This window comes from Stigmatopora nigra, chromosome 4 (genome assembly GCF_051989575.1).
Source record: "Stigmatopora nigra isolate UIUO_SnigA chromosome 4, RoL_Snig_1.1, whole genome shotgun sequence".
Lineage (NCBI taxonomy): Eukaryota > Metazoa > Chordata > Actinopteri > Syngnathiformes > Syngnathidae > Stigmatopora > Stigmatopora nigra.
The window spans coordinates 11,184,150-11,254,691 of record NC_135511.1 but is presented as its reverse complement, the minus strand read 5'-3'; the positions used below and the strand labels follow the sequence as shown (position 1 = coordinate 11,254,691).

General features: G+C 41.6%; 2 protein-coding genes across 4 annotated transcripts in view; one reads left to right on the top strand and one right to left on the bottom strand.

Annotated features, from left to right (window-relative positions):
* The window catches only part of LOC144195875 (transient receptor potential cation channel subfamily V member 4-like), a 12,659-nt gene extending 7,281 nt beyond the window's left edge, over positions 1-5,378 (top strand). Inside the window, exons 6-16 of the mRNA XM_077715736.1 lie at positions 1,316-1,614; positions 1,921-2,100; positions 2,186-2,344; positions 2,583-2,675; positions 2,775-2,848; positions 3,099-3,264; positions 3,342-3,408; positions 3,805-4,109; positions 4,435-4,562; positions 4,710-4,831; positions 5,183-5,378. Of these exons, the coding sequence (XP_077571862.1) occupies positions 1,316-1,614; positions 1,921-2,100; positions 2,186-2,344; positions 2,583-2,675; positions 2,775-2,848; positions 3,099-3,264; positions 3,342-3,408; positions 3,805-4,109; positions 4,435-4,562; positions 4,710-4,831; positions 5,183-5,277 (1,688 nt within the window). The 3' untranslated portion in view covers positions 5,278-5,378. The remainder of the gene's footprint in view (positions 1-1,315; positions 1,615-1,920; positions 2,101-2,185; positions 2,345-2,582; positions 2,676-2,774; positions 2,849-3,098; positions 3,265-3,341; positions 3,409-3,804; positions 4,110-4,434; positions 4,563-4,709; positions 4,832-5,182) is intronic.
* An 8,131-nt stretch (positions 5,379-13,509) lies between these two features.
* LOC144195545 (protein FAM222A-like) lies at positions 13,510-60,985 on the bottom strand. Of its 3 annotated transcripts, none has more exons than XM_077715263.1 (3): positions 60,777-60,985; positions 32,854-32,996; positions 13,510-16,107 (listed from the first exon to the last, which is right to left on the bottom strand). In XM_077715263.1, exons 2-3 carry the CDS (start codon positions 32,948-32,950, stop codon positions 14,657-14,659), a joined length of 1,548 nt encoding a protein of 515 aa, XP_077571389.1. In that variant the 5' UTR covers positions 32,951-32,996; positions 60,777-60,985; the 3' UTR covers positions 13,510-14,656. The 3 variants fall into 3 exon arrangements, with proteins under 3 accessions (XP_077571389.1, XP_077571387.1, XP_077571388.1); XM_077715261.1 differs by lacking the exon at positions 60,777-60,985 and adding an exon at positions 58,986-59,529; XM_077715262.1 differs by lacking the exon at positions 60,777-60,985 and adding an exon at positions 48,624-48,967.
* Positions 60,986-70,542: the final 9,557 nt, after the last annotated feature.

Sequence of the window (70,542 nt, the reverse complement as noted above, 5' to 3'; positions counted from 1 at the left end):
CATATATATATATATATATACATATATATATACATATATATATATATATATACATATATATATATATATATACATATATATATATATATATACATATATATATATATATATACATATATATATATATATATACATATACATATACATATACATATACATATACATATACATATACATATACATATACATATACATATACATATACATATACATATACATATACATATACATATACATATACATATATATATATATATATATATATATATATATATATATATATATATATATATATATATATATATATATATATATATATATATATATATATATATATATATATATATATATATATATATATATATATATATATATATATATATATATATATATATATATATATATATATATATATATATATATATATATATATATATATATATATATATATATATATATATATATATATATATATATATATATATATATATATATATATATATATATATATATATATATATATATATATATATATATATATATATATATATATATATATATATATATATATATATATATATATATATATATATATATATATATATATATATACACACATACATATACACACATATATACATATACATATACATATACATGTTGTAGTATCATTTTTTTTACATCCCTTTGACACTATATGCTATTAAAAGGGGAAAAAAAACAAATTCTGTATTTCATCTGACTAAAATAAATGAAGCCCCTTGATTGTGGCATCTTTTATTTTCGTGTGTAAAACCTTGTTCATATTTGAATATAAACGCACATTTTGCTCCTCAGCCATCGCGGAGGACATGATTTCTATTTGCGTGTAGCACGGTTGTCATTCCCAAATCCCAGCGTGTCCGTGCACAGTGTGAGTAATTTGCCGCGGAGCTTTGTGACGAGGTGAACAGGAACCTGGCAGGGCTGATGGCTAATGGGATTTCCACTCACCCTAACACTCAGCGTGCACCCGTGCAAATCCATGAAGAGGAGCGTTTCTATCCGAGGTGACAAAGTAATCTGTCACCCATGGCAACGGCTCATTTTCTCTAGCTGCTTCTGGGACTCTGGCCCCACTGCGTCCTTCTCTCCAAGAACTGCTAATTGCGCTGTTTTCATAGCGGGGATTAAATTCCAATCTTTTTATCCATGTTTAGAATTCTCCGCAAAAACAAACAGAACCCAGCAACAATTTCTGATGAACCTTTGCATTGATTTGCTTGCATTTCCCCCGAATTGTGCCACTGAGAACTCATACTTTTCCCTCTTGCAGGTGAGCTGCCTCTCTCACTGGCCGCGTGCACCAATCAGCCTAACATTGTGCATTATCTGACCGAGAATCCCCACAAGAAGGCCGACCTGAGGCGACAGGATTCCCGAGGCAATACGGTCCTGCACGCCTTGGTTCACATCGCGGACAACACCAAGGACAACACCCGTTTCCTCACCAAGATGTATGACCTAATTCTCATCAAGAGCGCCAAGCTTTACCCAGATTGCAGTCTGGAGAGGGTGCTCAATAATGATGGCATGTCACCTCTTATGATGGCGGCCAAACTGGGGAAGATCGGGGTAAGAACTGCAGTTAGATTTGGGGTTTTGGAAGGAAGGTTATGATCTGGCAAGGCACTTTGTTAACTTTGACAGGACAATTGGGGTCAAGGGGCTTGGAGCTTGGGGAGTTAGGACTAGATTATCAAGTTGGTTTTATCTTTATCGTCCTTAAAATGTATTCTTTTTAGAAAAGTGCTAGACCGATAGTTTCTCTTCTCTTTTGGAAATGATTAAATGAACAAAAATGCAACTGTGACACTTTGAAATGTAGTATTATTAATCCATGAAAACACTAACTATTTTACCTTTTAACTTTTTTAATAGGTTTTTCAACATATCATTCGTCGGGAAATCAAAGACGAGGATGTCCGTCATCTGTCACGCAAATTTAAAGACTGGGCTTATGGACCAGTCTACTCATCATTGTATGATTTATCTTCGTTGGACACATTTGGTGGAGAACCATCTGTGCTGGAGATACTTGTTTATAACAGTCACAGTGAGGTAAAACAAAAAAAAATACGACATACTTATATCCCATAGTTTTCTTCAAGGGTAAGAAAAATTCTCATGTCCTCTTGTTTTTCAGATCCGTCATGAGATGCTGGCGGTGGAGCCCATCAATGAACTACTAAGGGCAAAATGGCAGAAATTTGCAGCAGTGACCTTTTACATCAACGTCATTTCCTACCTATTCACCATGATCGTCTTTACCCTGGTGGCTTATTACCACCCGACACAGGGAACGGTGCGTAAAAGAAACTGTGAAACTCAGTGAGTCGATACATTTACTACATTGCCACCCCCACCTCAAAAATATACATCATATCCTTCATGATGTGTATTTTAAAGAGTACATGACTATTTTCAATTTTTGACACAGCTAAAACCTAATAGTATTTTTACATAAAGTATTCTGCTTTTACTCCTTGATGTTTTTTAATCGTCCTATGTTTTTAATGTTTTTATTTTTTTATTTTTGGCAGCCCCCGTACCCTTATACAACATCAAGTGACTATTTGCGGATGGCAGGAGAGGTCATCACATTAGCATCCGGAATCTTCTTCCTCCTTACCAACGTGAGTTGAAATCTAATATTTAATGGCTGGTTGCTTACTGGTGTCTTTAATGAGTGTTTGTTGTTGCGTTTATGGAAATGTGTCTTCAACTCATTGCAGATTAAGGACCTCTTCTTGAAGAAGTGCCCTGGGGTGAAGTCGTTATTTATTGATGGATCCTTTCAACTGCTGTAGTAAGTCTCACGCTGCCTCTTACACTCGACTTTTCCCTTACATCTTGTGCAGTTTTTCACCCGCGGCAAAATTTGTTTCCTCTTAATTGAATCGTCTAGCTGCCGTGTTTTCAAGTTTACATCTTTGATTAAAGCAGTGATTAAAACAAAGGGCCCTGAATGTTGAACAGCCCTTTTCGTTTGTTGACATGGCAGAAGTCAGCGCAGCAAATGTCATCTTTAACACCCTGTTTTTCTGCGTCCTTTTCAGTTTCATCTACTCCATACTTATCATCGTAACGGCCGCTCTCTACTTGTCTGGTATTGAGGCTTACGTGTCTGTGATGGTCTTTGCTCTTGTTCTGGGATGGATGAACACACTTTACTTCACCCGAGGTCTCAAGCTCACTGGAACCTACAGCATCATGATACAGAAGGTAGACAGCAAGCAGAGAAAATAAATATCCAGTCATCATTAAACTTCCAATAATACATGTTTGTGTTTTCTCTCCAGATTCTGTTCAAAGACCTGTTCAGGTTTCTACTGGTGTATGTACTTTTCATGATTGGATACGCTTCAGGTACTACAACAACGGGGCTACACATTTTCCTTTTAAAAATAAATGAAATGCCTTTTTTTTAAACCACACTGCTAAAAAAATAGGATCGACATGTACTGTCAATATGTATAATTTCATCCAATTGGTATGTTTTTGAGTTACATATTTGAGAAACCTATATTATAGCAAAAATGTTTTTTTCCATCACTGTATAGGACAAGCAAAATAATCCAACCATTTATTATTCCATTGAATTAATCAATACAGCACTGGTAAAAAGTACTGAAATCCTAACCCAGTCAAAATGGTTACTTCAATCCAACACTGTGCGCTAACATTTTCATACATCTTTCTATTCATGTCAATGAACACAAAGAGTACATGAGTTAAAAAAATGTTTATTCTACCTTCACACAGCCTTGGTATCCCTCCTTACCGTTTGCCCTCCCCCTGGCACGGTGTGCGATGGAGGCTGCCCGACGTACCCAAATTGCAGAGACCCTGACACCTTCAGTACTTTCTTACTGGACCTCTTCAAACTGACTATTGGCATGGGAGAGTTAGACATGATTCACAGTGCTCAATATCCCGCCGTTTTCCTCATTTTATTGGTGACCTACATCATCCTCACGTTTGTGCTGCTGCTCAACATGTTGATCGCTTTGATGGGGGAGACGGTGGGCCAGGTGTCAAAGGAGAGCAAAAAGATTTGGAAGCTGCAGGTCAGTTGGTTCTTCTTAAATCTTAAATTGCATACAACCATAACGCCATCAATTCCACATGCTTGTTATACACTGTATTTTCCGGACTATAAGTTGTAGTTTTTTTTTTTTAATGTGGCCGTTCGTTTTTCATAGTTTTGACTTATGCTGTGGAGGAACTTATGCCATTAATTTATTTATGCATTATTACGGTAAAGTATGACGGTAAAACAAACAAATCTTCTAAAGTTCAGAAAGAATGTTCTTGTCTTCAGTTGTTTTCATTTTCAGGTATTTTAATGAAGTAATTTAAATAACTAACAATGTAATATTACCTGTTTTGAAGTGGGCAACGACCATCTTGGACATCGAACGCTCATTTCCAGTATGCATTCGCAAGTCATTTAAAGTTGGTGAGATGGTGACTGTGGGGAAGAACTGGGATGGAACGCCTGACAGACGGTGGTGCTTCAGGTATTTTTCCATGTGTCAGGAGGCACCTCAAAACTCTCAGACAAAAAAAAATGAACAGTATTTAAAAACATATTTTTTTTCAATGTATGGCATTGAAGTGGTAGGGCTACAAACTACAAACAAACACTTCAAAATATTTTTTAACAGGGTGGATGAGGTGAACTGGTGCCACTGGAATCAAAATCTGGCAATAATCAATGAGGACCCAGGCAAGAATGAGACGTGTCAGTCCAACAGTCTTCAGCAAAGTGTCCGAGGCTTGAGGAGGGGTGAGAGTCTCTCTTTACTTCATGAATAGAAATAGTAACTTACATAAAGACCATTTACCGTTGGATTTTTCCCAGCTCTAGAAGTAAACTTAAACTTCAGGTTGAGTTTCCCACATTGTATGATGACACCAAGCAAGTTACAGTGTTTCAGCCATAAAAATATTTTAAAAAAATCAATGTATAATAACATCCAAAACAAGACTCTATCATCATCAAATATTCATTCAATTAAATATGCAGACTTACTTTGGGCCCAGTGTAATTGAACAATGCATTTCAGACTTAGTGCATTACCAAATGCCATCGATTAGGTTGAATGAACCATATAACAATACCTGTGTTTTTCTCCAGATCGCTGGTCCACGGTCGTTCCTCGGGCGGTGGAGTTAAGTCGAGGTCCTCGTGATCGAGTCATAGAAATGGAGGCCCTGACGTCCCGTCACTGAAAGTGTAATGCTGGTGATCTTATAACAACAAGACAGCAGGAGATGCGATGACTCTGCCGGATCAAGAAAAGAACAAACATGCAGATACTTGCCTGTTAGAATTCATGGAAACTAAGTGGAAATATTATTTCTTGATGGCTAGCGGATTTTTTTAGGTCTCAAAAATTGGACAATGGATGTGGAACGTGCCAAATTGTTTGTTTATAGAGGGAAAACTCTGAAATCAAGCATATTTATGAAGCATTATAGCGGTATAATATGTCATGAAACACAAGATTGAAACATTCTCTATTGCTGCATCTTACTCAGGGATTTCAGTCAGTCATTGTATTATTATGAATTGAGACATGACTTCATCATGGTCATTTTTTAAGAAAAAAAGCCTTCCTATTCATGGTGATTTAAAAAATTGATACTCAATTTTCTTTTGGATTGATATAAATCAATAAATCTGCTCTATGATTTGGATATACTATTTCATTCCTAAACTTTTTCAATGTAAAAATTGTACCATTTCAGAATTTATCTTCGTTAAAGGTTTATGCAATTCTCTATACAGCCTGCTAGTGACAGTAGAGCTCTGTGTTGGGAAGAAGATTTAATAGATCATATAATGAAAGTGTTATTTGGAATCACACTTTTCAGTGTATACTCGAATTGCAATAATGGCAAGTAATTATAACAAAAATGCACACTTTTAATACTGACCTGCCTGACCTTGGATGACCTCCCTGCAACACCTGGCCGGCAATTACCACCTTTGGAATTAAAGCACACTCTGGGAAACAATTTATGCTTTACTCCAATGCATTTCACCATCAATTCTTCTTCATATTTTCCATTTTACTCCTCTTTTAACATTCTATGAGGGTGATTGACTGGGCAAAACCTAGAACCTTCCACATCCTCTCATCTCTCTCTCTCTCTGAGGGCAGCATTGCTGAAGGACATGCGGGAATCTCCTGCCCCCCCAGAAGAGAGGAGGCTAATCCTCTTTGCCCCAACTTTAACTGGGCCACTAATCCTGCAGGTTTATCTAAGCAGCAAGCACCTAGTACCGCTGACAACTTGGCCTGCCCTCCTCTCGGCAGCCCCTTAAGTAGGCCGGGCCTCGGCCCCGCAAGTATCACTGTCAGCAACTCTGCAAATGCGTGCACTTGACAAAAATCTGCGTTCTTTCTCGACCAGTCGAATCGTGTTTACTAAACCGCCAATGGCTGGAAAGCTGATGTAAGCTCAGCAAATGGCAGCAGAAAATGTCCTGCCATTGTCCCGCTAGTTAAGCTTTAAAGCAGGCATGCGAGCCAAAAGTGGCCCGCTAGGGGGTCCGATCTGGCCTGCGGGGTTGTTCTTCCTGACGGGCACTTTGTAGCTCATTCATGCTTGTACGTACATAATTAAATGCTGTCAGTTTTTTTTTCCGACAAGGGCGCGGCGACACCATATGTGAGTTGTGTGATCGAGCGTGTGCACTACACTGCACTTTGCTCAATTTCTTATCCACAATCACATTTGTTCATTCAGAGCTGCCAATTAGTTAAAAGGGAACCTTAAAATGCCTCAAAACCAATAAGGGATAACCTGGAAATGCTCCCAAATCAGCAGGAATCGACAAACGAACAGGAAAGATCCAAGAAAGTTGCTCAAAATGATCCAAAAGTGACCCATGAGTACCGTAAAATGGAGCTGAAGAACAACAAATGACGCAAAATTAACAAGGAAAGATGTCCTATTGACTTAAACTGGCTGTGGATGTTCATCTTTCAGTGTCATTTCACTCCATTTTGTGTGGTATTGGCAATCGAACATACGAATTGGAATTCTAGCGACATCAATGGCTAAAGTTAACTCTCTGTGCCAAATATAAACTGATACAGTAGGCTTTAATGAACCAAACTGAGTTTGACACCCCTACTTTAAGGTGTTAAGTCTGATAAGTAGAGAGCAGATTCTTCACTGGGATTTAGCCAACTTACTTATGCACGGCACCATGTTGCTGACCAGCCATTTTCGTCCTATACCATTTCCCCCAGAATCCCCACTGAAGTCACAAAAGAGATAAATCCCAAGGCGCTTCGGCTTTAATTTTCTTCCCGGATGAATTGCGTGAAATACTTGCCCTGATCCTCGGCGAAATATTACACCGAGGTGCGGTATTTCTAAATGGAATGAGCAATCACTGGGAACGTAAAGCCAAAAACATATTGGCCATGTAGCCTTCGTGGTGACCTTTCAGTTCACGGAAGATGAAAGGAGGTCGCCAAAGTTAAAATGATTCAAGGGGGCGTCTGAAGTGACAGGCGAGAGCAGAGCGGCGTTGCGGCGGCGGTCTGCTGCGGGCCCACCGTCGGTATTTCTCCTGATTTATTGCTAAATTGCCAGGGAGTCAATGTGGCGTGCAGGTGAATGAGTTTTACTAATAAGAGGAGCATTTCTGCTCCACGGAGCTCTTTTTCTGTTTGAGTGAGCGTGCATGAAATGAGTGTGCAACCTACCGGTAGAACACACGCTTTGGTGGAGGAGGCGTCCTCATCAGTCTCCTGCTTATCCGATGTTTTTAGGTGGGTGGAGAGCTTATGAGAGAGTAGACAAAAGAAGGAAAACATTCATATTAACAGTCGGAGACTTGTGTTGTTGTTGAAAGGAGAAACGCTGTAAAAACAAAATATTTTTTCCATACAAATTGTCATTTGGCGGATTGCCGTCCAGTCTAAGTTGTATTCTGCCATCGCCCATATGTCAGCTGGGATGGTCTCCAGCACCCTTCCACCCTGCTGAGGACAAATAGTGTTGAAAATGAATGAATGATAATTGCCATTTGGATTTAAGTGCTCAAGAAAGTATTCCACATCATCTCCATGCCCATTAGAACAACAAATACTGTAGTAGTGCAACCGTATGTTACGCTTCTGTCCATTATATCAGTTGTTAAGGCACACAAGATTAATAACTTTTTGGGAAAAATGACAAGACTCTTACCTGAGATAGTGATCTGTATTGAGCCACAATTCTCTCGATTCACTTTGCTGCGTGATTAAAACAATAAGCATTATTATGGTTATATCGGAGTTTGTTTGGAGCTCACTCATTATTTTATGTATATATTCATACAGTATTTTCACGACTATAAGGCACACGTAAGTCTTAAATTTTCTCCAAAATCGACAGGGCGCCTTATAATCCAGTGTTTTTTATACATAGAAATACAATTAAAATGTGTCATTCATTGAGGGTGCGCCTTACAATGCGGTGCACCTTACAGTAGTTTAATGGCAATGCGAGATTGGGAAAATTTTAATTATGCACATTACCTGACTGTCCAAATATTTTTCATTGTTTGTGATGCATCAGGGTCCAACTACGTAACAATGGGTTTAATTACATCCGCATCTTTTTGTCTTCCCCCCCGCCCCGAAAGAATTAGGATAAGTCTGTTTTCGCCAGATGGAGAATTCTGAAATGATTTGTGGCAAATGAGATTCAAAGCGTTATAATTAGCTCGAAGACAGTCATCTGTGCTTAATCTTGACCACTTTGACCTGCTGCATGCAAAAAGATTTAGCTTTAATGGACCTCAATGCACAGAATAGGAACGCTTCAAATTTTAAGACTAATATCTGCATTACGGAATAAAAAGAATGAGCAATGGACTGAGTAGAGCAACAAAAAGGGCCTTTAGAATCCTTTGCTTTATTCACGTTTGCTAAACAATCATACACAAGAGAGAAGTGAGGTCTGACGGATAGCAAACTTGTCTATTCCAGTCCTGAGATTCGACAAAAGCAGGGGGCAGAGCACGTCTAGGGGACGGAGGGGGTCCGTGTCAGTTCCAGCAATCCAAAATGACGCTTGAGGAAAGATTGGGAGGAAATTGCACAACTGCGGAAGAAGATAAGCAATCATCGGGATGCTTGGCTTTATAGGCACATTGAAAAGTTGAAACGCCCCTGCGACAAAAACATTTTACAGCTGTGTTTAATGTTAACACCTCTTATTTTGTCTAAGATACTGTATATTATTTCCCCCCTAAATAGGCTTATTCTTTACATGTTTTCATCCTGAGGAGACAGTAACATAAATACATCACTGCTGGGAGAACAATAAGATGCTTTATATATTTCCCATTTCCATATATATTATTTTCTCAAGGTTGCTGCACCCTCACATTGTTGCTGCCTTCGAAATCATCCAGGAGAGAAAAAAAAATACAGCCCTGTTGGCCCGTTCGAGCAATCCACGCAAACCAGAAAAAGAAACAAGTGGAAAAAAGCCTTGACTTTGACATTTGGATTGAAAATAAGACATTTACAAAAGAATATTTGGAGACAATAGGCTTCTTTAGCCAAAACAATAAGGGTGAACATCCTAAATTCCTGCTTGATGGCTTTTACATGCTCATCTATTGTCATATATTATACGCCATTTGGAGAAAAAAAAAGTCATATTGGAAGGATGATAGTGATTTTTCCATATGAGCATGTGAATTATTGATTAATATATTTTCTTGCCTGGTGAGAGAACGAACTGCCCTCTGACTTTATCCGCTCCTGCCGGTAATAGACAGTGAGGGGGTGTTAGGAAGGCGCCCCGAAGGCCCAGGTTCTGACCTCTAGAAACACACATGCACACACATACACAAGCTTTACCATGTGTAGGCCGGAGAAGTAGCGCCAAGACTCTACAGAGTGAGCAGCTGCCATTGTTTTTTTTTCAAGGCGGCGTCCCTTATGGCCCTCTTGTTTTGAACCGACTCCCGTTTCCCTCTCAGGTGCATAAAAAGCAGCGGGACCTTTGCACCGACTAAAGGTCTTGAAGGGATTTACTAAAAGATCTTTACAAGAAGCACAAGTCAATTTCTGTGTGCACGGCACCCTCGGGCCAAGCGGGCGAGTGTTTCGCCGCCCTTGAAAACAGGTTAGCAGTCGATATTCTTCTGGATCTAAATGTTCTCATTGGCATGGCGCTCACATCTGTCCTTTCCTCGGAAGCGTAATTGGCTTCCAGCATTTAAAACTTAATTGATTTACAACAATGTGCTACACTGAGGCACAATATGTCTTTCAGAATGATTTGAATGGAGCTCCAATTTGAATATGGGGCCGGTGAGCTGAGCCAAAAGAGGGGGCATCTGATAGCAGCACCATGCAGGAACATGGCAATTATCCTGATTACTGATGCTTCGAGGCTTTTCTGACCCCAAAATCCCTCCCTCCGCTCTGAGATCTGTCACATTTGCACAGGGCCCCCCCGGCGGCTAAGCGGGGAGCAACCATGCATAATCCAACAGAAACACCCCCCACCCCCAAACCATCAAACACAGCCGTCGTCTTTCAAAGCCGACCGATGGGCCCGGCCGGGCGCCACGGAGCGCCGTTGAGGCCCTCCGAGACGAGTCGACGACCAGGTTTCGGCCACCGCACAGCTCCTCCCACTGACCAAACCCCGCCCCCAACAGCGTCCTCCCCTTCAACGACAGGCAGTCGTAACCTTCAGTCTGTTTTAAGTACCGCTGAACCCTGTTGGCCTTGAACGGGAGGGGGGGGGATAATGACATGCCATATGCCACTCTGCCTCTGCAGCTGAGTGAGCCATGCGTGGATCAGCTCAGGCACAAATCAATTGGACATTTAATTCTATTATCCTAATATGGCCAGAGCGCGCATTGTCCAAATTGGGAATCTGGGTTACAGCCTGGCTAAGATGCATCTGATCAAAAGAGACCTCATTAATGGAGTCCGGAACAAAAACACACATGAGCACAAGCTAAAGCTTTAAAAAACAAGCACTTTCTTTTGATATCAGTGCATGTGAATGGACACAAAGTCTTTCCTCTCTAATTACGGCACTCCTCTCTCTGTACCTTACAGGAAATCCATTCCTATTTGAAAAGGGTTTGATTTCAAGCCCTTGTGCGACTGAATACTCCCCACTGGCACTGTCACCCAATACTCCCATTTAGTTGAGAGGACGGCTGCCCCGGACCTCCACTGGTGGGAAAGGCCAGGCATCACAATCTCCACTGCCTCAAGTGCTGGCGGCTCTTGACTTCAACGTCATGTGACAGGGTTTAATGCTTGGATGCAGAAGCCAAACGGTGAGGATTTAGGGATGGGATGTATCTTTAAATCTGTCAAAATATTTCTACCAGATGGAATTTATGGCAGAATCAGACCACGACTGGAGTTGTAAGCCGTTGTCTTGGGTTTTTTAAAATATATTTTCATAGAATTTTAAGGGGACAGACATCTTGTTTAAGAAATTGGGGAAAGAAACTCATCATTGAATTTTTCAGATGTATCATAGTAGAGAAAAACGGAACGAAAACTATTTTACCAGGAAGTGGCCACATTTTAACCACTAATGAAGCCAATATGACTTGGCATTTATCACTAAATAGGTGCCTTATTCTTTTCTTCTTCATTAGAGGTCTTAAGATTTTACACGTAAATAATTACAATAATGGTCCTTTACATGATTGTAATTTATAATAGGTGTTGTCTACCCTTTAGGTTTATTGAGCAATAAATATGCAGAGAGGCTGGTGATCCGATAGCAGAGGGTCTTCAAACATCGTTAATTAAAATTTTACGTCTTGAGGCTCATTGTCATAATTTTGGTCAGCTTACAAGGGAAATGTTCAGACATTTTTTTTTTAGTCTAGGGAATCGTCATTACACAAGGATTTTAAAACGAGTTTTTTTTTATTGTTAGTATTATAAAGTGTGTTTTTTTTTGTGTTCCCAAAGGATAAAAGAAGACAACTCTACAGTTACTCGTTGACAGCAAAGGTTCGACATCACTCGTCAAACTTCCTACTCAGTCCCCCCGGGGTCCCAGTCCCCGCTGACATCTAAAAAGGACATCTAGGTTTAAAAAAAAATAATAATAACGACAGACGTCAAAAGCCGTGACGTGGCCTGTGAATATATTCTTAAAGAAATTTATTTTACACCTCAAAACAAAACAAAAAAAGGATAGGGGTAAAGGATGTGGTACATTGGGAATGTATTGACAACTGTAGTTTACATTTTTTTTTTGGTGTAAGCTCAGAGAAAAAAAATGTTCGTACAGTCATAATAATTGCACTTCATAAATCTAGACTGATGCCAGTATTTCCCAACAACAAAGCTCCAGCTTTCACTTTATTTCATAAATTGAATTTAGCATTGAAATTCCACTGACAAAAGAAATGCTAATCAAGACCACAGGTCTGCTGCACTGATCCAATTTTTCGCTTTCACTTGAATCCCACAAGGCAATAAAACATTGCAGTAATTTAAGTGCAGTACATTCAAGGGAATCTCACAGTCATAATAAATATTTCACTACTCTGAATCATCTAGTTAAGACTGGCAGGGGCTAAATGCATCCTAACCAGAGGCTAAAACCAACAAGGAAAACCAATGACCCTTGTCTCATTTCATCTGATGCCAGAGGAGAGCAAATGATTGTTTACATTTTGTATTTGCAAGCGGAGCCAATGGTTATCTCCCCACGTAAGATTTCCTTCTAGCTCGGCGGCTACCTCTACCGCTATGACGACACCTGGCAGAGAAGGCAGATGTGACAGGTACGCTTTGAAAAGGAGCCACTAAAGTCCTCCATTAAAAAGGAGGCAGAATCATCCAAAAAAAAAAAAAATCCAGTACATTACGTGGATATGCTTCGATGGGGACTGTGGTCAAAATCGCCAAAATGACACGCGAAAATAAAATTTAAAAAGTCAGAGGATTTTGAAGAGCTAAAATGCACGCGGCAACATATACAAACACAGCCACACCCACACGCTGTCGTGTGACGCACACGTACATGTATTGTTATATCAAGTACCTTGAAATTCACATTCTTCACTGTAACATTTCTGGTTCTTATTAAGTTGTTGTCTCAGAATTATTTCTTATGGAGGAGTAATAGGAAAGACACTGAAAGGAACAGCAAGATTAGGAGAAAAAAAACCTTAAATTTAGTCAGATTTTTTACTCTTTCAACAGAAAACTTGTAATTTTTAGTAATTTAAATAAATGGTCATGTTTGTCACAAGATTTGCCGACAAAAAATAAGGTGATATTTTTAAAAGGTTATGCCACCTTATTTCACCAAATCTCACAAAATTAATTTATGGATAAAAAAGATTTCCTTTAAAGTGTGGGCCTAATACTCCTTTGTAATTGGTTGTAGTGGTTGAAAAGTATCTAGGCATTAAAAATATTTGGTATTATTTTTTAAACAGGCAAACCTATTTAGTAGTAAATTGTATAGAAATCCAGTGACTAATTGGCATGTTGGTTTCTTTCTTGCATTTGCAACTGGCACAATAGAATACTCTGAACTTTTCTTCACCATATCAAAAAACATTCACCAAATGATTCTGGAAATATGTAATATGAATATTTTTTAATGCCTGGTCACTTTCCATCCAGCCTGTTTCCAGTGTTGCTTAGCACAACTAACTCCGAAGCAATGATGATGCCTCAAATCAGGACATATAAAAACTGCACATTTGCTTGAGAAGGAATATTTAAATCATAAAAACCGAGTGGGAAAAAAAAAAACCAAAGCATCAGAAACACTTTCCCCCATAGCAGCCAATACATAGAATATACCTACAAATATATAAAACAACATAAAATAGGTTCAAGTTTTTCAAGTTTCTTAAATATATCATATCCAAACTACCCAATTCCAAACTTCAAAGTTAACAAGATTCAAGCAGTGCAATTTATGTATCAATTAGAACAGCAATAATCATTAATAAGGTACTATCCTTTGCTAAATCAGACTTAATGATTCTCAAACAGAACTTTGATGTCCTACCTCTAATTTCACTGAGTCGGTCTTCATCCATCCGCATGTGGTTTTTGGATATTGTGAGCAGCCCTAAACCTTGGTCCTCTGAAGACCATATATTTCAGTGACAACCTACGCAGTAGCTTTAGTCTTATATTTTGAAGGGTGGGTACAAGTGGGGTATGCACTTCATGTCAAGCTATGATTCCACCGGAAAAAAAAAGAGGAAAAAAAGTGAAGAGTTCATTCAGGCAAGGAAAAACAGCAAGATGAAAGGAAACAGAAAGACAACCAAAACAAAACAAAAAAATTATCAATGCAAAATTCCTATTGGCAAACCGCAAAACGGATCATTAAGAGGATCCTAAAATCCCTTCTCTCCTCCATTCGCAATCCCTACTGCCTTCTCTTATTTGGAATTCTCGTAGCCCGGCTGGAAAGCGCCACCGATTGGTGCGTTGCACGACAACAGCTCTTCTCGCGTTCCCATTTAAAGCAAATCTTGGCCCCCCACAAAACAAAGTGTTCTTTGACTTACTTCAAATTTCCTTTACAAATTCCCCAACTTGATGCCTGTGATAGGGCGGCGCCTCTATCTGTAAACGGGGAGGCGGATGTGCGCGTGCTGGTGGTCCAACAGACGTGGTACCGATACAGTCTCGTAGCCTTTGCCCAGCATCTGCTCCTTAATGCATGGCGGGTGGATGTCGTTGATCAGGTATTCCAGAGACTGCAAACTGCTGCTCAACACAGATGTGTTGCACAAACTCTTACTGGGCAGGCTGCAACAGAGCCGCCCCCCGCTATCGATGGCGGGGTGATGGTGATGATGATGGTGGTGGTGATAGGGATGGTGCGGGAAGCCCACATCTCTGTGGCCCGTGACCGAGCCGCCCGTGGACGACACCAAGAGCTCTTGGGGGTTGTAGCAGTCACTATCGGGTGTCACCAGGACACTGTTCCACGGAGGTGCAAAGTACTGACCCACTGAGAAATTCCCATGCATGCCCACGCAGTTCAACGGGGAAGAACTGACTTTGTCCATCCCGCCTCCGCCGCTAGCGCTCGCCGTCATTTGGTAAGGTCTCGACGAGGACGACGAAACCTGCCCCGCCATGATCCCGTTGACCGGAATGCAACTTTCCGGGGACTTGCTGATGGCCCCTCCGCCCCCGCTGCCACCGCTGTACATTCGTAGCACGGCCTGTTGTTGTTGCTGCTGTTGCTGCTGCTGCTTTTGCCAGAGGATGTAGTCCATGCCGTCGGCGTAAACCCCCGTCTTCAACGCCTCACAATTTGGAGCCGGCGCCCCCGAACCCGTGTACACCATGTTGGTCTGAGGAGCAATTCCCACCATGTAGCCTCCACCTGAGGAGCTAGAAGAGACCCCCATGACAGTGGTGCTCTGCTTGGAAGGACTGGAATTGGAGGGAGGTGCCCCTTGACACACCTGCTGCAGAGCCTGGGCTTGGCAATGCTGGTTGATCTGGTATATGATGCTCTGGATGGAGGGGAGGTTGGACTGTGCGGGGAGAGCCAGGCCCCGCCCTCCCGTTACAGGAATCACCGAGCCAGCTACAGTGACATTAGGAGGCGCTGACAATCCGGGCCCCTCCGGAGGCTTGGCGGGCCCGGTTTGAAATCCCATCTGGCTGGGGCCAGTGACTAAAGTGCTACTACTTGGCGGGTACGGGGCGACGGCAACGTGGGCCGGAGAGAGCTTAGTCCGTCTGCCTTCGGAGTTCTTGAGAACACCTTTGGATGAGACGAAGGAGGAGGAGGACGACAAGGGGGAGGAAGAGGACTTGACGATGGCAAGTAGGCCATGGTAGCCCCCGGTGTGGAAGTGTGGATAGGGGCTGTAGCGCTGGCCGGTGGTGTCGTATCCGTTTACAGTTCTGTTAAGGTGCTTGTGCTGGGGGACCCTGATGTTGGTTGGGAAGATCTTGATGGACAGAGGACTGCTGGCAGTCTTCTGAGCAAAGGCATCAAGTTCTGCCGCGGTGGGGTAACGAGGAGAATGCGTAGGCACCACCAGGTCACCTGTGGTTTCAAAAGAGAGGAAACAACAAGTCAGTCATTTCACTCCACAGTGGTCATTTTTAATGACGATTGGACAAAAGCTAGAAATGTCGGGAAAACAATCATTTGCATATCATAATCAGGATTGGTGCTCGTATTCCAATGGAAAAACTCCTCCATTGGAGACTTCAATCTTATTTTAACTCCCTAGCCGAGTGGATCTTTTTAAAAAACTAATTCCGTCAAAAGCCTGGAACCTTAGGCGCTGTTAAATCTGTGCATCGTGAAATTAATTCGAACCCTCTTTAGCAATGAATTAGGTTAGCTTAGATACAAAGCAAAAAGGGAGTGGATCAAAGCTTGCTTAATTGGAGTGGCACATTGGAGAATTGTAAGTGGTTCAGTCCTAAAGTACATGAACAGGCCCATTTCTAATAGCAGTGGTGTGTCATCACCTAAAGGACATTAGCCCGTTATAACTTTAGATTAAATGTACACAATTTAACACATGACTTTGATTATTCACTACCAGCCCTGTCAAAATATGTTCCCTTAGAAATAGTTGATCGTATCGCATTGTCACAATGCGCACAGTCACCAATATTTTCAGCCAAATGAGACAGCTATGATGTGGTCTTTATTTACTTCTGCAAATTTTAACCATGACAGAAATGACAAGGCTTGAAGATAATTGCTTTTCTGTAATAAAACCAGAAATTGCCACGGTACAGTAAATGCGAAGAAATAATACAATAAGAAAGAGACGGTAAGCGGTAAAAGTAAACTGCACTGTGTACAGCCTCGCCTATACAAACAAAGTATGCAAAAACAATCTGCAGCAAAAGCTCAGTGGTGTTTGCAATATGAAACACTCCAATCTGAAAAATACAATTCAGCAGGGGCGGCGGCGGCGGCAAACGTGAATAGCAATGGCTCTCGTCCAGCCAGGCAAACGTCAAGGTGGAAAACGGGAAAATAGCAATTTTTGGTAGGGAGCTGAACCCTCACGTGTCATTGTTTGGAGGCTGGTCGTGGAGGTGAGGGGGCACGTTGAGATTGGATTCAAACAACATTATTCAGGCAATTTCATGGCTACTTAGCTCAGTGCAACAAAAAGTGCGTGATGGGGGGTTGGGAGGAGAACTCAATTTACAAGCGATACGTCGCCTGCCACAAATGACTTGCAACCCCTTCATAAATATCGTAGTTTTTTTTTTTATGCAGATGGCAACCAAACACACATAAATGAAGTGCCATGACTGTGCTGTCAGCAAGCTAAAGAGTGTGCGCAGGTTGCAGACTGTGACTACTACGACTCACTCCATTTCCTTTCCAATTGCAAAATCATTTAAAAAATACTCCACAGTCAAATAGCCCCAATCCTCATTTCTGGGCTTCCATTACAGATAGCGCGGGGAGTTAATTTCAACAAACCAATGGGTCTCTGACAGTAAAAATGATTAAATCTACAAGATCCATATCATAAAAGAAATAAATTTGGAATTTAACGACAGAGGGGAATGGCCATGAATATACTGAGCGGAATTCTGCGCATGACCTATTCTACTGCCTTTCCCCTTCTTGCCTTCTAATTCTAAATCCAATATATAAATCAGGCATTATAAATCTCAGAGTAAGTGTGAGACTATACAGTGTCATTGGTTGGGGCGGAGTCCGTCCGGTTTGCCAGCTTCGACCTGGCCAACCTTGATGAGCGCTGCTCAGCTTCCCTGGCGCCAGCGACATGGCAGCCAGATGCTTTGATGCTCTCGTTTCACTGCGCAAAAACTGACAAGACTTGTTTGCTTTGCTCTGAAGAGGAAAAACATGCTCATTTCAAAGCCCATTGCCGGTCCACATGCAAATGGAAAGGCAATATTTTTTTCTGATCTTCTTTACACGAGGAAAGAAAACATCTTTGATCCCCACATGGTCCAAATGAGGAAAGATTCTTGGCTTTCAGGCATATCAAGGGCCTTCTGTCCTGCCGCCCCTGACAAGCCCCCAGATGCATTATGCCCACCATTCCATCTAATTACCGCCACATGAGAGGCAAAAGTATACATATTTAAAAAAAAAAGACAGAAATTCATTAGAGGGTGGCTAATTCGTTTCACTCTCGCAGACTAAGTCCATATTTTCCATGCCTGAGCTTGCATTTCTTCAAAACGTGATGGCGATTCACTTTGCCATCTTTGCCCAGTCTAGTTCTTGTTTGTCAATAGGCAGACTTTGGCACATACCGACCTGGCATCAAAGGGCTTCACACTTCATGGACCACAGGGATTAGAGGCCTTTCAGCCCCACAAAACCCATCTAGGATCCACAAAGGCTTCCGGTTATTAGAATTCACAGGCACAAAGGAAGAAAAAAGGGAGGAGAAGGCAAATGAGCATCTGGATGCGGTTGATTTAAACATCATTTTTGTTTAAATATAAATTTCAATGGAAGAATCTTTATCATTGAGATTAAAGTTTGATTTCAAATTTAATTGAATTTACAGCAAAATGAAGCTTGTATTTTTGACATGGTTGAGAAATCTTTTTATGTAACACACTAAGAAACCCTATTTGATACATTTTTACAAAAGTTTCAGGGCTACACGGAAATCGGATATTAACAACAAAAGAGGGACGTGGTCAAACCATTCAGCATCAGCCACATGAATCTGATTACAAAATTGGTATTCAAATACATTTCTTTAACTTTACTTATAAAAAAAAGATTACATTAGCCCAAGGTGTTGACTTATTCCAAAGGCAGTTGCTTCAACAATGAATTTAAAGCATACTTGCATTGAAAGCAACGTTAATATTTCCTTTTCATTCTAATATTTGTACAGGGTAAGAATAAGTGATCCCACTTTGCACGTTATGTTAAAGTTTCACCATTTTCTGCATCATCAAACCTGTGAACCGAGCCTTGCTGATCACCGTGTCCATGAGTTTAATGTCCAAACCTTGCGTTCTCAAATTGGCAGCCTGTGACTTATTGGTTTAGTTTTAGCAGATCATAGCTAAAGGCAGCAGCTTACAGATGGCGTTGGCTAATAAAACACCCTTGGAGGCAGCCTCGCGCCTCTTCTGAGTGCACCCTCGCAAGGTAGGGGCTTTCCTGCACCTGTGCACACGCCTCAGCGCGTCTGTGCATGCAAATAGCGGGCGCCAAAGCAGGAAAACAAGGCACGCAAACAACACACGGACAAAATCTGCATCTGCACTTGTGTGTCTCATTTGACATCAGTGAAGCATGCTGTTATCCTCTGCTCTGCGCTCGCTCATGAAATGTAGGGCAGGACAACAACAGGTGCCTGTGCCGGCGACAGCCTGCAATGCCTCCTGGGCTAAATGCTTCACACTCGCTTCATTTCGACATGCGACAGCCTTGTAAGGATTAATTATTTCCCCCGAGGACGTGAGAATATGCTATTTCCCTCCCCGAGACGACGCCATTCACCAGTACGTGAAATGGCTTAGCGTAAACGAACGGGGGCGACCTGAGCCTGGGGTAAGAAACTTAAAGAAATGTAAATAAACACGGTGATGAAACTGCACGGTCCATGAGATAAAAGTGCAGGCGGACACGGGCTTATTGGGGGCAATCACGTGCTAGGGAGCGGGGTTGGCAGGGAGGCAATTAATGGGTTGACCTTCGTCCTTAATAATCCGACGCCTGGCACACAATGCCCGTGTGTCAGGGCAGCACATCTCTAAATGCCACCCTCATTAGTACAACGCACGTGGCGAGCGAGGCTATCAGTGCTGCCGTTAGACTCTCCAGCGGTCAGATGGACGCCGGGAGCAGGCGTGTGGGATAGCGTGGCAGCACGGGGCTGTGATATGATCTGGAAATCCTATTCCACTGGGAGTGCGGGCACTCTCATTTCTCTCCATTTTTGATTGGCATCACCCTCCCCGAGCCGCTCCCGTCACTGTGATTGCTTTTGTGTGTGCATGTGTGTGTGTTTGAAGAAGGGGGTGCTCAATTCTTAACACTCAATTAACACTCCTTTAATTAGCCAGCAGTACATTTTGAATTCTGATGAACTCATTTTCTTGGGGTGTGTGCGCAGGGAGAGAGGCCTGCTAAAGATGAGGTCCATTGGGTACAAAACAGCAATAAAGAAGGAACTGGTTAGAATAGACTGTAAAAAAAAAATTGATTAAATTCTGAGGACTTCTTTTGAGTGAGGGGTCAAATTGTGTGGATCGCAGCAAGGCAAAAGCAGATGGGGAGTGTGTGAGGGATGGAGAAGTAGATGCAGTTAGAGGGGTTAGGGGGGGCTGTGTACGAGTGCAAGAGTGAATCTAGAGGATCAAGAGAGCGCTTTGCATTTTAATTAAGAGTTTTAAGTGAACAAGCAAAGGAAAAAGATTTGGAGAACTAACTAAAATAGCCTTGCTTCAAATGATTGAAGTCCAGAGTGTTCAACAATTATGGAAAAGTTTCTTGTTATTAGTGAGGAAAAACTACATCAAAAAGCTCTCAGCATTTCCTTCCTCAGTTGTGCAAAGCTGATATCTCTACACACTTTGATCCCAGTGGACCATGTAGTAGGTTCAGCGGGGGAGAAAAATTGCTTGCTTAGATGAAGGGAGAAGACTGGTTGACTTGCAATTAAGATTTCACAGCAAAGTTGAGGGAACACGCTACTCGGCTGTAAGCAGTTCCGAGAGACAGTAGATTCTGATAAATACTCATTTTCACAGGTTGTGTGTTCATTTTTCAGTATTTTCATTTGAATCTGTAATACTTACACACGTAATGTTCATGCAGACAGCGTGGGTTCAGGCATTGCTCAATAATGGTGTGAAAATGTCTGTAAATAGTTATGTCTCTACCTGGAGATCGGTCTAAGATGTAGCCTGTCTCAAGTATGATCTGAAAACAGTAATGACCTTTGCTATTTTTTTTAGCTTCACCTGCATAAAACAGGGCTGGTACACATCCTAACCCGGGGATGGGCAAAACCGGTTCTCGAGGACCGCTGTAGGTGCAGTTTTTGTTGCAACCGATCCAACACAAACAGTTTAACCAATGAGGTTTCTGCTGAAACAAGAAGCACCTGACTGCAATTCACTGAATGCACTTCTAAGATAGCAGAATGGTGGAAAAGTTTCCTCTTATAAGAAAACCCGCACCCTCTGGAATACTTTGCCCAACCTTGTCCTAACCCCTAAAATCTGTAAAACATGATGAAGAGTGTGCCTTTCACCCACCAAAAATGACACTTTTTTCATCCAGTATCCATCCCAAAATGGGTTCTGACCCAATTTTAGGATAATTATTTCAAACCCTGCCAGGACTGAATACGGATGGCTCAACTGACAGTTAACTCAGATTGTCCCGTTTTATGCAATCTTTCCACAGCAAAAGCACAACCTTCAATCCCAGAAGCTGCAATGAAGCAACCAAAAAGTGCTTTCCCTTAAAGTACCATTTCACCTGAAGTATTCTAAAGCATTTGGCTAATAGAATCACAACCTGTACAACACTCTCGCCCCGCTTGGTTTGCGTCTGGATGTGGAAGAGCCACGGTGGCATCCTGAACAATACCTGCCTTGTGCTAATGGAGGTGTCATCTGGCATAGGCCTGATTAGTCAGCGATTACAGCGAGGCCTCAATTGCCGCGACAACTGCCGCAAACACAAAAGGCCTTGATAGCGCCAGCTGTTTGGTCCTCTGCAATTAACCCCACATCCCACTCGTCTCCGGCAGAGCGCTGCCTCTAATTGACTATTGTGCATACAAAACAGGGGCTCTGAGGCCGGACCCCCTGGACGTAGTCCCCCTCCAACCCAGACCTCCTCCGCTACGATAGAGGAGATAATAATAGAGGTGTCCCGTGGACTCGGCTGCCAGTCAATCAAAGCTTTAGTGCCCCATAGGAGCTTCCTGACGAGAGAGAGAGAGCAGAGGAAGCACTTGTATGAGGCCGTGCTGGAGCGCCCTCTTAGGAGGAAGGGGTGTGTGTGTGGGGGGGGGGGGGTGTTCTAGCAGTGGGTGGGAGTGGAGCGGTGAAGACAAGTTGAATATGCCTTCGGAAAAAGTACTAATCAATTCAAGTGCTTGTGAGGAAACCCTGCTGCTCGCTACATATCCGAAAAAGCATTTTTGGGAGCGCTCATCCCTCCCTGCGTTCATCTCAAGGTTGATTTTCTGGGCAAAGCAGGCAGAAAAAGAAAAAAAAACCCATCAAAGCAATTATTTGTCAGGCTTCTGTTATCTATAATTGCAAAGATAAAAATCAAACCGCAATGATTTCTCTGCGGATAGAGCTGTCTGAATTCACAGCTGCTTGTGTCATCATAATCTTCAAACAAATGCATTGTCTCCCTTCACCTAACCTCACTCACTACACTCAGTTGGGAATATTTATAATTGAGGAGGCTGAATTATCGATGGAATATTTCAGCCACGCACAGAATAAGTGGAATAAATAGCGTGTCATGCAAATTCATCTATGTGTGGACTATACGGGAGTTTATTTTTGTTTAAAATAAAAAGGGTGTAAACTGTCAAACACATGCATTATTTAACAATGCTGACATGTTACCAAGTGCAAAGAGGATAGTGACAATGTTTAAATGACTTCAACTAAGATCTGTCTAAAGCACATTGCAAAAAGTATTCAATCCTTTTTTTTTTGTTTAAATCCCAACATTTAATCATGCTAAATCATCCAAATCTAATATTACATTTCATTAAAGGCACTTTTTCCTGCACAGGCAAAAATGGGAGAGGAAAAAAACCCCAAATCTGATTCCTAATTATGGCTCTCCTTTAAACAATATGAGGCTATATTCTATTTTAGATAGTGATGCTTTTGATGGCAGTGGCGACGTCATTCTGGTCCTTTATTCATCCTTCTCCACTTTCCAGCATGATTTAAAATCACTCCATCATCTTGGCAGTCAAGCATAGTGACGACTGAGCTTCAGAATCCCATTGAAAGTCGCCTGACAGTGAACTTTTCACGCTTTTCTTTATTTTAGTACTATCCTGGAACCCACAGCTGCCACAATTTTACTGCAAATTTGCTGATTTGATTCACGCCAACGACTGCAGGGTTGCAGTACATTAAATTCAACACAGATGCTCCCGCTATTGAAATATGACTTGTCTTTGTTTCTGAAAATGTAGCATTCATTGGCATAAGCAGCCTTTTTTTTGAACCTGTATGGTGCTCATATTTGGATGAAATATTTGTCTCACACACCTGACCTCAATCATAAAAAAAATCCCCCAACTCACCTTCCCCTTTATTTAATTATGAATTTCCTTTTATTTTATTAAATCTCATCCCTTGTTATTGTACTTCTACTCATTTTATTTTCTCTTTTATTTATTTATTCATTTTCATTGAATTTTGGTAACCACACAAATCAGCCAGTTTCATTTAGTTGTGTTGATGTAACAATCTTATGCACCTTCTATTCAAACCAACCATTTATGAGGTCTCAGGGAAATTGCTGGTAAACGACTCCTCTAGCTCCCCCATCCCGTTGTTACGGAATGGCTGATAACCTTCAAAAGCTAAATACAGTACACGTTCACTTAAGATTAAAGTCCAGTGGATTAGAGTTGGAAAACAGGTGGAGCAACGAGAGAGAAATCTCAGTTGACATCGCCATAGAGTTGCTCTCTCTGACCCCATGAAGCTTTGTAATTACTTTGTAAATTCATTATGTCTTATGTCTCAGCTCCCTCTCTATCTCCATATATATACAATATATATATGCACATAATATATATTCTAATGCTTCTTGCCTCCCTCCCTCTATCTATCTACCTCTTTTTTGCTTGCCTTGTCTCTCCAAGGCTCCCCCCCCCCTTCGCCTCTGTCTTTTCCATCTCGCTCTCCGAGTAAGTGAGTTTCATCTGGGGTGCTCGGCGGGCGAAATCACCCCAGGGTGAACACTTTATTATCTGTAGTCAAAGCGTCACCACAAATACCATTCTACACACACAAGTGTCACTTTCCATTTGTCCACACTCTGGCTGCATTAGCAGAGGCGAGGCAGCCCAGGGCCTGGTGTCTCCTGCAGAAGACGAAAGCTAACAGCGTGGGAAAGCGCTCGTCCCGCATTCCTGCCCTACTGACACCAGCGCAGACGACCTGCTGCCTCTCCCTTGGGAATTAAAAAAACAACAACAAAGAATTGGCGCTAATCTGACAATGAGCAAGATCGCTTGTGAAAAGACAAATAGGGGAGGATATTTTGGCATCTTGTGATCATTGTTAGAATTCATGAGCGCACAGCAGGTGTGGAAGAGGGCGAGACAAAGGAAGGCTCCGGGTTCGAGCTGCAAGGGTTAATTAGTGATGGTCAGGCCAAGCGTCCACTAAAAACACCAGTTCTTTGAACCACTGTGGAATGCGGGACCCATGTCGGGCCTTTTGTGGGACGCCCGTGCTCCAAATAAACAAAGGACTTGAACTTTACACACCAAACGCGGTTAAAAACATGGGTAAAACACTCTGCTAATGTATAATGCCAATGTGATAGGGAAAAACTTTTGAATTCCTCACCAAAAATGGGTTGAAAACAACTTTCCAACCTAAAACCAAAGCAATTGAGTAGCACAAACAACTTTCCAACCTAAAACCAAAGCAATTGAGTAGCACAATGTTATTTATGTAGCATATAATAATCGGTAAGGGTGCAACTAGTAGTAATCAAGTGTGCATAACAGTTATGCGATCAAGGTTCAAGTCTGTATTTGAGTCTAAAAAAAGTCCAACTGAATGCAAAACTGAAGAACAATAATAGTACAAACTGAGTCCCCTTTTCCTTCCATATTTTACATTTCAAGAACAGTCAAGTTACTGGACGAGTCATAACGATATCCACTAAAAAGTACTCTAATATCATTAAGGCTTGCTTTACTGTAAATGTGCTTTGCCCCCCGGCTCGCCTGGGCCACCCTCATTGTGCACGTTGAATGGTCTCGAATAGAGAGGCTTTATCAGCAAATACCCCGAGTCAGCACGGGCAAGGGTGGTTACGCGTTGCGACTGGCATACCGTCCGATATTGTCCTGTGCGATTAGGTCTGCGCTGGTGAGCCCGTGAACTCTGAGTCGAGCCCGCCCCCTCATTTCCAGAGGTTTCCATCTCTGGCTCCTCGCCGCCTCCCTTCCGCTTTCGCATTTAACATTGAGCCCTGCCACTTCTCAATATAACCTCTATAAACCCTGCGGGAGCTGCGGAGAACTGATAAAAAGCTCGCAACAGGTCAGAGTGATGCGATTTTGAACAATAATTGTCTGGGGCCTTTCATCCAAAAGGGTCAGGCAAAGTCAAAGTAAGCCTTTGAAGGTTAATTCTTCACCTGTGAGGTGACAGAGTGGGCGGCGAAGAACATCGGAAGGCAAGGACAAACTGCATGTCCACTCCACTTAAAAAAATGAGGTGATATTAAACTGAGCCTGCCAAAGACAGCAAGTTTTTCATAGTAGCTTCTCTCTATCCGTTCTTCAGGAATAGATACTCGGCTCTGACACTGTTCTCTCAAAGGGCTCCGTGTACTGCCAAGAGCAGTTACATCCAAAACACAAACATGCACACGGGTCTGGAATAAAGGACCCGGGAGATGGCCATTGTAAGTGAGTACAAAAATAAAATAAAAAAAAAGGAAGTGGGGCCAAGAAGAGAGGAAAAAAAGTCAAAGGGGCTGAGAGTATGGTGAGGAGGGGGTGAGTTATGAGGGGGAGAGGGGCCTGGAGGCGGCTGGGCCGGCCTGTCAGAGCCCAGAAAGTGCTGCTGCACAGGCCTCCAGGTAAATGGAATAAGAAAGGCGCCTGCAGGCTGCCTGAGGCAAGCCCGGGCCCTTCTGTTCTATCATTTAAGAGACAAGTCGTTCACTGATTCCCAATTAATATTTAACACTGCATAGACAACAAGGCACTCCACTGCAGTACACATGCCAGGGGGTAAAAGAGAGCACAGGAGTGGAGAGGAGCAAGTTTTTGACCTTTTACAGACACTTTATTGCTGCTATTTTGGATTCAGGTTAAAATTGGTGAAGAGGAAAGAGAACACTGCATGAAATGTGGGCTAAAAAACACACTTGAACAAATACAGCCTCACATAGAGTCAGGAAAACAATAATATTTGAGATGTCTTTCAAGATATGGTTCTGACAGTTAATGTAAATATGTTTTTAGAGGGTCTCTTTTGATGAAATTATTGACTTTTTCGAATGTCTAATAACTCTCAAAATATTCTCAGATTTCCAGGGTCATCAAAGCCAGACATTTGCTTTTGATTAGGAAAACTTATCAACATTTTCCATCAGTAATCGAATCATAACTGATGAAATGGTAAAAAAATAATAGTTCAATCCACTATAAATGAAATAGATTGGTGGAAAGCTATCCAAATGTACCTTTGTATAGGCACATCACGGCTACGGCTGGGCTGCTCTCCCCACATAATGACTCTCTTTACAGAGAGACCTCTTGCAACAGCATATCGATCAATATTTACCATCTGTGTGTTTCAATCAAGGCTGCGAGGTTAAATGCACAGAGTTATTTACTGGAGTGGAAATGAAGACAGCAGCTTGAACAACAAAACAGAGCTGCTGCAGAGTGCCTTTAATTAAGCAGCAGGTATAGTACTTGTAAACACCCGATTGTGTGATTGTTTGTTTTTAGATTACATTTTATATATTGTGGTTAACAAAATAGTACCGATCAATGTCATAAATGTGTGGGTCGATATTTTAAAAAATAACATCATGAGAAATGGATAATGGTCGGATTTTTAAAATAATGATAATGATATGGAATAAATATTACATATGTTTCGGATTGACACCATCAATGTCGATTAATGTATTTAATTGAATTTAAAGCAGCAGGAAGAACGGGGTAGCTACTTAATTTGAGGACATCTTCCCTGACACAGCATATTTACGGCTTGAAAATTCACTGGAATTTTTTCCAAAATAAAATGGAGCCATTGGCAGAATGGTATGACAAGGGAATTTGAGTTACAAAAATGTGATAGCAGTTTACTCCTGGCCTAAATTCTTATTTTTAGGGCACTCACTGAATTCATTTGAGGCCATTTACAGTGCTCAACATTAAAATAATTTAATTTTTTTTATTTGCCCCACCCAGTCAAAATGGAATGGACACGTGGCGCTGTCTGTGGTCCTGAAAGACTAACATTCATAGTTAAACAGTGTAAAGGAGGACTTGGACATCGATTATCATCAATAGCAGGCAATTAAACAATTTAAAAAAATTATGTTAGTGGGAGCCATAATGAGTTTGTATTTCTCTATTTTTTTTATTGATTTAGATTTACTTTTTATTATGAAGTTATTAATTTATGATTTAATGATACAACCTACAGTCAATGGATATCTATTTTAATTCATTAATGATTAATAATATAAATGTTCTAATATATAACTATAAGGGTCAAACCTAGTGCCTACAAAATGTGACGTACACATGTGGAAGGCAAATGTATTTATTATTGTTGTTGCTTTTAATGATCAAAAATAGCCATTTACCCCAAAAGTGTTCATTTCATCTAATATCGGAAAAGCTGTTGGTAAAAATGTTGGTTATTTTTAATTCTGACATTTCAAAAAGTTTCCACTAGTGTGAAAAATCCATTCTCCCCATTGCCTCTCAGTTTCTACTGCCTTTTGCACAACAGCTCCCCTTACACCGGCCTCGTAAATGAGCTCTTTCAAGATGTGAAATCAGGCATTTAAATTCTTCTTGGGTTTGGTAAATGACATTTGCACATGCTTAATTCGTCCTTATTTGCATACAGGTCTCTCTGAAAGCACAAAACAAACTATGCATCCATTGAACGCATTTTACAAACGCCATCCTCCGCAGACTGATTTTCGCATCTGGTGGCACTCTCATTTAAAAATGCTCCAACCTTTAGTAAATTTCGCTCTTAGTGGATCGTTTCCTGTGCAAAATCAAAAGGACTAGGGACACTTTGTCCCCTCTATGCCCACCAGCCTGCCCCCACTCTCTGGCAGGCAAAGACAGAGGGTGTTGATGCCTGCACCTGCAGGGACACCCAAATTCCAGCTCGCTTTGGAAGTAGCAAGCTCGATTTCGATCCAGTTCCTGCTGTGAACACAGCTACAGCAGAGCCTCTCTTCCTTGAGCTCATCTCCCATGGCAGTCAGAATGCTTCACCCCCCGTGCACAAAGCAGAAGGCGAGAGGGCAGGGCGAAGGCAAAGCTCGGCGGGTCGCTGCGAGCCGGAAATGATCTTCCGTGTGCCAACAGCGTGGAGCCAACGTTTATAACCCGACACAAGGAGAGGCTTTGGCTGCTCAAAATGGTGGACTGCGATGCAAAAGCAAAGATTGCCCACAATGAGATTGCAGGAGTAGTAAATTGGCAACACGTGCATATGACAAATATTGTATGACTTGCTGGAATAATCAGAATACCTATATGGACAGTATGGCATTCTAAATGGGACGAAGAAAAAAAGGCATAGATCAGTCAGTAGGAAAAGGTCAAATAGATGCAGATTGTTCCAAGTTCCAAGAGGCAGGAAGATGCAAGAAAACACACTGTTTTAGCAGGTGTAGAATGAAGTGCAGCCTGGGATCTAACAAGTTATGTTAATGGTAGCGTGTTTTATTACTATTATTACTAGAAAGTTCCCGATCAGATGCTCTTGTGCGTTATATGGATATTTTGGGACAGATTTGGTCCTAAGACTGGATGCGATCTAGTTTTAAAAAGACCATTTTCTGAGGAGTTATCATCAGGGCTCACTAGAATATAAATAGTGAGTTTTTATTTATTGGTTGTATTATTTTAAACATTATTTTTACTGATCGAAAAGTGTTTACACTATGTGCCCTGTGGTTGGTTGATTTCAGTGTATTCCACCTGTAGGTAACTGTGATAGGATCCAGCACCCCTACCTCAAGTGGTTAAGAGGGATTAAATTAACAAACAATATTGGATCGTAATAGGGAAAACGTATCTGGGGGAAAAACAACAACAACTCAGAATCGGCGCATCCCAATTCTTACTTGCAGCCAAGCACACAAATTTCCTCGACCAATAAGAAGCTAGAACGACTAATGTCAACAAAGTGGTATTGCCTTGGCACGCTTCAAATCAAACAAACTAGCATTAGTGCCAATGGAAAAGAGTCAGCGGAGCCGTGTTGAGCCTACGAGCCAGTCAGACTAGGGCTTGTTATTCCTGCTGCTACTTAGATCACCTATTAATATTCAACTGGAAAGACTGACATCATTGCACCCCACACAATAGGTGCAGCTTCATAATCTTCCCAATGTGTGCCTCATATCCCATTAGAAAAGCACGCTACACATCGTGTACACCTCCCTGCCCCCTCCATTTAGCTAAAAGCCAGGCAAGCAAGCAAGTGTGTGCCATCTCCGGCTTCTTTGCCATCAGAGGAACAGGGCTATTAGGAAAATCCCCAGGTGATCCTCCCTACCGTGTCCCAAGGCTATGTGATGGTTGGTCTCCATCCATCAATCTAGAGGAGGTTTGAACCTGGCCTGACACGGCATGAACCGCTGATATCAGGCCTTCTGGGAACGTCTCATCTACACCGGGCTGATTGGCACGCCAGGCCTGGCGGCGGATGTCGCGGGAGGTTACTGCTGCATGTGTGCTCCATCTATCCTCTGTGCGGGAGAGCGGCTGTGTGCACGGCTTTAAGGGCACATTTAGAAAAACAAATCGGGACTTTTATAGCAGTTGATTAAATGGATTTAACTCAGATTAAACTCTTCTATCCAATTTGCCCCCACACGCGGCTAAAACAGCTATTATCCCCAAAAAGGTTAGATAACTGCTAGCGCCACTCATTCTTTTTTTTTCGCTCCCTCTTCCAACTCTGCAGGGACATTTAGGTTTGCCCACAAATCAGCAGATAATTCAACAAGCAAATGGAAAAGCTGACAAGATAATATTTTTGGAAATAGCCAGATCCCCATCCAACTGTCATGTAAGATTCTGAACCAGTTCTTTTTTTTTCTTTTTTCTACAGCTGACATGTGGCAGAGTAATTGCTGTCTGGACCAGAGAGGGGGCAGGTGGTAATTTGTGTGGGAGTGCGTGTGTGTGTGTTCAGCTCTGTCAGTGTTACTCATCACCAAAGTGGAGACCTTCCCTCTCCTGCACCCCCTCTGCCCCTCTCAGACCTTCAGATCCACAGCGGAGGGTCGTGATGAAGGAGGAGTAACGCTAGGGAGGGTTGCCTCTGGTGGAGGGTGTCCAGGGTCACTGGCTTCTATTCACCCTTCTCCCCCTGCGTGGTCTCTCTCTCTTCCTCTCTCTATTTCTCCCTGGCTTCCTCTTTCTCTCTCTGGTCTGGGCAACCTCCCTCTGGGGCACAACATGATGAGAGGCACTGGCTCCACGGACGTCTCTGCCTTTCATGTCTCCATCTAGGCCAGCGGTGAAGAGACGCGGAGGCGAGGACGAGGGCTACAAATGTCACCCATAAGGAGGATTTAATTAAAAATGACAGCGGTTGGCGCGAGAGAGTGCAGCCACATATGCGTGGAATTTGGACGCAGTGAAAGCAAGTGCCTGTGATTTATAATTCAAGTAATGCTCTGCACTACCTTTTAATTCCATGGCCAAAGGAAGAAAAAATATCAAAAGGCCGCCCCTATGAAGCTAATCCAATATGATATTTTTAAGGGCAGGCGGTCAATGGCTTTCTGAAAAGCCGGCTACTCCTGGCTCTATCTCGCCGCCCGCTGTCTCCGCCCTGCACGCCGCTCCACCCCCAGCCCCCCCGCCAGCCCGGGCTGTGATAATGGAAACATCCTACTCTCCGCCTCCCGTTTCTCCTGCTAAGCTCGGCGCGCTTGGGGGAAATTGATTGTCTGGCGAGCCGATCTGAACGCTTCCAGCTGATGGCAGAGCCTGTTAAGTCCTTTTTTATTGAGGGTATGAGGGATTTTTAATGGGAGTCGCATCAATGAACTGTGCAGTCACTCGGCATCTGCATGCGTTTTGTTTTTTTGGTGTTATGTTTTTTTTTTTTTTTTGCAAAAAACCATTTACCCTCCCGTTCTGGCCCTCTCTCATTTTTACACGCTTGCAAACTGGCGCACATTACAGTCAAAAGGACAGAAGGGGAAAATGACACATTTTGCCTGTTTCAGTGCCAGGTACTAATCCTTTTCCTGTATGCACGCTCACAGAGTCTTTGTGTGGGGTGAATTTTGGTATGGGTACCTCCCATCGAGATCTAACAGATGCCGGCACAAAGTAGGAGCCAAACAAGACAAGAACCGGCTCAATGTGGCCCATGTCTGAGATTTAAACCAACCCCAGTGGACCTTCTTCTGAGCAACATTCACATATATTTGACATCCACATTATCTAATCTTACTTCAGTTGGTTATAATTGAAATAACATGTCTTAATGCAGGTGGAAAAAAAGGTGAAAAAAAGGCATGAGGAGAAGTGAAGGAAATTTTCTTTTACACGTTTAACATGAATCCTGACTCAACGTATCCTCAATAGATGAATCCTACCATATTAGAAAGAAATGGATAAAAGTGATATTTTTCAGGACCTTTTTCCCCATTTTGTAGTTCCGATTTACTTACATTCTCCACCTCAAGAAGCACTTTTGTTAAAGATCCCTCAATTATATTGTACTTGTAATGCATACATGAATTTTACACCCAGTTGATTTTGGCCGTCATCCAATTACACACCATCTCAGAACCGTGGGGTTGAGAATAGTGTCTGTTAACTGCTATCACTGGCAGTCACTTGGCTTGGTTTGACTACTTCCCATCCTAACAGACCTCAAATATAAGTGTTAAATAGATGAAGACATTTTGTTAATCTGATAAACATAGATTTGTCAAATCCCAATTGAACAAAGAAATAGTTCGTGTAAGCACAGTGAAGTACTTTACTTGTAATCATTTCCTGCAATGAAAAGTCAATAATTGTTTGGACCTTAGAGGTAATGGATAAGTTTTAAGGCTTTCCCTACTGTCCACCACAGAAGAAATAAGTATGCAAGCTCTTGTTTCTCTGATGCGTCTTTCGTCTTTTAATCAAGCCGGGATGTTTTTTACGGCTGCCTCGCAAATACAAAAAAAAAAAACACTTCAAAGTTGTCATTACGGAGGCACGAATCAACAGAGAGTTAAAAGGGATATCAAAGGCCTAGACTCAAATTAAGATCCAATCACTCCTCACGCTATCTGCTCGCTGCAGCTGCAAACTGGTCTCAACTAGTTAAGCGACTCAGCAACAACTCATCTTTGTCCCCCTGCACCGTTTTGCGAGTGGACAGAGGGTGGTGCCGGGAGAGCCAACACAGCAGCTGTCATGCTTTACAGGCGCCCCCAACCAGACACTGTAAATGTTTACAGACCCCTCGGGGTCACTGGGGGCCATGAGGCGCGTTAAAACACTGTCTGCTCAGCCCTGTTGACACGATGGCACAATCAGCACAGTTAAGCGCCTCCACTCGCAATGACGGGCCAAACAACACGGCAATCTGGGCTTAAAAGTGCACGTTTACCCATCCAAATGTTTGGAATTCCTCAGAGAAGCGAGGCATCGTGGCGATACAAACAGCAGAAACCAGAAAGTCCATTTTATGCTCACTGATTTACTGTCAGGGTCAGCAGTCTCTTTCCATTGGTGGCCCTGACTGATTAACGGGGGGTTATGTGGACACAACGTACGCAGTCACGGTCAATTCCTGGGCTGAGGCGCCTGCAAAGTTTTTGTGAACTTACATTTGCGTCCCAGGGCTTGCGGTGGCTCCAGGCTCTTGCTGGCACACACCGGGTGCTGTGGTGGAGGGTTCTGCCTCCTCTGCAGACAGGCCAGCATGGCGAGGTGGGCACAGTACGACAGCCGGGGGAGTTCTGCGGCCAACCTGGAGTGCAAAAAAACATATCGAGTCAGTGAAATCAAGGACTGGATTTGGGGTCAAGGCTTGTGTTTTGGTAGGATGGCTATGAGGGAGAACATTTTCAGAATAAAATGTTCTAAATAAGAGTAAAGGAATCATAACAACCATTCTAAGATATGTTGTTTGTCACAATAAGACAATCAGTGATATACCATTCCTTTCAAATAAGGTGCATTTAAATATTTTATTTGTTTCCCAAATATTGACATTAATCCAGTACACATTTAGTAAAAAATCCAGGTAGTAATGACCTCATATCTATTGGTTTGCTTGCAAGATTTTGGACAATGAGGGGAGAAAGCTTTTTTTTTTTCAAGATTTTAACAATGCATAGTTGCAACAAGCAATGGCAAATAAACAGGTGTGTATTGTGTTCAAGTACAACTCCAGGTGCTTCAGACAGGACAAGGGAATTAAATTCCAAATACTTCTGTAAAAACCTGACGTATGACTCTCATGTTCGGTCATCTGGTGACTAAATGAGTGTTTATTGCGCACTCGGTGTGACTTAGTTAAAGCTCGCCTACATTTGGAGGCTTTCGGAGCTGCATGCGTTGACTGATAAACACACACCTGGGGGAAACCGGGGGTTTCTCAGCTGACCCCCCCCCCAGCTCAGTGCACAGTGTTGCTCCACACAGCTAGCCAAGCATATCTCCTGCCTATGAAACCCTGCTCACAACAAACACACAAGTAGCAGCACTTTAGCACATTCCTCTCAGGGTGGCGTGCACGTGGTGATTGATGGCGTTATCTATGGACAGGCGTGGAAAAAAAAACAGCAGTCTGACTGCTAAGCATGCAGTAGCCCTGGGGGGCTGTCAAGGAGGGCCTTGGGGGACGACTGGTGTCTGCATGTATGAAGAGCCCTATTCTGTACAGTGCACTGGTGTTTGTGTTTATGAGCAATTTCAATGGAGGGTGGGGGAGACTGCCAACCGTACATCACGCCGGGTGACGGCACTAATCAATCTCTCTCCAGGCTATAAATCTATACTCTGCTCTTTCTTTTTCCCCCTACAACCACCTTCACACCGGAAAAAAAAGTGAGGCAGTGGCTGTTAGTTTCCACTGGGGAGAAAAATAGAGACAAATATTCGCTATATGGGATTAAATGGAATTTATATGGGAAGTGAAATTGAATGTTGTTTCCTCCATTTGCAACCGTTAAGCCACTGATTAATTAACTCATTCTTTGCCACCGAGTGTAGTGGATGGGTACCGTTATGTATGTATGTGCAGTTGATTTATTAACCGCACCATTGTACAAAAAATAAAAACAATCACTAATCTAGCAAAATTGAGGACATCATTTATCTGGACCGTGACAAAGCAGTTTCACAATAGTGACTGATTATGACCTCTCTTGTTGGATTATATAGCAGATGAGGACAGTTAAAGTCAAACCATGGCGGTTCACAAAGTGTTCTTATGTGATAAGAATTGATATTCCCGCACTCAACGGAAATTGTTTGGTTTCCAGGGAACAGGCACTCTGACTGTAGAATGCTGGTAAAGTCTACGCAAAGAGTCGAGCTGTGTGTGTAAAAAAGAATTGTGGCCTTGATATTAGGTCTGTCAGAACCTTGTGTCCAAAATGCATCGCTATGAATCACTATCTTGCCGACCTCCTTTCATATTAAAACAAAGAACTGCAGCAAATATTTCATCTCGGCTGTCGGTGCCTGCGTCAGCCATATTATTGAAAAATGATTTGTCATGGGCTTGTCTGAAACAGGTGTCCTGTTATTTATTTCGCCACCAGATTAACATTACACAGCCTGTTACTTTGCTTTTATACAGTCGCTGATGATTTAACTAACAAAGCAAGAAATTATAATGATTACCAAACAAATGAATGATAATCAGCAACACTGCCATGAATGAAAAAATTGAAAGAAACATTTTTTAAATCATAATACTGACATCCTATGTAAAATCCCCCCTCGGTCTGCTTTCACACACACTGCTGATGGAAAAGAGGGACCACTCTTTTGCTCTCCAGGTGCTTGTGAAAAAAGAGAGGTCGCACATAGTGTCCAACCATAGTGGCACTTTGAGCTCATTACTGTCATTTCCCATAATCCATTTCTCTGGGTTTTCTCTACTAAATGTCGCCAGTAGCCCATCCTTACAGACCATTTGTTAAAAGAGAAGACGAGTCTATGTGCTGTAGATTGGTGATGATAATATCGGGGTAGGGTGGGCTGGCTTCGTCCACATTTTTTTTTACAATGCGTGAAATAAAAGACAATCGCATAACTGCGCTCCATTTTTCTCCATTTGCCGATCCCCAAGTGTATTTGGAGGCATTCTACGTTGAGGAAAAAGAGCCACTCTTTTCAATTCAATTTGAAGCACCAATTTTCTCCCATTGTTGCCTTTCAGAGCGAGGCAGACGGGGCAAGTCTTAGGCTTGTTTGTCATGCCGCCGTCTCTTTGCCTCATCTCTTTCTTTGACGAATCCTGCTGCTTAGCAGATGTCGATCAGTGTCAGGAAATGATGCTCCCGGCGAAAAACGCTTTGACCCATCATAGCAGCTGCTGTAAAATAGCCCGTCATGCTCGGATCAATCGCCTTGAAAACGTTGAAGAATGCCAGAAAGTGGGCTCATTCAAAGCACCAGCACTTGACTTGCTCATCAAATCCACTCACAGCTCTCCTATTACGCCAGCGTGGCCATATCTCCAAAGCCAGGATGTCTATCGTTCTGATAACACTGCTGCTGGGTTGGCAATGGGGGCGGGAAGGATCTGTCCCATGAGATGAGGGAATGAGCCGGAATCAAGAGCCAGTGGGCTCGGCCAAGGGCTATTTCTTCGTTAAAAGGTTCTTAAACGGCAGAGGAGATCAGAGGAGACGTCTCTGCGCACCCAAAGCTGTCTGTCGAGATAAGCATCCTGCAAAGTGGAGGGTGTAACAGGCCGCCCGGGTGAAACAACTCTCTGGTTATTTTTGTGTGTACGTTTTAAGATGGACATGCTCAAGTGGAAGGCTGGTAATAGGGCTAGTGAAAGGATCACACTGAAAAATAAGTCTAATTTACTGCATTTTGCTCCGTATTTCAGTGGAAATTCTGTTGAGGCAAAGCCAAATGTTGCTCACTAAACAAGTAAATGACATTTCACAATAATGAGATTCGTTCAAATCCTGACTTCATTCTCAGAATTCTATTAAGAATCAATTTAGCTGTCGTATGCGATAGCTATTGATAGGAAAACTGAAATTATTTTGGTTTTTATTAGAAAAATATATACAAAGTGACGAGATGAGATAGCAGTTCTTAAAATAAACTGTTATGGACCCTCTTTTTTTATCATTGATGTATTTCTCAAGCTAAATTCCTTCTAGTTGCAGTAGACGTTTAAAATGATTAAGAAACTGAAGAATCTGGTGTTTAAATTGTTACCGTGAGTGTATAATCATTGCAGTGGATAGATGACCAATAATCTAATGTATTTTACAAGTAATGGTTATGTCAGACTAGATTGTGTGAAGGGAGCAAAGAACAAAAACAGCACTTTGTAATGTAAACCAAAGTGGTGGCGGGAAGCCTCTAAAAGTAAACGTTTTAACTGCAGGAAATCCAATGGAAAACTGATGGTAGGATTCTTTTTTTTAACTAACAGAGCAAATACTCAAAATGTCTTGCCATTCTTAGCACTCCCCATTGAAGTGTTTAAATCTTTCCCAAAAAAACCCTCCACCTTCTTAGAATGGGACCACTTGTGGACCATCATCCTGGCAAAGCTCCACCAGAATGAATTGGGTGGGTGCGGCTTGAGCCTAATTGAATGGTGACCCTGCTGGCTCACTGTGGGACACCCCATGCCGTGCTTTTAACAAGCTGCTGTGTCTCTTCTCTTAATAAGCCCAAACAAGTTAATCCAATCGACACACTCTAACCCTTTCCTTTTCTTTAACAAGGAACTGCACTAACCCCGTAATCCCTCACCCGCCTCCCTTGTCCGTCACCGCGCCGTCACACGAATACAGAGCGAGAGGGAGAAAGAAAGGTTCCATTAGCAGAGACGGGCAGGCAGTAAAAGCCTTCCGCTCGCCACTTTCCTCCACACATGGGCGCAAAAAATAATGTGCTGTACATTCCAAATGCACATATGCGAGAGAGCTCGTCCATTTTGGACCGGGTTGTGCTCGATGACCCCATTGAAAGTGAGCAAACAAACAAACAAACAACACAGTGAGGGGACATTTGCACGCACTGTGGGACATAAAAAAAGGGCATTGTTAGCCAAGCCTCCCAGCTTCACAAACACAAGCCACTGATTCTCTCACAATACGAGCCCCTGGATGCACTCACCCACTAGCACTCTGCGCAGCTTCACAGCAGCACAATAAATAACCCGCACAACAAAAGGCCATTGTGTGTAAAAGCCAGCCGTTTAGGCATCATTGCCATGATATACAGTGGCAGAATACCATACCGACAGCCCGGTTTCACGCATACGAGGCCATGTGTTGCCGTTATTGAGGCTTACGCCGCCCCGTATTCCGTGCCGACATATTTATAAGAGCGGATGAAGGGCATCTTGGCACAGACGTTCAGCTGCGAGGCCTCCGTATACCAGTCAGCTTCGATAGCTTCATCCACAGCGTAAAGGGTGAGGAATGTCTGGCAGTCCAATAGCAGCGAGCCGCCTGTCATCTCTGATCAAAATACGCCTGTCTAGACTAATGTCAACCCTGTAATCGCAATGAAGACTAATTGACTGCACAGCCAAGCGCTGCATCTTTGATTTCATTCGGGCTAAATGGAAGACGCAAAAGGCAAATAGATTCACCATGCTGAAGCCGTGGAGAACATTAAGGCAAATGGGGCGTCCTCTATCAAAAGAAACACTTGTTTTTTTTCGCAATGTCCTGCATGGTGGATTTCTTATAAATAACACATTTTCCTAAAACAAAACATAACTTATTTGCATGGAACACTAAGGTTTGTGAGGAAAAGTATTTAAAAAGATGGACACTTATTGTTAAATGATTACTAGACTCAGATCAACATGAACAACAGCCTCAGGGTTCCAACATAAATTTAAAAAAAACATGGGCACTGTCATATTTATTCTAGTGAATAATGATTATAAAAACATATTTTAAAGAAACCACTCAATACACAAACTAAAATGAATACACAATGAATGTGATGGCGTTACATCAATGACACCTCAAGTAAAGCCGCAAGACATTTTTTCGAGTTCGCGGCTGAGTTTGACCCTAAATAAAGATTGATTTGTGTGTTAAAAAGGCATATATAAAATATCAATTGTCAAAAGTTTATTCATAATCCCTACAGTGATATAACAGGTTAAGAGAGCTGACTGAGAATGAATGCATAATTTGTAATGTTAAAGATGAACGTTAAAAGAATGGAATAACAATGTCTACCTTTAAAAGAGGGATATATCTTTTGCAATAATGACTGCACGGTGTTTGGGGCCCCTGCTGGGAAAGTGTTAGCTTCTCCATGGTGCAAGCAAAAGTGCTTTTAGAACATGAGAGAGTCTCTTGTGCTCCTGCTGATACCAGCCGAAGACTTTGAGCGAGGCGTGTGTGGCTTAAAGTTGTCAAGTAAAACCGCAGGGGAAAGTCTTATGAGTTGGTCGTATTGTTTTGTAGTGACGTTGCCTGTCATCTAACCGCACTTTCACGTGCACGCCTAGTGAAAGTTGAGCAGAGCAGCTACGCACGCTAAACTGGTGATCACAGGTGCAGTCTTCTTCAGAGCCGCCATGCTGGTTTTGTGAATGTTAATGTTCTGCATACATGGAAATCCATAACCGCTGTGAAAAATGAGCAGCACTTTCTTGGCTCTCCTACTTGGATTTATATTTTCTCCATAAACCTGAATTACACACCATTTATATAGCATTGTGGCTATCGCGAAAATGTCTTATTCTAAATGTGGCACAATCTTTTATTGTTCCAGACAGGCCCATTCACAGCTTAACACGGCAACAATAAAACAAGGGATCTTTTTTCCTCCTCCCCCTTCACCCATCATCCTACAGCTTGCTTGAATATTCAAACAGTTTCCATTGTCTTTCTGTGTTTTGTTCATTGTTTGTTATGCTGTCATTTCTGTGTTTGGCCCAAGAACTTCAAAGAAAGGCTTATGTCAGTTTATGATGAAACGGTATGAGCGGGCGAGTGGAATGCATAAAAAGAAAAGGAAAACCTTCCATCAGAATGGCCCTGCCTCAAAATTCATGCTTATTAAATGCTGCTCAATAAATCAATGATATATAATTAAATTCAAAGAGTGTGATTCCTTGCCTCGGCTGCTTGAAGCCTGACTCCACACATTGCTCTCTGCCGTGCCTAAGGTGACCCCAATTCCCATGGTCCTTTCACTGGAGGGTGTCACAGATCCAATACTCAGTCATGCATAACATTAGTGCGCCGCCAAGCCCAGGAGGCAATCAAATTGCACACCGGTGAAATGTTGACAGTGAACCCAGTTGATATATTTGAAGTGTAACAAAAGGCGTTTTTGCTCTGCTGAATAGACAAAACAACTGAGGATGACACAACTGTTCATCCGTAATGCGAGCAAAGGAACGGGGATTCAATTTGGCAGCCTTTTACTTGCGAGTGGGTGCCGTCCAGCTGTCCAAGGTTGACTGGACCAGACAAAATGAGATCTGAGATCAAGAGGGAGGATGCAGCTGGTAATCACTATCTAAGACACAAGGCCAGATTTGTAGACCTTCTTTTTGCTCTACAAAGTAGGAAGTAGATTTCAACAAAGACAGCGGTTAAGGAGTAATAAGGGCTTGCGTTCCCAAGCCCAGAAACGCAAATAGAATGACATCAAGGGGCCAAAATGGTCTGGGACATGTACATGAAATGACAGTGCTGAAATGGTCATAATCCATATTCAAACAACACATGATACTGCAATTCCTTAACATTGCATTTACTGTGATTACTGTATGTTACACTTTTACACAACACATGATCAATCAAGAAACTTTTTTCGTAACCAAATCTACTCTAAACAAGTGAGACAGCCTTAACTAAAATAGGAACGGACATTGTGTAAAACACAATATTTACTGATTCAATTCCATTGACTATCGCCATCAGGAGCAGCCAATCAGTAAAAACAGTTGATGAAAAAGCATGACCACCCGCAAACACACAAAGAGCCACTATTCCAAACTGAAGTGGAAACATGGAACCTATAGAAAGCAAGTCCGTCCCCCGAAGTGCAATGATTTAAAGCATTGATCGCTTGTTTTTCCAGGCAATGGCTTGGCGTCACTGAAAGGGTCAGGTTATAATGATCTCAAATATGGTAGGTTCACTTGACAATGGCAACCTGATAAGGGCTGCATGTTATCAGACAATTTGACCAGCCACAGGCAGAAGGAAAAGGTCATCGGGGAGACAGTAGCACACGCGCCCACTCATGGATTCTTGATCCATTTGTTGTCATGTATTTGGACTGGTGTTCCGTTTCGGGTTCCACTTCAAGGAGAAAACAGCTGGCATTGAGCATTACTCTTGTGCTGCCATGACTTAAAATGATCAGACATTGCCAGAGACGCTCATTTGAAGTTTCAAGCAGGATACACAGAAGATGAAACCTGATATATTTGAGTTGGAGTGAGCATGCAACTGTCACCAAGATCAGGTGCAAAGGCTGTTAACGTTTCTCTGAGCTCCACATGAAGGAACTTGGTCAAAGTCATTTAGTTTATTGATGTTTCCGGCAGAGATTTTTCATGGTAGTCGAGCTTCCAAACACATCAAACATATCAGGAATAAGTAAGAAAAAAAAATGCCTTAGAGACATCCCTCTCCCTGCACACTTCAAGTCAGATGAGTTCTTTCAGCACTACGTGCTCCAGCATCAGTGCCTGAGTTTGTCCTTCACAAGAGACAGGTAACACTGCCAAGACCCGGTAATTAGTGCAGATGGAGACTAGAATACTTGCTATGCCTCCCTGCAAAAATGCCAAGGGAGGCAATCTATAAATTCCTGCATATTAATGCAGTTTAAAACCACTCCAGACACCTTGCTGGAGGCAGGTGATAATAAAAAGAGGAAGGCAGACTACTTGGCACACAGCTGCTGATACGATAGGAGTTCTGTCTCAGCAACTTCCTAACCAAAACCACACGTGCACACCCACACTAAGTAACTTGATCATCTTTAACCCTATTCCAGAAAATGCTCTCAAAATCCTGACCCCGGGCTTTTTCAACTTGGTCCCTATCAATAATTAACCATTAATCTAAACCCCTATTTTCCTTGGGTCATCTTTTTACCCCATTGTCCCTGCTCCTCCATCCATTTCTCCCCTTGAGTCTCAAAGATCTGGTTAGAGATGCCATTAGCATGAGAAAGCAGGCTGGTAATTGTCTTTACCCTGCTGAGTGATCCCTGGATAGAGGATTAGCTTCGAGAAAGCCTTATTTCAACTGGGAGCACAGATGCTGCCCACAGCCACCCACTTTAGATTAGATTAGACTGCAGTGGGATGAAACCCAACGGTAGATTCAGGCAAAAATTAATGGATAAGTGCAGACAGGAGGTTAACAGCAATAAACCTACTTTACGTTGCTGCCTTTCAAATCTTTGAAGGTGGTTGAGCTCCATTTTTTTTTAAATGTACCAAGAAAAGGGTTGAGAAGGTTCCTTTCCACCCCCTTCTCTCTCTCTCTGACAAACACAGAGTACAGTATTTAGCACCGCATCCCCCTAAATCATTCCCCTGGGCCACCCTGTCCGTCGCTAATCTGCCCGCCACCACCCACTCATAAGGAGGTGTCACATTTCTGGCGCTCTTCCACAGGATAAGCGCTTCAAACACCACAGCCTCTCCTCTTGACCTTTCCACGGAGATGATCGATTAAACCCATTGGATTTATTCCATCAACAGGCAGGCATCACATCAAAAAGGCAAGAATTTCACCTCAGAGGCAGGCCTAAAATCCATATAATCTTCGCAAGGGTTCCACTTTTTACTAGCTTTGGCAGCCCACTTCTCACATAGCATCAATAAGCACTTTTCTTCCGAGGCTGTTTGCTATCTGAATGACTGCAGCTCTTTAATTACTGAAGCAAATGACAACGGCAACCGAGAGGCGTTCTTTTGCAATCTGTCCTCCTTTGAAGCTGCGATGCGAGAAAAACTGTTTAGCAAGCACTACTGCCAGAAAATGACGGAAAACTTTCAATCGGAACAATGACAACGACAATAGCGCAGAACTCTGCCAAGGTTTAACCGCGGTTTTGTCTGCCTAAATTGCAGCGCAGGGGCAGTTTTTGCAATCAGCAGTGCACGCTCTGACAAGAATAAGACAATCAAAGTGATACAAATGCAAATGACGGGAATCTCACTCAAGTCACTTTCAGACATAAAGAACTGCAATTTTACCGTATGACCTGAAATCGACCTAGATTCCGGCTTTCAGACACAGAGCCATGAGCCAGAAATTACACAGGTCAGCGTTCAGATCTAAACTGAACCTGGTAATGTTTCAAACCTCAAGCGAGGTGACGAGGTAGTACATTTTTGTGAAACGTCAGAGTCCAATGCGCTGATACATTGCTGCAAAAATTGCATTCCTCTAATATTGGTTTTCTCCAGATTTTCACATATAACAAGAACAAGTGCCACCCCTCTATGGGATTTCATGGATTTTCATTTATATGTAAATCCTACTTAAAAAGAACAACCTCAACAACAAATGCTGATTACTTAAAAGAATACCTGGCACTTTCATGCTTGCAGAAGTAATGACATCAGCGCACAATGTTTTCTCAGTGTCCACAAAATTACTAACGAGGGCTATAAGCAAAAACCCAGTGAGAGTATCAAAAGGCTCTGTGACACTCCTGTTGCATGTGAGCCATTACGGTGCAAAAGTGTAAAATTGCAGTTTTCATACTTGAACACCTCTGCATGCTTTATGGAATAACAACAAAAGCGTCCAATCAAAGAAGAGAAAACGCAAAAGGACCTCAACACATTACACATCACTTCCAATATCATCCATGGATGTTAAAAGGCGAAAGGAATACAGTATGAAACCCATTTCATTTGACTGGCTCTCCCTCTGAGGAGCCCTGATACATGAGCCTTTTCTCGCTCATGATCGTACCAGCCCGTTAGCCGCTTTATGCTAATCACATCCTATTAGAATAATGAGGAAACGCCACCAATCCCACTTGCTCATTCTGCCTGCATCCTTGACGGGAGATTCTCTGATAGACACAAATTCCTTCTCCATCTATCAAGCTCTTCTCATGCATTTTTAATAGAATCTATTACTTTAGGATTAAATTATAAAAGACTGTCCTGTTTAAATTTTTAATAGTTTGCATAATTGGTATCAGGCTCGAAATGTGAACAAGAAAATAGCCAGTTTGTCCAGGAAAGGAACGGGAAATTTGCCTTACCACTCAACACAAAAGTAACGAACAGGTGAGTAGTGCTGGCACCTGATACAAAAATCAGATGAAGCGGCAGTTGCAGCCTTCCACAGAACTTTTCGTAAACTTATCAAGTATCCCAGCACTTTATTGAGCCTTTAATGGGAATGTTTATTCCTCCTCTCAGTTGTGGGCAGATTATCCGCAAATTGGATGTCATCTTCCATTGTGTATTCCAATAAAGACAACGCATACATGAGGGCAAATGTGGCATCGCCTCTAAAGTGCCCTTAGAAATCTCCGCACGTCACCATCCCCCAAATTAGCACCGCAGGGACACCCTCCTCACCGCCCCCGTCTGCTGGCGGCAGCGCTTTGGCGTATCTGTAGCGGGGAAAATATTTCACACTGCATGAATTATTAAGTGAGGGGCCAGTGCTAAGCAGTGTGGAGATAGACCCGTTATTCACAGCTCTATTGGGACAGATGCATCGGAAAGCCTGGGCCTCTCGCCTATCAGATCGTTTGTCACCAGCGATAGACAATTTACAATGAGAGAAGTTTTCAATTTATTCATTCCGCTGCCACTGCAGTTTTCTGCCTCCACTCCTTCCACTCCTCAAACATCCTCCCCCTGCATCCACTCTGTTCCTTCAGCACTGTCTCCTCTGGTGAGAAGCTCTACACCTGAACCAACCCACTTATCTCCGGCTGATACCGGAGTTCGCTTTGTCTTTTTTGTCTGCTAGGAGGAGGAAAAGGGGGACCTGAAGCGCAAGTGCAAAAAGACATAACCAGAGCAGTTTCATCGTCTGAGTGGAAGAAAGGTATGGCGGGCAAATGCTGTGACAGCCGGGAGGGGGATTTCGGCACCTGTGGCGACACGGTGGCTGCCTGTGGCACCAAAGAACAGGAAACAGGAGATGAGGGTATTTGGTTGAGCTTATTCAGAGCAGAAAAAGAGGCAGGACCACCCTATTAGATAGAAACTCAACAACCAAAATAAAATACTACTTGTTTTCTACTGCCTAACTCACAAAATAAAAAGGTGGGGGAGGATTGTGAAAGCCTAGAAAATGCAAACAAGATAATTAGATGAAATTGTTGACTTGAATTGTGGCATGAAATGCAACCCACGCATGAGGTTTTCTTTTGTTCGGTGGAAATTTGATTTAGTACAAAGCAGCGCTTTCCAATTCTGCCAAATAAAAACTCCCACACGCAGTCAGACAGTGGACTTCAGCACAACTGTCTGGAGATTGCAGCATCAACATTAATTACAGAATGACCACCTTTTTTTTAAAAATTCAAAGTGCTAAAAGTACCTGTCCTGATAAACACAACCCTCGAATTTCACACTTCTCCTTTGACATATTATGCATGGAATAACCAAGCTTTAACGACTCTCATTTCTTGCAGGTATGAAACGATCTTCTGACCAAATCCAAGACTCCAAAAATAGACAAATTGGGAGCCAATAATATATATAAGATGGGGACATCAATTATAAGTAAGGAGTAAAAAAAGAACATCAACTATTGAAGTGTAACTAATCAAAAACAAGTGTTTCTACCTTACCTTTGACAATTGCCAAGAGGTTCTAATACTGCAAAGACTGAATAAAATATAGCAACTTTTGTCGCTAAACACAGCCGTTTAACGTCAATCATATAGACGACATTTCCTGCAAGCAAACTGTATCACACAAACATTTTTACAGCACAGGACTATCACCAAAGGATGTCACGGGCTTTTGAAGCCAGAACCGAGTGAGAGCCCTTCACCCAAAAGAGCCAGCGACAGCGTTTCTTGCCTGCGAGGATCTGTGAATGCCCAACGTAAAGCCCTTGATGTGAAAGGCAGAGATTTGAGATAAATGTCTTCACAGTCAAGGCCTTTGCTCTCTTTCTGATGATGCATTCTTACACACAAAACCTTTGCCACTCCCCTTCACGTACACATTCAGATAAACAGCGTTACACATCCCAGCGAGGGCACCATGTGTTTAGGGACAAGGTGACCCTGTTGCCTAGGGGCCTGTGAACAGGCACAATGAAGGCCTCTCATCCCGCACACACCCAGCCAGTTGTGTTCTCAGCGATGACTGGCGGGTGAAGGTGGGGGGGTTGAGAGAGCGTGCATGGTGACACCCTGCAAATGCAGTGTTAAAACCCCTTTCAGGAAGCCCCCTGACATAGCCCCTTTCATACCCTTGCACAGACGGCGCAAAATCCCTGGTTGTAACCCGGAGTCACGCAGTCAACAGATGGAGCGGCTATTGAGTGAAGGATTGCGGCGGTAGAGGCGGCGGCTCCTCATCCATCCCCGCTGGAAACAATGGGGCAGCAGGTCAAGAGTGTTTTCTCCGAGAGGAGGGGGTCAGGGGTCACAACCATGCTTCCTCGCAGAGGGGCTCTACGAGTGCGAGGCAATCTTTCTCGGATAGTGGGCGGAGGGGAGAGGCTGCCGGCGGCATGCACATAGCTCTAGGGCCACTCGCTGGGGATCATACCAAGACGTGTGGGGAGACAGCGTAGGTGGGCTTGGGGTTTGTGTAGGGAAAGTGGAACTTCTACACTTGTATTTGACCTAAAAACATACAGTACACTCCTATACATGTGATGTAAATATGTACATGAGCACAACAGAGACAGAGCCACAGCCAAACCCACTTTGAATCATGTTTTGAGAACACAGCGAGTGTCCAAAATGGACCCTGCTGGCTTCAAGGAGAGTATAAAAGCATGCAATTTATTGCAGTCATGGAGCAGGTGGAAATAACAGCAGTAATTGTGCGGCATAATTGATGATTATTTTAATTGCTATACATTTTCTTTACCCCTTACACTGTTCACACTGACAACAGAGCCTACACTTCAAACCTGATGACTTCCACACAAGCAGACCTTCTCACAAGCCACAACCAGATTTTAAATGGGCATGAAATCACATTATTCAACACAAGTACTCTAAAAATCAAATAACAAAATGTATTTTATAAAAATTTAAAGAAAGCCTACCAAAAGGATCTATATATTGACAGTCAATAGAGCTCGCATCTTCACCAAGACTTCAACAAAGCTTTTTGACTAATCTGATAGTATACACAATTTACTGTCAAAGAAACTGGATCGTAATTTGATATTTATTTAAAAAGACTAACCCCCACCCCCCTGGGATAAGCTCCAGCACCCCCCACGACCCTCGTGAGGATAAGCAGTTCAGAAAATAAATGAACAAATTTCTATTGCTTGTGTTATTCATCGTGACAAGTGAGTGGGAACTTATCCTATCTGATTTTGGATACATCCCAAAACGGATGCCTGTCAATCACAGACAGGGCTAGCTGTCACTTTGGGCCCCACTGCTCCACTAAGGTTCTATTATTTTCCAAGGCCCCTGTCAATCATGGGTCCTTATCCTCTAAATGCATCAAGGTGTTCATGGCATTTCCTGATCACAGGGCACAATACAAAAACTGCTTTTGGAATAGGAAAAGCCAAAGTTTACAACAAAAAACTTTGGAAGAATAAAAACAGTGATTCAAACATTTTGTGGGCAGAGGCCCTAACTGCGTGTCCCAAGATGGCATTTCATTGTCTAAGAAGCCCGATTTCATTTTGTTGTAATGAAGCATTTATGTTCACGCCTTATCTCACACCTCCACAAAGTCTCATTAAAAGCCTATTTTTTTTCTAAATCATAGCACTACAACACACACTAAAATGCTAAACAATACAATTGGTTTGAATTTTGGACTCATTTAAAACTGGAGGCAAAGTTTTTAACTTGTTAAATGCTTTTCCACCCTCAGAGTACTAAATATACCTTGACATTCTCACCTTATTCCCTTATTGAGTTCACTATCCTTAAGGAATAATCCTTAAGATTACCTTTAAGGATTCTTCCATGGTCACCTGGGCAGGGGATTGAACTCACAACCCTTGGGTTATTTACCCTACATTCATAACAAAAATTTATTTAACTTGTGTGCTTATTGCATGTCATCATCTGCTGTTTGTTTAAGACAATAAAAAGAATGTAAAGAATAAATAAAAATACATAGTGCACAAATGTAGTAGAAGATAAGATTTTTTCTTCAACAGGTAAAGCATTAAGACAATGGGTGTATTAGAGATACCATGAATAGCACACAACATGGATAAAAACATATAATCAGCTGTTGTAGCTCCTTCTCCAATGAGCAGGCATGTTGCTATCCTGTGGCTCTGACCAAGGAGTCAAATAGTCATCTAAATAGGTCGCACTGCCTCGCCGAGTTTCCATGAGCAGAGAACACAAAGAAAGTGCACACTGACCCTTCAATTTCAGGTACTTTATACGACAGTAACATCAGAAAGGCCTGAGACACGGAACACCGCTGCCACGTGATCCACATCCTTTAAAGTTTGCTTTATGAGGCTATTTTGCACAGGAAGCCATCCATTACAGCCCAAGGTGTCAGTAACATTGCAGCAATTGTCAAGGAAGTGCACAAACTTCCCCTCTTGAAAAAAAAAAAAAAAGACTTCCTACCACCACTTGGGAAATGTTCACAAATCACACCTAATTAAACACAAAAGCCCAGTCCATGAAATTGGAGCAGAGAAAGCCGTTAAAGTTCAAGTCTAGAAAGGTTTTGCGAGTCATTAAAACACTTCAAATTGAGGGCCAAATGGAGCTGTTGCCTTTTCTCTCCGCTTCATATTACATCAATGCCATGTTGGAACAAAGTGCTCTTTAAGATCCCATTTGAAACAAAGCAACAAAGAAAAAAAATAAACTTAAGCATGCTAAAGGGGACCTCCAGGCTCTCTTGTCAGGGAGCATAAGCATAAATAGAGAGACATAAACAATCATGCCACAATCGAAACAATGTAGTTAGTTGTGGGTCGAACACAGACTTTAGTATATAAGCACCTATAAAGATTTCCAATACCCTTTTTTTTCTTAAAAACAAAGTCACAACTACACACAATGACAGCAATTTAGTCTCCATTGCCTTTTCGACAAAGTCTCATGGGGACCTCTTGGGTCTGGACTACGAATACAGCTGGTTCTCAGTCCCTTGTTTAAAAGATTAATAGTATGCTGCCTTGGCAGAGAGGCAATCAGCGAGCTTGTCTGTGACAGCAGAAAAAGCGTGAAAACAAGGAAAAGAGGGAGAGACCATTGTCACACTTACCATCGCTTCGCCGCCGCTTTTATGCCAGCCTGTCAATCACAGTAGACCGAAGCAAAAAGAAGGAATTTGAATGATAAAACCCAAGTCATGAGCAGGCGATTTTCCTGTCATCAGCTGTTTGCTAGTGACCAGTCACAGGCGGAGGGACCTCCAATGCATCCATATGGATAGTTTTACTTGGCTCTCAATCACGGGTTAACGTTTTGCCATGAATGTATTCATCAAAACTAGGCTATAAAAAAAGGATATGCATTATTTTGCATTTAAAAAAAAATCTACAAAATTACGCATTGGTCAAAGAGCAAGCTGAAATTGGCCATGTCACATGCACAACTGCTTCTCATTTTAAATATCCATTTTAAACAGACAGACATGGGTTGATGAGACAATCAGAAACACATGAGTCACTTGAGAGGTAGCAAGCAAAAGATATTGTGGGTGGGGAAACAACAGGTGACCTCAATGGGCGATCACAAGGACACTTCCCACAGGGGGAAAAAAACAAAAACAAAACCTGACCAACACAATGTGTAACACAGAATCGTGATCATTTAAACAATGGTCTCCCTTGCACTCGAGTCAAAGTCATCAATTTTGAAGATCTGTGCATACAATCCCATGCAATGTATTAAGAAGGGGAAAATGTTTTTTTGTCAGTTTGTGCCACTGGCTCTTTAAAACACTACCAGCCACTAACTCTCATGCTGTTTCTTGCCAAAAGGTATAACAATAATGGTAGGAACTGGATTTATACCCTCAATATTCAATCAATAGATGACCTGTTCAACCAACTGTGTCGCCAACAAAAAACTATTACAATCTTTAAATTTGCCAACATTTTTAAAGACTGCTGTGGTTGTAAAAATAAAGAATTGAACAGCAACCGAACAGGAAGCAATGCAGGACTGTCCCTAAATCAATAGAGTGACTCGAAATCAATAGACAATGACCCGTGAAGCCCTAAAATGACCAGGAATGACTTGTAAATGGCCCCAAAAGCAGTAAGGAAAAGTGAATACTCTAGTTTTAGTGCCATTGACGGCAATAAATGTCCAATCCAACCAAAGTGGATTATAGGACTAGTGACATCACTGGTAGCCAATAAATTTGGATAAAAAGATTGCTAGTAACCTATCATGTCCTTTTATTTTAAGCAGACACACCTTTTTAAATTGATATATTGACTCTTTCAGAGAACCTATTTTATATATATATATATATATATATATATATATATATATATATATATATATATATATATATATATATATATATATATATATATATATATATATATATATATATATATATATATATATATATATATATATATATATATATATATACACACACATATACATCAATAAAAAATATATATAAATATATAAATTTATATATGAAGCAAGTGTTCTGGTGAAGGGGGAAAACAGCTGCTGTCTCCTTTTTTCATCCCACAAGAGAGTCCCATGCGAGCTCCCTGATCCTACTTTGTGTCTGACAGAGGGGACCCAAGCTCTGTTCATCTCACATGGCAACCCTCCTCCTACTCTATCCTCGCACTGCCAGGAGGAAAGGATGGTGAGGAGGGGGAGAGCAGGGCGGAGGGGCGGGGGGGCTACATCAAGGAGAGATTCTCCCAGTGGGTTCCCGTCAGTTCCAGGCCATTGCACTTTGCTCGCTGGGATTTTGTAAGAGACACACACCCAGGTGCACGCACATACACATCCACGCACAAGCAAACGACTATTAATGGGGATGATGATGTGCCGTGTTTTCTTTTTTTTTCTTTTTCTTTGGCAGTCCCGGAACGTCTCATTTTGGACTTTCTCGTGACTGGAGAATTGTGGCAAAAATCTCAGAGAGCGCGTTGAAGTGGCTAAAATGAGTTGATCAAGTTAAAAGCGGAGTCAGTCACACGCTTGATGTGGCCATTGGCGACGTGCAGCCAAGGGCATGACACACTTCCGCGGTCTTTGGGGACAAGCTGAGAGCGACAAGCCGCCGTTGTGCGTTCCGACTCTACAGATGTTGCCTGGGAGAGAGGCTGAATGGCTGGCTGGCTGCTATGACAGCTGGACAGCTGTTCCTATGGAAGTAGGCATAGAAGCATGGTGTGGAAATAAGAGCGGGGGGATGTGGGGGGGTATTGATGACGAATATTTGGTTAATGTGTTTACAGTTCCCAGGACGTGCAAAGCTGTCACTTTCAGAATTGGTGCATGAGCATTAATAAAGGAATACGGATAGAAAAAAAAACATACACATGGTCACATATTCACAATATAAACCTAGTGGACAGCAATTTAAAAATGATTATCTTTTTATTATTAATTGTTGTATTGTATTTTTTAACATTATTTTTATATAATTAATGAAAGGTTTATAATTGAATACAATCCTAAGAGCTAATTAATGAAAATAAAATTAATCAAAAGAGAAACAAACTGGTTAAGGCCTCAAGTAACACCTCAAAAGTGATTTTTTAAATTTTTAATGGCAGCAATAAACGTCCAATTCATTTAAATTGGGAAGACTAACCATGAATGTTCACTCATCTTTCAGTCCCAATGATAGCTTTAGACATTCAATCCATTTCAATGAGTCAATGACAGCCAATGAGTTAAAGAGCGCCTAGTGGGGGTAAATAAACAACAAATAAATACAAATAGAAAAAAGCATCAATCGTGCACGAGCGGCTCCGACAATAGAAGTGATTCAAAAACAAGTTGTCATTTTTCTAACCAAAACTGAACGCTGCAGACCTCATTATACGTGGCATCAGGTGAAGCATTTAATTTACCCCCCCAAAAATCAAGAGAATGAAATTGTATTTTTAACCCTTTATCCCCAAACATGTCTGAAAACAGTTAGCGGTCTTACAAGCTGGATAACCTGCTGGACAAACATTGCACAGATCATGAAATGAACAGCTTGGAAGGACGCCAGTTAGTCCTGCCAGGACGCCCACTTTTCCAAGGCAGGCTGGGCCGTTCATTATGCCACTAAAGGTCAGCGATTTGTTCAACTCAATAAAAAACGTTAATAAAACTAAGAGCTCACAGGAGGGACGCTCTGGTGGCAGCCTGCGTTGGCCCATCAAACCAAGAGTATACGATCATGTGATTGGTCAGGTTTCCCAGAGATCAAAGGTTGAAAAACAGCAGTCATTTTAAGGGATATACTGTATCGCAATGGCCCCACAGTAATCCCGGTCAAAGTCCACCAACCGCTCGCAAATGTGGATATAAACACTTGCCGACTAACTTGTATTTACGCAGACCTATTGTAAAATGGAGTTCAAAGTACCCTAACCTGATTAGACCACCGCTAAATAAAATGTCCTGTGCCATTAGGTACTTTTTAATAGACGGCAGTTGGCTTATTATTATAAAAACAGAGACGCGAGTACAAAGTGATTACCTTGGATGCAAGTCGGGAGGGAAGTGGATGTGGGGCGGTTTATTGCTAAGCAACCAGTCATTATCCTCCAGAGTGGAGCGAGGTGACCGGCCATCCGTCTAACTCGGGTGGCGAGTCTGGCTCCTGCCTACAACAACCCGCCGCCACCCCCTCGCCCCACGCAAGCACATCGCCATTGCTCGTTCTCCGCCTTCCCCACTCTCACTGCCGTCTCCCCGTCCGAATACAAACAGAGATAAAGAACGCCGCAATCGCTCTTGACACACAAATAGGTTAACACAATAAAGCCGGCTTTGCCTGGCTCACTCGAGGGAGGAAAGCAATTCCAGCAGCAGGCAGGAGGTAATAAAACAGGCCTGGCTAGCAGTGTGTGTGTGTGTGTCTGCGTGTGTGCAATACATGTCCTCATGTCAGTGTTCCTATGTTTTTGTATGAGAGTGGAAGCAGGAAGCCAAGCTCTTTGGCCTCAGGGTCCAATATGGTCCACACTTCTAACTTTTCCTTGACACAAAAACCAGGGTGAAAGAAAACCATGGGAATTCCAGCCTCCTCCATCATTTAGATTAAGGAAACCAGAGTTTAATACCGACAATATAGCTGACTTGCACAAGCCTTTTACGCAAATCCGAAAAATGGGCAGCTGTGGGTCACTGGCTGTGTCTTTTACAGTTTGCGGCTTGGTTGAAATTAATTCACCAAGTCAACAGAATGGGTTTTATCCGCCTCGGCTTACTATCGCCGCCGCCGCTGCCAATAAATGATAAAAATCTCCAGAGTTTTATTAAATGCTGTTGCATTCACGGTCAACTTGGGGGGAGAAAATTGTGAGGTGGCTTTTGCAATTACACTCCAGGCCAGACAACATTGTTTTTTCTGCAGTCGGTGAAAATTTCATTACTTTACAGCGAGCGCCGTACAATCGGGTAATGGCCTCCTCTTCTTTTTTTTTGGTCAGAGACACAAACTATGTGGGAGGTGTGAAAGCCAAGTGCTACACATTTGAAAGAATGTACATAATATGCTACCTGCTAGAAACAGTGCAATTGCTGGTCAGCGTAATATACGCTGTGATTGGGCGATATGGAGCAAGGAAATGGAAGTCGATAGCTAATTCCTGGATAAACTGCAGTACAATCAAATTCATTGAACCTTGATGCTCCTATGCAGCTGATGTCTCCCTCCAGGAAATTAGAGGCAGATGACATGGGTCACGCATTGCCTCATCTTTTGTATGTCAATACATAGAAAGGGTGGAAATTTAGAAAAAAATTAAAGCATCTGGCAAAGTTGAAAAATGCAAAAATATATACTGTACTTGAATGAATAATTTGATGCAGTAATTTTTAATCGATCACTAACAGTCTGATTTTATTCCCCATCTATCATACTTATCCCATTTTCAGGGTTGCATATTTGTTCAAATAGTATTTTTTCCCTCAAAAGCAGAAGATAGCTATTTATGTACCTATTCCTGCAGATCGACAGGACAAATTTACTTATGTAAATAAGTAAATCAGATTTTTTTTCAGTTTTTAATTATTGTCTAATTCTACCACGAATACCTTAGGTACAATGAGACATTCCATAATGGTTAATTGATTTGTTTTGTTAAGCAAACTTACTCAGAAACATCTTTTAAAGATTTTGTATCTAAAGATAGACTGAAAAAAGGCATAAAATATCTTTATTCTGTATAAACAATGGTCCTCGAAGGCCATTGGTTAATGTCAGCAACTTTCTTTTTCTCTCCCACTATTCTCTTAATCAGGTAATCAAACAGTGCGGATGTAAATTGGTCACTTTTGTCCAATGGGAATAAATTACGAAAGCATGAAGAGAAAATATCTTATCTGTCTGATGTATTTCCTGCTTCTGCAGAAAGATACAAAGCCTGGGGAGGGAGAGCAGTCGGCCAAAATGCATGGAGAAGGAGATTAGGATGATGTGCAGTTCCTTGTTCCATTAAAGCTTGATCTTCCTCAATAGCCGAGGAGAATCAGATATCTCCATTCAAGATTAAAGTACACCCGCATGAGGGGGGGAGGATTAATCAGAGGCCTGCATGAGATAAAAAAAAACAGCCTTGCTTCTGGCATGGAAAACAGCGGCAATAAAGAGTTTGCCAGATAATGTGAAACACAATGGTGGAGCAAACAGCATGTATGGTCGGTCCTCTCCACAAAACACATCAAAGCGCAGCTGAGACTGAGATACAGTAGCTAGAGAGACAGAGCGGGGGCCCATCTGATAGCGGCCAAGACCGTCGTTGCGGTATACTGGTCGGGGTTGAAGAGGGCAAGGCGGAGGATTTTCCCATGTTGCTCACTGTCGCCAGACTCCTTGAGCCTCGCTGAGATCAATGACGCCGGGGTGATTTCACAGCAGCCTGCACTGTCACCCAGAACAAATCAATGTGAGCATGAGGAAGGCAGGAGAGACATTGTTTTTAAGGAGAGCAAATTCACACTTGGGGAGCGTGTCACATTTGTTTTTATCCTTCAGCCAGGAACACTTTGGAAGGAGCTCGCCTGCAGTTGACTCTCCCTTCCATGCAACGCCAACTAAGATGCGTAGCTATCAAGCACGCAAGAAAAACAGATGGTCGCTACTTGACAAGTCAATGATGGGGTTTTCTGCAATGTACAGCTTTCACTGTCCTTTTCACTTGAGTTTTACTGATTTTTGTGCACCCAAAAATGAAGGAACATGGAACAAACAGTAACTTTGGAGAGAATAATTAACCCGCAGGGAGAGTTTGTACCATGAAGGACGCTCAGGCCTCATGTTGTACTTATTAACCGCATACGAAAAGCAAATGGGTGCTTTTGGAGCATAAAAATAAACCAGTTCACCTTATCCTTCCAATGTTAAAGGCTACATATTAACTTGGAAGTCTGGTGGGACGTGACTTCCGTAGAGATTAACAGAATGGAAGGACATGGAGGTGGAAAGGATGGAGTGAGGTCAGGGGCTCATTGGTATACTTCATGAGACACACGGGTGTTAACAAGCTGATGGATGACTCTCATCTTAGCTGGTCACAGAAGAAACAGCCGTACTGTAAGCCACCTTCAAAATAGTCAGTCAGTTAGAATAGTTTCCATTTTTGGTGTCCAGAATATCATGATAAAGTGCTTTTTTTGTCTTTTACTATGTTAAAAATAAGTTATAGTAACAAGGTTGCATGTTATGAATTATTATTCATATTATTATTTTTGGATTTGGTCTCCGATTAAGCGAAACTACTTAGAACCTGTACGTATTATTATTTTATTTATATTATTTAAATTTGAGAATTACCTTCCCGTATAACACCTGTTTTTTATCAAATCATAATTTAGCTAATTGACTAGGATAATATTTTTTTGTCTGTCAGGGGGGAATACAAAGGCCTTTTGAGCCGGTTATCTCACAAGGGTCTCAGGGGTGCTGGAGCCTATCCCCGCTAACTATGAGTAGTAGACAGGGTACAGCCTGAATCGAATTCCAGCCAATGGGAGGACAGAAGAAGAGAAACAACGATTCACACACTCTCACAGCTAAGGACACTTTGAAGTGTCCAATCCGCCTATGGTGCATGTTTATGGGATGAGAGAGGAAACCAGAGTACCCAGAAAAACAAAGACACTTCATCGTGTGACACAAGGACGTTCTACACCGCTGAAAAGCACAGCCCCTTTTTGCTAAACCTTTTCAATCGCCTCACAAAAGCTCTCCGCCCAACCGGAATGGCAACTCTGGCGATCACAATAAAACTGGAGCACCTGATAAAAAATATGCTTTACTAGGAGCCGCCATGAACCATCATTTGACCCTGACATGGTTGAAACGGCATTAGACGGTGCAGAAAATACAAGGCGGCCGTCTGACACTCAGCCCAAACATCCTAAAATAGATTTAGTTGTGAAGGTATAGTTGCTAACTATATGGTGAGGCAACAATGTCACATCAAAGTGCCCCCCTGTGCCCCAGCAGCTGTGCAGAGAAGACCCTCACACACAAACACAGATAGACCAACATCCATGTACTGTCACATTCTATTTTGTCTACCTCATTCAACCCTCATTCAAAATGACTGGTTGAAGGGTGTGTTCATCCCACTGTCGCAATAATTAGTGAATAATGCTTTTGTTGTATGCCTTTTCATGTCTCTATGTATTGTTGATAGTGCAATAATCACAACGATGGAGGTTATATTAAATCATGAAGCTGCATAAAGCGCAAGAAAAGACAGGATGTGTCTCTTTTGTTTGCCGGCGCATTAAACTTTTCAGGAAATTAAACACTTTGATCAAGAGTCTAATGAGCAGCGTTGAGAGGAAACGGAGCTTTAAGTGTCTGCCGATGTTTACGAGTTAAAAGATATATATCTCTCTGCACGTCTGGTTCAAAGGCAGTGTGATGTGTTTCAGCATGTCTGATGTGGACAACAGAAGTGTCCTAAATGTTATTAATCAGCATAAAAAGTGCACCCACACACACACACACACACACACACACGTTCATGCTGTGACTATTTTAGTCATCGTAATTTGCTAAAAGGAGATTGGCTGCCTCCGGGAAGGTGTTGAGACAATCAAACCATGCAAGGATTAAAGAAGAGATTAATACACAGAGCAGGAAATTAAACTTCAGCAACTTAAACGATTTTCAAGAGATTCGGCTCTCTTTTCACTGCAGGCAGCCAGCTGCATTAATAAGAAGGGAATATGTTAAGGCGCCCAAACTATCAATCAATCAAACTGATGTGTAATTTAAGAAAAGGCTCAGATTCTTTTTAGCACATTAATTTGGCTGGTGAGTTCCTCGAATATTCTCACTGGCTGAAAACAGCTTTAATGAGTTGCAGATCAGATTTTGCTCCTTATAGGCGATTGCATTGTCATTTTGTTAAGGACTTGTGGTGCTAATGACAAATATAATAATAAAATAATTGATTTAGAGTACTGTAACACATACTATTGATGTCAGTATACCTTTTTCTAGTTAGCTATTATATGAATGACCAATTTATTTTCTATATCGAAGGAATAAGTTTGATTGTCAACAAAACTGTCTTTTCAATATGTTTTTTTAAAGGCATTTTTCAACATAGCCTACAAACGTTATATAAAGGAAAAAACAAACGTTATATAAAGGAAAAAACATATCTAATAGCTTGTATATATTACGCATACCTTTACTGAAGTTACCGAGCAAACATCAATGAGTTGTCAAGTTCAAAAGTTTGGATAGGAAATCTTATATTTAAAAATATACATATACTTCCATGTCGAGTGCATTGTTACAAAATGTCTTTTTTTTTTTTGCTTGTTACATTGCCTTTACATCTAATTAAGTCAGCAGGTAGACCCTGGAAAATATCAATCTGCATTACTCTCTATGGAAAAAAAAATTGATTTTCCAATCGGAAGTTGACCAGCATTCCCGTAATAGGTGATGTTTAACCTCACTTGCTCTTATGTTTTTTTTAAAGGTGGTTAAAAGCTAAAACATGAATATAGGGATGCAAAATGAGCCAGGAATTGATGTTAAAGCCTATGTGGGGTATTTGAAGGTCCAAAGTGAGAGAAAAATATCAAAAGTAAAAAGCAAGAAATGGAATAAAAAAGGGGAAAAAAACCCAGCTCAACTCTAGAAAGGTAATTCAGTGACCTAGATATTAAAGCTTCTCTGTCACGCTGTTTCCTGGTGCCTCGTCCAACCATCATGTTGAGTTAAGACAAGCATTATGCTGGGAAGACTATTTGTTTAGGTGAGGAGCAGCCGCAGAGCTAATATGAGCGCAATTTGCTCAGCAGGTCAGAGGCGCAGAGTGGAGGAAGTAAATGAGGCAGTTGTGCCCCCTCGGGTGAAGCCCCCTGCCTCATACATCACTGGATGTTTTATTCAATACAGCCAGGAAGGCTCCATGGCAGGTGCCCTGCATGGCTGGGGTGTGGGGTGGAGGTGGAGGTGGAGGGTTTAGGTATATTACCTTCAGCAAGCTGCTTGTCGACTGGAGAGAGACAGACAGGCTCCACCGAGGGAGGAAATACAGAAGATTGCAGGATAATCTTCCAACCCAGTGGTTGGGCTACCTATCTCTATGACATCATAGGACATATTTGCAACTCATTTGACTGCAAGTCAAATCATTATGCACATTCAAATGCAAAATTGCACTATATGTTGAATATGGTAAACATCCCTGAGACAAAGTACATCATATATATTATAGTTTCTGTACCGGCTAAAGCACTACCAGAACCTTGGTGTGTAATAATACTGGATTTGCTGGTACAGAAACCACCATGTGCTGGATTTCCTTGCAGGGATGTTCTTTGAAAGCTCACAGATCAGAATAGGGCATATTTACTGGTTTCTGGGTTTTCCAAAGCAGTAGGCTAATAAAAACAACAAGGTTCTTCTAAATTCTGAGTTGTAATTCTCTAAAGCAGCAAATGTTAGATTTCTTATCTGTCCGGGACTGCGGGACACACTGAGAAGCTCACTATCATCCGTGGGAGAGAAAAGTTTTAAAGTCGGACTCTCACATCTCACTGAATTTTACGAGCTCTGCAGTAAAAAGAGAATCCTGCTCATAATATCCAGGAAGACTATAAAAGCACAGAAGATGTCATTAACACTCCGGGTTGAAGAAGCACTAATTGAAGCAGACATTAGCAGTGAGAGAGGCTTCGCACGTCTGGACCAGAGCCCGCGGGATGGAGCGGTACCGGTCAATCACACTTCAAAGTGGCTCCTGGAGCCATTCGGAACATGTCCGTTTGACGACACTTGCTTTTATTGCGCTTCCCTCACAATGGGCTCCCATCCGGGACGTCGTTAGGCCAGCCGACAGCTTTTTACGAACCTTTAACATCTTTGGTTAGGAGCCCACAACGAAAAAAACAATACAAGCAGGGTTGAGAGGCTAGAAAAACATATCAATATATTTACCATAAATTGTTCCCAAGTGCAGACTAGAGCTCCATGCAGATAGACAACATTGATGGAGCGAGCTGTGTGCTCCCAATTAGAAATGCTTCATTTTGCTCCAATCCATCCAGCGATGTTAAACGATGGTTGACTTGGATCTTCTTGTAGTTAAATCCCACACTTGAAAAGCTTTTTGGGGTTTTTGTGTTTGTTTTTCTCGGATCGGCTGCCAAATTTTGCGGAAAGCTCGGTCCTCGGAGGAGCGATTGCGCACCGCAAAGTGCGCTTCAGGCTGCCGACGCTTCGCCTCCGGAGCGCGGTGAAAGGTCCCGGCTTGCTTCAAATTTCTCTCGCTCTTATCTCCAAAACCACGAAGCGGTTAGTGGAAAGACTGGCTGCTTTGATTTTATGCACTACGCAGTATTCCACAATTTAAAAAAAAGCGAGGAAGCAAGATTATAAAAGAAATAAAAATAAAAAGATTCCAGTTGTTACGCGTCGATAGAAAGTAATAAGAGAAGAAACATTTTATAAAAAGCGAGGGTACGATCCTGACACGAAACAATAAAATCGCCAAGGTTCGCCGGGGAAGAGAAAAAAAGCAATCCCGGCGATTCGGCTCCTGCTCCGTCCGTCACTTTCGCCCCTCCGAGATGTAATTTTTCCTCCGCATCCACAGTGATGGTTTCCGGCTGATCTTGTGCACTGACCTCTCACCCGGAGGGTCTCTCTTTGGTGCGCGAACCAAGACGGAGAAAGGATAAAGGAGAAAAAGGTGGAATAAGGATGAAAGAGCCGGCAGCTCCGGGATGCGGCGGTCCTGCCCTGGTGCCGAGCTGCTGAGACTGACAATAACCCGGAACGCTGCGGCTCGTCAGCCCGCACGGACCGCCTACCGACCAATCAGCGAGGCCGGCCAACACAAACATTCCCACGGCTCGGCCAATCCACGATAATTGACGATTGTTACCATAGAGATGCATGGCGTCCGCGCGTCTGAAACCACGTTGTTTACTGGCGTCAAAAAGTGTACCATACGCAGCCTATTTACTGTCAGAACAGAAACAAAAAAACGCAATGCGAGGTTTTGTCCTTCGTAGTATTTTGTCCATCTTTCAATCGCAAAGGTTCACTGTGACCTCCCTTAATGCGAGCAAATGTGACCAAAGATGTCAAAATATAAAAGTACTGCAAGGCATCCATAAGTACACATATTTCTAACATAATTGACACGTTTGGTAGATGACTGATTTAAGATATATATATTTTAAATCACACTAACTGATCTGTAAGAGTTGCACATTTAGCATTTACAAAGATAATTTGTAAAGTGGTTTTGTCATCCAAATGGAATTTATGTCCTCTTTGGCAAAAATGATCTCAAATTTAATTTGATTGCTAAGTACTACAATAATTTGGGGTATTTAATCTTATGATGAGTGACAGGTGAGGTGCTACACTTACAGAAATTTGTATTCAAGAGTTGTGTTACCTCAACGTAATGCAACTCTTTCAATAGTCCCCCCAATATTAACTCAAGTACTCATGGAGAAAAACAATCAAGTTCTTAATAAGTAGTAACTATTTTAAATAGGACATCAATAATTAATAGAAAAAAGGATATACGTAGATAATGAAAATATTTCCCTACACTGCACATTTTAGAAACCAAATGTCATCCTATTTTAGTCATTTTTTCTAATCGTGACCATTTGCAAACTCCCATCTTGCCTGACTGAAATCAGCCAAACCCATTTCTTTTGAAAAATAAATACTTTGTAAATCAAGATATAAAAAGAGAATGTCACTTACGGCCTTGAAGGTTTCTTATCTTCATTATCTTCCTCTTGCCAACACAGAAGCAAGCCACAGACACCCAAAGGGGAAGGACGAGCAATCACACATCATGGCCTCATAATAAGCTGACGCTGGGAAGTGTGTGATGCAGCACTCAGCTTATGCCAGCGCTGATAAGAGCCTGAAAGTATTACCTCGGTCTGGCAGCCCGCTCCAAGAAATCCATTGTGAGCCAGGTCATCAATTCTGCCCTATCTGATGCTCCCAAATGCCAGGTATACATGCCTGCCACCGCGCTGGCCTCTCCTGCTTTAGAAATTCACTCTATGACTTGCACATTTATACATCTGCATCACCTCTCGTCTTTATACATGTTGCACACGGTAATGATATTTCATGAGGCAAGTCAACCATTTCCAGAGCAACGGAGAGGCCCGAGTTCATCCTGGTTTAGCTGTCCACTCCCTCACTGCTTGCTGCCTTTGGATTTCATTCCCATTATGTACGTACAGAGGGCTTTACTGTAAAACAAACACACAGAGAATCGATAGAAAACGAGCCAATCAAGAGCAGGCGCCACTGCGAGCCAGGCATGAAGGCAAACAAGTCATTTGATTAGCCGATAAGCAGATGACTCAACAAACATTCAAGGCATGTGTACTGTGGTTTGATTAGAGTACGCCCAATACACCGAAGATTGGACACAAATACGTTGTGAAAACACTCAGCTGTTCCAATCCCCCAAGGCGGCACGGGGGCACATAAAAACAATGAATTATTTATGGGAGAGACGAGCGAAACATCACACGAGATAATTTACTGTGAGCTATATTAAATGGGGCTTTCAAAATAATATATTGCAGCGCGGGCATTTCCCAGATATCATTGCCGGTGACATGTCGCGTAGATAGCCCATTGGACGTGAATTTCCATTTGATAGCAATGATCTTTTCACACACAAAAAAAACAGAAATAGGTGAGTAATCCGAACACTCATTGGGCGTCCCTTTCTCGTATGTGATCAAAGCATGGCTGCTTTGTCGCTGTTAAGGTAACCAAATAAAAGAGCTTCCAATCAAGCCGGGATTGGGCATGCCTCTATAAAAAATATAAAAAGAGCTCACAATAAAGCCATTCAATAAATCCTCTCTAGCCTCTGTTTGAACAGCGCATCTCATAAATAAAGCTCTTTTACGCCTCATCCGCAGCTAACATTGGCGTCTGGCTTGAAGCTGACAGCCCTGTGTTGTTAAAATGTGCTTTTTGAAAGTAAACTCACTTTAAATGAGCAAACTTTCAACATACGGCAAAGTAACTGAGGGGGGAAATCGATGGCAACAGAGGCATGGGAAAAAGAGATAGCATTGATTTATTTGCCATCGATTGTCGGGGATCACTGCATTGTGCCCCACGGGCAAAGTATGTGTCGTCTGCCAAGGGGTGGGGATGAATCTGTAAAGGTGTCAAGTGGTTAGAGGACACACAGGTTGGAGGAAGCGCTCAGGGCGAGCTCGGGGTCGCCTAGAGTGGGGGGCAAGTGCAAGGTGGGATCAAGCAGAATAAGATTCGATAAAAACGCAATATGTGCAAGGGTAACAACACCTCTGAGCCAAGTTCAATCTTCATTGCCTGCCTTAAAATGTCCGGAAATTGATGTTGGAGAGTCCTTCAGCAGACGGAGATGGGGGGGAAAAGAAAGAATCAGAAACAAAACTGAGAAAATCAAAGAACCATTGCAAAGCCCAGGCTAATATTTTGACACCTGTTCAGAAAGCATTTTAACAACTCATTTGGGCATCAGGTATGAAAGCTTTTGTCTTATTTCTATAGCACTCTTCAAAACAATGAATACTGCGTAGTCCACAATAATAACAAACAATGAAGAAACAAAAGCAATATAGAAAGATGCATTAGAGAAGCACTAACATCTACTGGTGGGCGGTCATTTTGCATCTAAGCATTTAGTAATATCTTACTTGAACAAATATACGTCATTTTCGTCACCATGAATGAAGAAATAACTTGAAAAGTTTGTCTGTTGCATTCCTGGAATTTAAACACAAATAAAAGGTTATTTGAAATTATTATTAATATCCTCCAAAGTTACCAAAGACTTGGTTTTTCAACAACTTTTTCTATTGATTCGGAATTGAAATTGTATAATTTCAGAATGGGGAAGCGTTGAGTGTCATCTGCTTTAAAGAATAGCAGATGCAAGCCTGTATCTGTAAATACTTTACCAAGGGGAAACAAACATATGTAGTAGATGACAAATGAGCTAGGATCTAAGATGCACCCCAGGGGAACATCAATTATAATAGAAGAGCATGTTTTAACTCATTGGCTACCGTTGACAGCACTAGGCATCCAATCCATTTGAGATGGGAGCAGGCAACAATAAACATTTCTCTTAGTTCACATGGATTGGACATCTATTAGGGACATGTTATTTTAAATACACCTACCGTTGTCCATGTCACTGAAAGAGCAAATATTCACCATCAGTAATGTTTACAACACAAGGTTATGCAAAAGTTCTGAAAGATTTATATCTCGGTACTTTCCAATTGTCAGGAAATTTGAGGTGATTGGTATCCACTAAGAAAGTAGTCATTGGTTATTACTAGCCATGTTAGGTGGGTACTTGGTGACATCACAAAGTCTTATTTAAAGGTTTTTCAGGTTTTTTTCAAAATGGGACAAAGTTAAACATTTACCAAATACTTGTGTCGCAAACTTGAGTAGACAGGCATATTTTGCAATATTTTATGTCTGGCTTGGCTAATAGATGTGTCTCCGGTCCAGAGACTTCCTACCGACTGCCAGATGTTGATAGGGGGGGAAGCCAGGACAGAGATCAGGGGCCAGAGCGGCCATGCAGGCCCAGTTGATGAAATACTCTTTCACTTATATAAACTGAAGTCTTTACAACATCCTTCGACCTCGTGTGTATGTGTGCCGGCTAGAAATCACATCTTAGTGGGGATTTGTGCTGCAATTCTGCTTTTTTTTCCTCCAAGACATCCTCTCTTAAACACAGATCAGTTGGTTGCCAAATAGTGTTGCCACACCCGCATAAATGTTTGCTACTGAAAGTAACATTTCCTGGCAGGGTTTGTAAAGACATCAGTTCTGGGAAACGTCATAGCCGTGCTTGCTATTGTCACAATAATAAGAAGTGAGAACAAGTAGTGGTTTTAGGTTCAGTGTTATTTTCTTGAGGCGTGGTTTACACTTGACTAGCAATTTCAGATGTGCGTATTTAAGGAGACGGTTTTGAAAAGTGCAGTTTAAAAATATGGATTTAATGTTAGTTTTCGTATTTTTCATATGTTTACATTGTTTTTTTTTCTAGCTCTGGGGATTTACTCTTTGTCACCCCGAATGAGTCATTCTTTAATTGCTCTGTATTATTTTTATTTAATGTAATTGCTTTTTTTTTTAACAACCTGTTATTATTTTGCCACGTATTTAAGCCTGAATACATTCTTTCAAGTAAATGAATGGCTGGATTTACAAGGTTTGGTCATCCTCTTTTGATAATCCTGCAAATGGTGTTGTTTACTTTGAAACTGTATTTTCTCCATTGTCTGTCTGACGAATGTGGATGAATATGAGGGTGGTGAAGTTTTGGAGAATTTGTCATGTTTAATCTTCAAAAGCATCTAGTTTCCTGTATGACCGGTCAGAGATGAGATGTATTCATAATACACTGCCTGCAGCCTCAACAGACTTTTGCAGGAAACCATAAGCAAACATGCAGTTAAGGCACAGTTGAGGCGGTGTCTTGCTCTTCCTGATGGAGGTTTTGCTCTTTCAAGAAGTTAATATAAAAAGAAATTAAAAAAAAATACAAATATATATTCATATATACATATTTGTGTTCATCTTTTCTACTTATCTCTTCTGTTACCTAGCGATGAGGATCCTAAAGCTAGAGAAAAATAAACAACACAGTAGTTTTTTTTCATCAGTTTTGCATAACTACCCAAAAATAGTTCAAAACAGGTATCGTTTGAGAGCAAGAAAAAAGTCTGCCCAATAACAATCGATTTTGAGTTATCATAGCCTAATTACTCTAAAATACAGTTTTACACATGATTAGAAAGGATCTATTTAATATGTACCCTGACAAGATGGTTTCTAGAATTTTAATGAAAACCAGACAAAGTCTACAGCTGACCGGAGATGAAATGTGGTTTATCTCACCTTGTCAGTTCATACGTCTCTATTACAAGGCAGCAGAAACGTGTTGGAGTGTGGGGAGGTCACACACAGTGTCACAGCACTCACATTTGGGACTGTTAAACTCATTGGCTTTCTTTCCCAGGGGAAACAAAACGGCTTAGACATTTGGAAGATGTGATTGCATTTGTTACATGCAATAAGGGAAGTTATATTTCAGAAAGTGCAAGGGCACTTTAAATGCAAGTTTGGGCATCTAGCAATCTCAATTTAGCGGAAAAGAGCGGCCTACCGTCAAGAAAACCTTGTTTGTCCACACAGACACACATGCGCACAAGCACGCACACATACACGCATGAAGCATCTGGTTGAGACAGCAAAGTGAGTCTGCCAAGAACACAAACCCTGCTCCTGTTTTTTGAGGGCTTCACGTGATGGCGAGTCAGCTTGGAACTGGTGCGTGTGACAGGTGTAGGTTCTTGAAAAAACAATCAAAGAGTACCTAATTACATTCTATATCAAAGAGAGGGATGGAGTGTATAATGTATACATTAAATACATTAACAGCTATAGGTCAACCATTTAAGCTGAAGTGACTATAGTTGAATTATTCAAGGAAAAACTAGCCTGTTACTAGCCTCGTATGTCCAGGAAAAATTTTGTTAAGTTTTTTGCTCAAATTTACTGTCAGAACCTATTTGTCAAATATTGGTCAATTTTAAAATTGAGAACACATTCAACAATTGTCAAGAAATGTCACATTTAAAAGCAAATTAGTTCTTGATCAGATCATTGAAATGAAATAAAACTTCTTGTTTCATGCAAAAAAAAATCATTCGTAGTCAGAAAATCAAGTGAATACCTCCATTTAACTGTATTTATAAAACTTTGTGAAGTAGTACCCTCAGCAGGTAGACACTATTGGTTTGAAGTACGATATAATACAAAGATTTTCCACGTCTGTAGGAAGACAACACAAAAGACTTGGAAGCGCAACCCTGTGTCAGTTGTTAAACGGCACAGAAAAAGACCTTGTCAAAAGCTCAGTGCACATTCAAAAGCGCTATCGCCCGGTAATTAAAGTATTTTCAGTTGAGAAAAGAAGCCCAAAGAACCTGAAGACTCTCCCAAGGTTAACTTGTCTTGAAAGCTTTCATTGAAAAAATTATCATCGTATGAATATATTTTATTTGGTTAAACTTTTAAAGTGATGCTGGCGACTACCCAATGTCAGCATTTGCATGATTCATGCTTTTTAATCATTAATTTAAAGTGCTTTCATTGCAAATTAATGAGTGAATCTTTTAACTGGCTTGACATTAAGATTAGGAAAAAACATTATAAATGCTGTAGTTGGCAAAAGCTCAGAAATAACACTAACAAACACTTGAACAAATTCCTGTAAGCTACAGAATATTCCTTTAGTAAGCCTTTCATGCACGAATTATGATTTTCTTTAAACCTTTAAAGTCAAAATGGATCAGATGTCTGGCACAGGCATTGACGAAATATAACGATTATCAGCGAGCATGCAATAGGTTAAATATGATGTAAAAAAAAACCTCTTCAAAGCACAAATGGGACTCTAATAAATGTGTATTTCGGTTTTTATTTATTACAATTCAATTAGCATACATTTTTATCAACATTGTATTCAAATATATAAATGTATTTCTAAATATTGGTCAAATAACAAAAATATATAATCATAATTAATATTTTTTTAAATACATTTGCTCATTTTGTACTGACAAAAATAGTCCCCAAAGCATTAAAGTGTCCCAAAAAACTTTTTAAAAGAACCAAAATAGTCACACTTAAATTTAAAAATTCTTAAGTGTCAACATTTGAATAACTTCTCCCTTGTAGTGTCCACTGTCCCTGAAAAGGTTAATTTCTCCGGATTCTAAAGGTGAATGTGTGGCGCTTTTGCTTCAACTTTTTCCACATTGCTCTCTAAGTTTGACTCCAATGGACTTTGTGCTAAGCTCGGCCCAATTTTGCACCTCCGCTCGCAAGTGATAGAGTTCTATCAGTTCTGACAGCTTTCTACAGCCTACTGAGATTTGAGGACTCCCTCATTTTGCCCCCAAAACACTCCCGCACACACACAAAGACACTCAGACACACTCCTCTGCTGTCTTTCTCAAACGGACGAAGGACAGGCATGAAAAGCGGAACAAAAGCTGTCAAAGCAAAGAAAAGAAAAGGTTCGAGGATATCTGCCAGGGTTTTGGGACAATAGAAGACTTTGACACTGTTTTTCTGATTGCCTTGTTTTAATTGAAAGTATATATCAATATCTAGCATGCCTTTTTGTTTAAGTTGTGTCGGGGTTCAACCTTAATTCCACCGGAGTAGAAAAGACTAAGCTAGGTAAATACAAGCTCAGTTAAAAAAAAAAAACTTTACAAATTAGGAACTCAGTGATTTAAAAAAGGATGCACATTCTCAGAAGCATGTATTTTTGTAAATTTATTTTGTTCATGTCTGTGTGTTATCGGTATGTAGTTGTGGTCTTTAAAATGTAAAATAATCAATACATTTGATTGTCTCTTTTTTGTCATGCAAGTGCTGGAATCCAAATCCTCTACGTAATTTCAGCTTTTAGTGATAATTTTTATTCCGCTAAGAGTAAAGGTAAAGAGGCTTTATAATATCATTTTGACCTCCATATTTCAGTGGGCATACAGTCTTCACTTTTTCCCATTGTTTCCGCCTCACACTTTCCACCTGACTCATTTCTGCCTTTGTCTTCAATTGTTTTTAACCTTTGACTCCGTGTGCCACTCTTAATCCTTTTTTCGATTCAAGGAAGGGTGGAGGCTGAATTATTCAGTATTCATATTTCCATCTTCATCATCCCGCCACACTCAACTCTGACCTAAAAAAAAAGCTGCCTTTCTTTCACTCGATGAATTACTATCCCATCTTCTGCGAGACCTTGCCAATCTATTAATCTAACTTGCCATTTACTGTCTTTTCTCTGCAGCTCTGTTAAAGGTTGGCTGCCTCTCCTCTCTCTCAATCTGTCACTCAGTCTTTGTGTGCAAATCCCACATCTTACTCCTCCAGACTGAAATATTCAATTTGGATGCCATTTGTTTCACACTTGGCAATAAGAGCTGTGTGCTCTGTCCTTTGAATAAACTAGGCTGTAATCACCAAGTGCACTCACTCTTCACCCTGACCAGTCTTAACTTTGGCCTGTAATGGAACCACATTTAGTGTACACATTACTGGCTTGACACTGAAATAGTGCAGTAGCTATGTGAGAAGAGAATTTTGGAATGCCCTTGTTTTTTTTTTTTTGTTTCAGGCATTTTTACAAAAAGAAAAAACTGTGACTAAAAATCTCAACTGACATTTTGGCCATAGGAATGGCATGCAATGAGTTTGCGAATTCCCAGACAAATATTTTGCTGCAATTATAACTTCACTACGACTTTATTTTGGTGATTGTTTAGTAAAGGGGTGTCAAACTCATTTTTTTGGCCGTTATGTCTTCCAACTGGGCTGCCAAAATAAATCGATTAAAAAATTGACAGCTTTCTCGATCGTGCTAATCGATAGATCATTTTTGGACATTCAATTTAGTAATTTTTTTGCAATCTTCATTTGAATTTCATCATAAAACAGAAAGTCGGCACTCATGATTTACTTTCCCGGGCCACAAAAAATGATGCGGCGGGCCAGATTTGGCCCGTGGGCCGCCACTTTGACACCAGTGGTTTAGTACAAAAAGAGGGAAGATCGTGGTCATAGGCCAATTTTTTGTGCAAAAGTCTTAAATAGATTCAGCATTTCTGTGACAAACCGTCAATGTTCAAGTTGCAGTTGTTTCAAAGATGACTCACAAAATGCTTCATATTTTTTGCTCCACAATCTAAACGCTATTTAACGACGCTCCTCCCTGGAAAAAGCTCAATTGCCAACAGTTGACTTAATGCACCATTAGTACATCAAAGATTTCCTTGTGCTGAGATACTTAAAATGAAAATCAATGAAAATGTCACTCTCCGTTTCCACTAATGCTCTCCACTATCTTCACGCCGACAATCATGCATCCTTTGGGCCCATCTAATCTGTGATGGCACACTTTCCAAGTCCTCAAGTAACACCTCCGCTCCCTCTGCAAATGGCGACAATCCGTTGCCCGGGGAACAAACTTGTTCTTGGCCTCTGTCATGCAAATCTATTTGGGGGAAAAAAAAGGGCCGAAAAATCAAGGGAGTTGATCAAGGCACTTTGCACACTGTAATGCAAGTAGTAATGAAATTCAGCACCACTAGGACACTCTTTTCATTGGAAAGAAGGTCACCACGATCAGGAGGGCATTACAAAAAAAAACTAGTTTGCATTGAAAAAAAAAGTCAGGAAAAGAAAAGAATGAAAACCCTTTGTTCTTGCATTTAAAAGAATTGATCGAAAGGGGAAAAAGAGGAATGAGTCGTCTGGCAAATTAAATCTACTAGAGCCTGTGCGTGCCCTCACTGGGGTATTTTCTCCTCGGTGGCTTTAGAACACCCTTCTTCCTTCTAATGGAAGAGAAGCAGAACAGATGGGACACAAATTGCACTTTCATACACCTCAAGGTTCAAGGCAATTTCCCCTCTGTGCCTCTGAAGTTCTCGGATTGCCTCTCCATCCTTTGAGCCGCTCACTAATCAAAGGGGTTTGGGTTTGTTCAGTGCCCCGACTTGTTCTCTCTCTCTTTCTCTCTCCCTCTCTCCCACTGACATGAACACAAAAGCACACACACACACACACACAACACGTGAGTGAAACCACAAACCCATAAAAGCACTTTTCGCATTGACCACCCCTCATGTTTTCACTAGTCATCTATGGCAATCATTTTAATGATGTCGCTGTTACCATCAAAGCCACTCTCTCTCAAAAAACCCAACAAAAAACAGAGAAGGATGGTAGATGTTATACATAACCCTGATATTTGGTCATACATTACCAAGAATTCATTTTCTTGTCTCTGCTCATTGTGTCCTTTTAATACAACAATTATCATTACTCAGGATAAAGCCATTAAACTGGGAACAAAAACTCCGTACATTACCAGCTATGGAACAGAAAGATCTGTATTGTCTTGCAAATTCAACAAAAAATATGACTTTTTTAAATTAGAATAAAATGACTCTAAATACGACTACTACAACTACTGAACTGAGAACATTATATAAAAAATGAATACATTTTAGCTTGTTGGAGTCAATGTTGACATTTGAAGGCAGTCTCTTTTTATTTATCATGCCTATCCATATTTGGGAGAGTCCACCCTGTATAATCATACGGTAGGCAAGCCCTGGGATTGGCTGGCAAGCAATTGAGCGTCAACCCCACCTACCCTGCACCCTCATGAGGATAAGCAGCAGTATGGAAGGTGTATGAAAATTTAAATATGGAAATCGTGATGTTCCATAAATTCTTCTGATAATGGAGAAAATAATGTTTAAAGTAAAATGTCTCCCCACACAAAGGGCAGGCACTTCCTGGTAAGGCTGGCTTTTATCTACTTTTTTCTCCATTATAAATTAGGTCTCCTTTTTCCAATGTATTAAACAAGATCTTTTCACGTTGA

Bases quoted from the DNA above. Each gene is read 5' to 3' on its own strand.
- LOC144195545 (XM_077715263.1), bottom strand. From the start codon at position 32,950: ATGCTGGCCTGTCTGCAGAGGAGGCAGAACCCTCCACCACAGCACCCG. The intron at 16,108-32,853 runs GTAAGTTCACAA...TTGAAACCACAG, and splicing joins GCAAGCCCTGGGACGCAAAT to GTGACCTGGTGGTGCCTACG.